General features: G+C 49.9%; 4 protein-coding genes across 13 annotated transcripts; 1 reads left to right on the forward strand and 3 right to left on the reverse strand.

Moving 5' to 3' along the window:
- Window positions 1–5,776: 5,776 nt before the first annotated feature.
- On the reverse strand, window positions 5,777–32,861 carry LOC101951050 (cytochrome P450 2D15-like). 9 transcript variants are annotated; one of them, XM_065562862.1, is made up of 11 exons: window positions 32,723–32,771; window positions 31,422–31,575; window positions 21,572–21,671; window positions 20,106–20,277; window positions 19,291–19,443; window positions 18,842–19,002; window positions 17,096–17,269; window positions 13,191–13,332; window positions 10,249–10,436; window positions 9,635–9,776; window positions 5,777–7,311 (listed from the first exon to the last, which is right to left on the reverse strand). In XM_065562862.1, exons 2-11 carry the CDS (start codon window positions 31,478–31,480, stop codon window positions 7,133–7,135), a joined length of 1,470 nt encoding a protein of 489 aa, XP_065418934.1. In that variant the 5' UTR covers window positions 31,481–31,575; window positions 32,723–32,771; the 3' UTR covers window positions 5,777–7,132. The 9 variants fall into 9 exon arrangements, with proteins under 9 accessions (XP_065418934.1, XP_065418930.1, XP_065418917.1 ...); XM_065562858.1 differs by lacking the exons at window positions 31,422–31,575; window positions 32,723–32,771 and adding exons at window positions 31,602–31,762; window positions 32,667–32,711; XM_065562845.1 differs by lacking the exon at window positions 32,723–32,771 and adding an exon at window positions 32,667–32,706.
- A 57-nt stretch (window positions 32,862–32,918) lies between these two features.
- Window positions 32,919–39,594, forward strand: NDUFA6 (NADH:ubiquinone oxidoreductase subunit A6). The gene is made up of 3 exons (XM_005313748.5): window positions 32,919–33,057; window positions 35,830–35,945; window positions 39,395–39,594. The coding sequence occupies exons 1-3, from the start codon at window positions 32,919–32,921 to the stop codon at window positions 39,524–39,526; spliced, it is 387 nt and encodes a 128-aa protein (XP_005313805.1). The 3' UTR covers window positions 39,527–39,594.
- Window positions 39,595–42,938: 3,344 nt separating this feature from the next.
- On the reverse strand, window positions 42,939–46,996 carry SMDT1 (single-pass membrane protein with aspartate rich tail 1). The gene is made up of 3 exons (XM_005313746.4): window positions 46,735–46,996; window positions 44,573–44,712; window positions 42,939–43,241 (listed from the first exon to the last, which is right to left on the reverse strand). Exons 1-2 carry the CDS (start codon window positions 46,888–46,890, stop codon window positions 44,575–44,577), a joined length of 294 nt encoding a protein of 97 aa, XP_005313803.1. The 5' UTR covers window positions 46,891–46,996; the 3' UTR covers window positions 42,939–43,241; window positions 44,573–44,574.
- A 271-nt stretch (window positions 46,997–47,267) lies between these two features.
- Window positions 47,268–54,150, reverse strand: LOC101932147 (RING finger protein 112-like). 2 transcript variants are annotated; one of them, XM_065562893.1, is made up of 5 exons: window positions 53,819–54,150; window positions 50,882–50,968; window positions 50,639–50,762; window positions 49,925–50,055; window positions 47,268–49,704 (listed from the first exon to the last, which is right to left on the reverse strand). In XM_065562893.1, the coding sequence occupies exons 1-5, from the start codon at window positions 53,855–53,857 to the stop codon at window positions 49,543–49,545; spliced, it is 543 nt and encodes a 180-aa protein (XP_065418965.1). In that variant the 5' UTR covers window positions 53,858–54,150; the 3' UTR covers window positions 47,268–49,542. The 2 variants fall into 2 exon arrangements, with proteins under 2 accessions (XP_065418965.1, XP_065418961.1); XM_065562889.1 differs by lacking the exon at window positions 53,819–54,150 and adding an exon at window positions 51,299–51,403.
- Window positions 54,151–69,114: the final 14,964 nt, after the last annotated feature.

The raw sequence follows: 69,114 nt of genomic DNA on the forward strand, positions 1-69,114 counted from the left end.
TACCCTTCCCTCCATAGCATGTCTTATGCCTTTTCAATATCTAGAAAGACCACTCTAATGAACCATTGTGCCTCATACTTTTTGGTATTTCAGTTTCTAAGGCTATGTCTACACTATGCACCTTTCAGTGACAGCCGTGCCGCTACAGCTGTGCCACTAAAAGGTGTGCAGTGTAGCCACTCTTTGTCGGCAGGAGAGAGCTCTCCCGCTGAGAAAAAAACTTCCACCCCCAACAAGTGACAGTAGCTTTGTCAGCAGGCAAGCTCTCCCAGCGACAAAGCGCTGTTCACACCGGTGCTTTTCATCTGTAAAACTTTTGTCATTCGGGGAGCGGGGTGTATTTTTTCACACCCCTAAATGACAAAAGTTTTACCAACGAAAGTCCAATGTAGACAAAGCCTAAGTTAGCAATATGATCAGTGCTGCATCTTCCTCTCCTAATACCACTCTGCATCTCATCTATAATGCCATTGTTTCCCAAATAGGAAACCAGACTTTAATTCACCTTCTCTCCATAATTTTACCCAGAGAGGAAGTAAGGACAACTGGTCTATATGCATCCACTTTTGTGGCATAGTTTGCCTGGTTTCCATATTGGAATTACTACTGCATGTTTCCGCCCTACTGGTCATGATGGGGTGGGCGGGGGGGCACAATTGAAAGGGGAGGATATGTGATTGCCCCACATGTCTCCTCCCCCGCCCTGTGCCCAGCCCAGGGCCACCACATTCTCCACACCCCATGCTACCTACGGGGGAGAGCACTCTGTCCTTCTTCTGCTGCGCCTTCCCCCTTGGGCACACGCACTCATCCTGCCCTCATCGTTCATGTAAACATGCCTTTCGTCACACCCAGTGTGTTCTTGATCAGCTCTTTCCTGCCGTATAACTATAAATGAAACAATGGAAGGAGGGGTTTTCCAAAGCCAAAACACAACCATTAGTTCATCTGTTTGTGCTCTTGCCAGCATCCTAGCCACTGGTGCAAGCAATTCAGTGTTCTGGGCAGCTGTCTAGGAATGGGTGCCAGAGAAAACTGGGAGGAGGCATATTGCAACCCACACTGGAACAGTCATTGTTTGTTCTCTCAAATATTGGTTAATTCTAGTTCTCATCTTTGCCCAGACAGATGTGGTCAGATGGGTTATGGAGAAATTCATCTACGTGGCACGGCAGTCGAGAGCATGAACTGGTACAGATATACGTCCCCCTCCTTTGGCTAGAACTTGCTGTGGTATCACAGAGAGGGCATGGGAGTCATTCTGCTGGGAAAGTGCCAGAGCATCCTTCGCAGATGACTCATCGCATACGGTGTGTAGGCACTGGTGTGACATTCAGGAGAACTGGGTTGCAATATGCCCTAGGGAGGCAGCCCGTGTGGGGTGCAGTGATCGCTCAGTGCGTAGGGAGCTTGCCGGAGCTCTGCGTTAGTCCGTATTCAGTTCCAACCAGCTGTGCATAACGATAAGTCCTTCTCGGTGCCCTGCCCAGACTCTCTAGAGCCCTCAGGCTTTGTGCATTTCTCAGACTAGAGTCCCCTTCATAAGCTCTTTAAATAGGTGAGAGTCACACTGAGAAGCCCAGTACTCAGCCAGCAGTACCATTAATGACAATGAGAGTAAAGTGTTACTCAGTGAGAGTCACGGTGGCAAACTCTGCCCCCAAATGAACCTTACTTCCCGTACGCGGAGTCAGTGCTGTTCCTGGCACCCCACAGAGCAGTCCAGTGGATGTGCAAATAGCAAAGCATGATTGTGATAGGCCTTAAAAACCTCTAAGGATGGAGACAATCTAGCTTGCTTTCTATTCACCTTATAGTCCATTCATCCAATCCATACTTGTTTAACTTGCTGGCAAGAACTTGCACTTGGTGAATCTATGTTGACTGTTCCTGATCATCTTCCCCTCCTCCAAGTGCTTCAAAATGGATTCCTTGAAGACCTGCTCCATAATTTTTCCAGGGACTGAGGTGAGGCTGACCGGTCTGTAGTTCCCCCAGATTCTCCTTCTTCCCTTTTTAAAAGATGGGCACTATATTTGCCTTTTGCCAATCATCCGGGACCCCCCCCCCCCCGATCGCCATGAGTTTTCAAAGATAATGGCCAATGGCTCTGTAATCACATCAGCCAACTCCTTCAGCACCCTCTGATGCATTAGATCCAGACCCATGGATTTGTGCATGTCCAGCTTTTCTAAATAGTCCTTAACCTGTTCTTTCACCACTGAGGGCTGCTTACCTCCTTCCCATACTGTGCTGTCCAGTGCAGCAGTCTGGGAGCTGACCTTGTCTGTGAAGACAGAGGCAAAAAAAGCATTGAGTACTTCAGCTTTTTCCACATCATCTGTCACTAGGTTGCCTCCCTCATTCAGTAAAGGTCCCACACTTTCCCTGACCTTCTTCTTGTTGCTAACATACCTGTAGAAACCCTTCCTGTTTCCCTTCACATCTCTTGCTAGCTGCAACTCCAATTGTGCTTTGGCCTTCCTGATTATATCCCTGCATGCTCGAGCAATATTCTTATACTCCTCCCTAGTCATCTGTTCAAGTTTCCACTTCTTGTAACCTTCTTTTTTGTGTTTAAGCTCACCAAAGATTTATCTGTTAAGCCAAGCTGGTCGCCTGCCATATTTGCTATTCTTTCTGCACATCAGGATGGTTTGTTCCTGTACCCTCAATAAGGCTTCTTTAAAATACAGCCAGCTCTCCTGGACTCCTTTCCCCCTCATATTAGCCTCCCAGGGGATCCTGCCCATCATTTCCCCTTAGGGAGTCAAAGTCTGCTTTTCTGAAGTCCAGGGTCCATATTCTGCTGCTCTCCTTTCTTTCTTTTGTCAGGATCCTGAACTCAACCATCTCATGGTCACTGCTGCCCAGGTTGCCACCCACTTCTGCTCCTACCAATTCTCCCTGTTTGTGAGCAGCAGATGAAGAGGACCACGGCCCCTAGTTGGTTTCTCCAGCACTTGCACCAGGAAGTTGTTCCCAACACTCTCCAAAAACTTTCTGGATTGTCTGTGCACTGCTGTATTGCTCTCCCAACAGATGTCAGGGTGATTGAAGTCCCCCATGAGAACCAGGGCCTGTGATCTGGAAACTTCTGTTAGTTGTCCAAAGAAAGCCTCATCTACCCCCTCCTCCTGGTCTGGTGGTCTATAGCCAGGGCCGGCTCCAGGCACCAGCTGAGTAAGCTGGTGCTTGGGGCAGCAGATTGTTCGAGGCGGCATTCTAGGGCAGCACAGCCGCTTTTTGTTGTTGTTGTTGTTCTGCTCTGGCCGCCCTGTAGGGGGCGGCAGCACGGAGAAACAGAGCGCCCTGCAGGGCAGTCCTCTTCCTTCCCTCCCTGCTGACCGGAGCGGAGCCCTCGCGGCAGGCGGCAGGAGGCGGCACAGCGAGAAGGGCCGCGTGGCAGCACCCCTGCTGTTAGGGTGACCAGATGTCCCGATTTTATAGGGACAGTCCTGATTTTTGAGTCTTTTTCTTGTATAGGCTCCTATTACCCCCCACCCCCGTCCCGATTTTTCACATTTGCTGTCTGGTCACCCTACCTGCTGTAGCCCTGGCCACCCCCTTCTCTCTCTCTCCCGCCCGCTCCCTCCCCCTCCCCAGCCGGTCCCCCTGCACCCGCACTCCGGCCATGCCGCAGGTTTTTTTCTTTTTGCTTGGATCGGCCAAAAAGCCAGAGCCGGTCCTGTCTATAGCAGACGCCCACCACAACATCACCCTTGTTGCTCTCACCTTTAAACTTAACCCAAAGACTCTCAACAGGCTTTTCTCCAGTTTCATACTGGAGCGCTGAGCAAACATACTGCTCTCTTACATACAGTGCAATTCTTCCACCTTTTCTCCCCCCCTGTCCTTCCTGAACAGTTTATACCAGGGGTGTTGGGGGGGGGACTCGAGGTCATGGCAGAGGGCTGGGGTGTGTGGAGGTGCAGGGCAGAAGGCTGGGTGTGGGGGGTGTTCAGGGCAGAGGGCTGGGGTGTGTGTGGAGATGCAGGGCAGAAGGTTGGATGTTGGGGGGGGTGGACTCGAGGTCAGGGCAGAGGGCTGGGAGTGTGTGGGGGGTGCAGGGCAGAGGGATGGGTGTGTGTTGGGGTGAGGAGGTGCAGGGCAGAAGGCTGGGGTGCTCGGCTGGTGGGGGTGCTCCCAGCCCCCTGCCCTGAGCAGCTCATGGCAGGGGGCTGGGAGGGATATGACCTGTTCCACCACCTTCCCCCAGGCCCATCTCTGCCTCCTCTACGGAGCAGCGAGCACGCTGCGCTCGGCTCTGCTCCTCCAGGAGGAGGAGGGGCCGGAATGCACCACGTTGTGTGAAGAAAGGGGGGAGGAGGGAAGCTTGGCTGCTGCAGGACCAAGCTTCTGCCTCCTGCCCCTGCAGGGGAGAGCAGTGGGTGGGGGGGCTGAGTGGGACGGGGGGCCGGGATCCCCTCCCCACCGCTCTCCCCTGTGGGGACAGGAGGCAGAAGCTTGATCCTGCGGCAGCCAAGCTTCTCCCTCCCCCCTTTCTTCGCACAACGTGGTGGATTCCGGCCCCTCCTCCTCCTCCTCTCAGTGGGCAGCAGCGTGCCACTCGGAATCGGCTCGCGTTCTGTGTTTGGCACACGTACCGTAGGTTGCCGACCCCTGGTTTATACCCATCCATGACAGTGCTCCAGCCATGTGACTTACCCCATCAAGTCTCTGTTATTCCAATCTCATCATAGTGCCTTGACTGTGCCAGGACTTCCAATTCTTCCTGGCTTGTTTCCCAAGCTTCTTGCGTTGGTGTACAGGCATGTAAGGTAACTAGCTGATTGCCCTTTCTCAGTATGAATCAGGAGGCCTGCCTGGTTGCACCCTCCTCCTTGTGTTTCCTCCTGGTATCCCACTTACCTCTGGGCTTAGGTCACCATCCCCCGGCGAACCTAGTTTAAAGCCCTCCTCACTAGGTTAGCAAGCAGGGATGTTCTTTGGCTCATGTTATACAGGAGATAAGATTAGATGAGCACAATGGTCCCATCTAGCTTTGGAATCTATGAACCTCTGAAAAACGGCTCTTACCTGACAGATATTCCATATTTGCACCATTACAGCCGACACTGTCAAAACCGGCTACAACATCACTGTTAAACGGTAGCCACATGGAGGTTTTTACCAGTATAACTATACTGGTTTAACTATAGCAGTAGAGCTGAGTTAAATTTTTTAGATGATGGGGTTTTTTTTTTACAAAAAATCCGTAATTGGGTAAATTGCAACATCTAGCAAATTTGTGTCAAATGTGCCAAATTGTTTCAGCTGAAAAAGAAAAGAAAATTTCAGAAAAAGTCAAAATATTTTTATTTTTTCGATTCAAAATAACATTTCATTTAGAATTTTACTTCCATTTTATTAATAAAAAATGTAAAAAAACAAAAACCACACAAATGAAACAAAACATTTTGTTTCAGGTCAAATAAAATATTTTGTTTGACCTGGAATGATTTGTTTTTTTTTTCTGTTTTTGCTTAGGTCAACCTGAAACAAATATTTTATTTTATTTTTTGTTAGTTTTTGGTTTGGCCACAGAACTGAAAAAGTCAGTTATTTGCACAATTCTACATACCAATATAATTATACCAGTATAACTGGTAAAACTTTCCTAGGCAGACAATGCCGTAGGCTGCTATTAATGTATCCAATGTTAGCTACTCTTCATGAGGGGACAGAAGAGCCCCCCTCTCAAGACTACAGTGAGGAAGGGGATATTCGTTCCGGTTTCTCTGTGTTTTATGAATGATGCAGAGACAATAGGAAGTGCTGTCTGGCTTTTTAATATATTTATAGTTTATATTTTTGAGTCACAGAAAAAAAGAAAGTGCAAGGGAAGTGTTGACCTTTAAGTAAACTACAGTTAGACCGTCACACAAGTAGAAAGAATAATACAATAAACAGGGATTAAATGACTAAGATTTATACAGGAAATATATATAGTACAAAGGATAATAAGTTAGATGATTCACCTGTCTGCGTATCAGATTCAGCAAAGTTTTGGCCGTGTTCCCATGTTTCATATTAGTAAGTTTATGCCTTGTCAGGCTACCACACGCTTTATTTAACAATACGTGGGATTAGTTGCGTTTTGTTCCTGAGCTGCAATAGTGAACCTCACATTGATGGTTTTGGTTGCTGGATGTTCATTGTTTAATCCAAGTAAAGGAACAGACACAAAGGGCCAAAGTTAGGCATGGCATATGCAGGTGCAACGCCATTTAAACCAGTGGCGTTGTATCTGCTTACCTCAGGGCTGAATTTGACCCAATGATTTTTCAAGGACAGCCCAAGACCAAATTGTTTTATTCTCACTAAAGGTTCCCAAAAAATCTAGGCCCAAATTCAACTGTGGTTTAACTTCTGAGGAGTCAGTAACCTTATAAACAGGGATTACATTTGCCCCTGGACTCTACAGCAATCCCAGCCGGTATGTTATAAATAACAGCTGTTGAGTTACATAGGGAGCATGGCTCTGTTTAGTGTTTCCCATTTTATCGACTTTGGGATTTTAAATGGGAGTGCTGTAAGATTTGCTGTTGCATCTTAAAATGATCAGCACATAGTGACATGATAGAGGTTTATCTCCGCACCTTATCCTGAAATCTCATTTGACTGCTAGTATCAGTTCTAAAACTATTATAATTTGTTCTTATTTATGTGGCACCAAAGTGGGCTAGGAGCTTTGCAAATGTGTGAGAAGAGAGCTCCCTGCCCTGAAGCATTCATAACCTAAGAAGACACAAAAAGGTATGAGAAAGGGGGGGAAGCTATACAGCATAAAAGAAAAGGGGCCGAACTGAGGCTTCTGACATATTGTTGGTTCCATGATTTTTCCAATATGGTTTCCAGTGTGTTCCATTTTCCCAGTTATCACTATAGCTTTGGCTGTGTTGGGCTTGTTTCTTAAGTAATACATCAAATATTTTAATTATCGATTGTTCTGGTTGGCATCTTGAATCCAAAGTTCATGTGTCGTTAAGTCTCTGCCATAATTTCTTTACAAACTTCAAAACACTTAGATAAAGTTATTTCAATCTCAAAAAAGTGTTTCCTACATTGCTCTTCTGTGGAAGCTTTAGCTCAGATCAACGCAGATCTGGCAGCTCATGCCTGGAACACATTATCTGGGGCTGGCACACAGCTCGTAGGAGTCTGGGGAATGTATGAGGATGTAACGCCCGTCATCCCGTGGCCTGGGCTGACCCTCAGGGATATGGAAAGTGAAATGCTGCAGGAGGGTTGTGAAGAAGAGAAAGAGCTCCTTCCTGGCCAGCTGCTCCCCCAGACACATGCGACGACCTATAAAAGAGAGAGTGAGGAAGGAGAAAGAGGGAGACCCCAAAAACAAAATGGTAAGTATCTTTGATATCTGGAAAGATACTAGAGCAACTAATTAAACAATTAGTTTAATTAGAGGATAATAGCGTTATAAGGAATAGTCAGCATGGATTTGTCAAAAACAAATCATGGCAAACCAACTTAATTTCCTTCTTTGATAGGATTGCTGGCCTAGTGGATAGGGAGAAAGCAGTAGATGTGATATATCTTGATTTTAGTAAGGCTTTTGACACAGTTCCATGTGACATTCTTATAAGCAAACTAGAGAAATGTGGTCTAGATGAATTTACTATAAAGCGGGTGCACAACTGGTTGAAAGACCATACTTAGTCAGTAATTATCAATGGTTTGCTGTCATATTGGGAGGGCATATCTAGTGGGGTCCTGCAGCAGTCAGTCTTGGGTCCGGTCTATTCAATATTTTCCTTAATGACTTGGATAATAGAGTAGAGAGTATGCTTGTAAAATCTGCAGATGACACCAAGCCGGGAGGGGTTGCAAGCACTTTGAAGGGCAAGTTTAAAATTCAAAATGATCTTGACAATTTGCAGAATTAATCTGAATTCAGCAAGATGAAATTCAATGAAGACAAGTGCAAAGTACTTCAGTTAGGAAGGAAAAATCAAATGCAAAACTACAAAATGGGAATAACTGTCTAGGTGGTAGTATTGCTGAAACGGATCTATGACAAGGGTGGCTATACCATGGCTCGTGAGACACATGTGGCTCTTTTACAGTTAAAGTGCAGCTCGTTGAGCCTCCCACAACTCCCCCCCCCATTCTCCACCTGCCAGACTGCAGGGGGGAGTTCAGGATCTCTTCCTTGGAGTGGGGTTCTGGGGCAGGAGCTTCTGCCCAGTGAGAAGGGGGGTCTTGGGGCTTCTCCCCACAGGGTGTGCCAGCTGGGGCTCGGGGCGTCAGCAGGAGTGGGGCTGAAACTTCTGAAGATTGTCGTATGTGGCTTGGAGAGTCAGTAAGTTTGGCCATCCCTGGTCTATGGGTTACAGTGGATCACAAACTGAGTAGGAGTCGTAAATATGATGTAGCTGCAAAAAAGGCTAATATGATTCTGGGGTGTATTAACAGGAGAGTTGTATGTAAGACACAGGAGGTAATTGTCCCACTCTACTCAGCACTGGTGAGGCCTCAGCTGAGGTACTGTGTCCAGTTCTGGGCACCACAATTTAGGAGAGATGTGGGCAAACTGGAAAGAGTCCAGAGGAGAGCAACAAAAATAATCAAAAGTTTAGAAAACCTGACCTGTGAGGAAAAGTTGAAAAATCTGGGCTTGTATAGTCTTGAGAAAAGAAGACCAAGTGCCAACCTGATAACAGTCTTCAAATCTGTTAAGGACTATTATAAAAAGGACGGTGATCAATTGTTCTCCATGTCCACAGAAGGTAGGACAAGCAGTAATGGGTTTAAGCTACAGCAAGGGAAATTTAGGTTAGATATTAGAAAACCTTTTGCGCTCTAGTGTAATTCCAAGGGAGGTCAAGGAGTCCCTACCAGGAGCGGCAGAAGAGCCTTAAAAGTGTGGGGACCACCAGCGCCCGAACTGTGGCCCTGCCCCTGCACGGCCCTTTCCCCTGAGACCCTGGCCCCCCACGCTGCCCTTTCCCCATGGGAGCCCCACCCCTGTGCCGCCCCTTCTCCCCAAACTCCTGCCCTCGCACCACCCATTCCCCTGAGGCCCTGCCCCCTCTCGCTCCTCTCCACCCCCTCCCCCGTTGCTTGACCTTACATCTGGTAAAAAGTGGAACCATGTCCCCTACCCCCAGTGCCCTGGGTCCCCATCATTGGAAGTGTTTAAAAACAAGTTGAACAAACACCTGTCAGGGTACTTGGTCTTGCCTCAGCGCAGGGGGCTGGACTTGATGGCTTCTTGAGTTCCATTCCAGCCCTGAATGTTTATGATTCTAAGTCACTGGGAGCAGGACTCCCACCCCATGAACAATGAATTGAATCAAAGGATCTGCCCCACTTCCCCACTCTGCCATATATCATTGACAACTGCAAACATCTAATTCCTGAAAGACATGAATGCACGTATTGCCTTACTGGAACAGACCTATGCTCCATCTAGTCCAGCATCCTCTCCCTGATCGTGACCAGTACCAGAGAATTCTGAGGTAGGTCCAAGAAGCCCCATAATGAACAGTTAATATTTGGCTTGTGCCCTGCAGCATGAGAACTGATGCCCTTTATTCATTTTAAAGATAAAGACATCTGTGCCTCCTTTCCACAGGGACGGCCTCACCCACTGCTCTGCCCTTGGATTTACCTGCAGAGAAAGGCAGGAAGGCCTCTCGTTTCACAAACTGCCCATCTGCATCCAGGAAGTGCTCCGGGTAGAACTCGTGGGGTTTCTCCCAAACGGTTTCATCCTTCAGCACCGAAGACAAAACTGCAATGATGGTGGTGCCCTAAACATTCCCATTAATGCCCCCAAAACAAAACCAAACAGGTTATTTCAGGAGAATATAAGCCATTGTCAACTTTACCTTATGCTTCCTTTTACTATCATCTGTAGAAGCCAGGCAGTTCTCTGTTGCCCTATTAATCAGATAATGGCACAACTTTCCATTGGAAAAGGCCTATCAATATAACAAGGTTTGTATATGTAAATGAGATTTCCAATGATTTTATCAGGACAAAATTTTCTCCCACTCCAGATCTCCCTAAACTTTCAAGCAAATGAATTCTGTATAATGAGATTCAGTTGAATCTATACAGTTGGATCTACTGGTAGAAATACAGCTCTCGGTGAGGTTCAAGTCCTTTAGAATAGCACGCTACATAACCAGCCTAGGACTAAGTAACTATGTATCCTAGCAATATCCCTTAGCAATCTGCATCTGGGCTGCATTAATTTTCCAGGGGTCACAATTGCTGTACCTTAGGGATGAAAAAGCCTTGAACTTCGGTGTCCCGGTACGTCGTGCGAGGCACTCCAGCAAAAACAACATCACAATAACGCTGAGTTTCATAGATCACAGCATTGGTGTAAGGCAAGTTCACTTGGTCCTCTATATCAGGTGACCTATCCCTGCCAATCACCTTATCAATTTCCTCATGGACTCTTCCTGGAAATATAGAAACACTTTATATAGCAGGGAGTATAACAGAGTAGATGTAATAGACTATTAAGGGTCTGATCCAGTTACCACTGAAATCAGCGGAAACATTCCCATTAACTTCTCTTCTAAAGAGACCCTCTATCAACCCTTTATATTTGGCACTAATAAGTATTCCCAGCCAAGAAACAGGTAACACATATTCAATGTAAATAAGTTTCCATGAGTTATGTCTATATTAGACACTTACACTGGCTACTGTTTTGTTGACACGTGAAGAATTCTAGTAGACTGCAGAGGCACAATTTCCATAACAGACACAGGGACAACCGCTGTGGGGAGTGCGGGGGGATACCTCCCTCCAGGATGTTGTCCTCCCCACCATGGTGCCCTCTGTCATGGAGTTAAAAATGCAAAAGCTTGTCATCTTTCCCTTAAGATGTGCCCTTCTGCTGCTGCCCACCTCCTCTTAACGCCCCCCTGCACATAACCATTTTTAGCCTCTTCCTCCACACTGTGCTCAGGGCTGTACCAGTGTAAATATTACAAACTGCTGTGCTGCAGCCAGCCAAGCCTACAGGCGAAGGCAGAAGCACAGAGATTGCAGCACTACTTAGGCCTGTACACTAGGAAATCAAGTCAGCATAACTACCTCGCTCACAGGTGTGAAAAATCCGCACTGGGAAGCCTCAGAATTTCAGAAGCCCCAGGAGGAGGTGGGGGGGGAGGGGAGGGAGGGACATGATTGGGGAAGGAAGCAGGGGAAAGAGCCAGGGTGGTGGGAGTGGGGAGAAGGAGAACAAGGAGAGTAGGGAGTAGGGAATAGGTGGGTGTGAGTTAGCTTGAGGAGGGAGGCTCACCTTTCTGGGGGGGGGCAGTGAAGGAGGGAGAGGACCATGAGAGGAGAGAGGAGGCTGCACAAAGGGGGCCAGAGAGAGCTCTCCCCAGCAGAGGTGTGGCTGAGGAGTGTGTGTGGAGGGACGGGGTCTTGTTTTGGCAGGAGGCTGTGTAACACCAAGGCCAGGTCTAGACTACAGACCTATATCGGTATAACAACATCGCTCAGGGGTGTGAAAAATCCACCTGGATTTCTCCCACCTGGTCCCCATCCATTTTGTTTTCCTGTTGTTGTATCTATGAGAAGTTGTACAGATGTGTCAGTGAATCAAGGTGTTTCATGGTTACCTCTGTTTATTGTTTCAATCAATTTGTCTGTACTGAAGGACGGTTCACTGGTCTGCATTTCCCGAGACCAGCCCCAGAGGCTTTTTAAACAACCGTTACAATATTTGCTTCCCCGGTATGGTATTTGGTTTTTGAGACACCTCAATTTTCTTAGCAGCTCAGCCACTTCATTCTTAAAGTCCTTGGAATCTCTTGGAGGTAAGCCAGCTGGTCTTGGTGGCACTTAAACGTATCCATTTATTCCAGGACCTTTTTTTTTGTTAATTCTATCTCTGACTATGCCTTGTGATCACTACCTGAAAATGTATAGCAGAGGTAGACATCTCCCCAAAGGTTCTCTGTTGTAGTGAGGACTGATATAAAGAAACCATTTCACTTCTTTTAATGTCCTTATCCCCCTTGATTGTTCCCTTTCTTCCCTGGTAGTTCTGTGGGCCAACCAATTCTCCCAGACATCCTGCTTCTGATATACTGAAATAATGTGTTTGTTTTCATGTCTTTGGATATAAGTTCTTTACATTTCCTCTCGCCTCTCCTAATTTCCATGTTATAGTTTACCTCTTTACCTTCTTTCTACTAGCATCACTTGGGCTGGATTTTCATTTTATTTTTTACAGATACCTGTACAACCAGGATGCTACTTAAGCAATCCTACCCTATCCTCACTTCTGACTATAGTGCCTTTTTGACTGCCTTGTTCATTTTAAAAATCCCCCTTGGAAAGTGCTAGTTTTTGGTTTGATTCCTTCCCTTCAGCAGTTGAACTTATTTATATGGTGGTGACACTTAGTGTCTGAACTATACTTACTTTTTGAATGAAGTCCTACGTGGTATTAGGACTAAGCTGAGTGCAGACTCTCTTTTTATGTGTTGGAGAAATAGTTTCTTCAAGAAGAAATTGTGTAAAGAGTTGAGAAAAGGCTTCTTACTATATATCCCTGAAGTTACGTCCAGGCTTGTTGTAAGTCATCTGATAAGAGAGCTCTGGGCACTGGGACTCGGGAGCAAAGTCTGGCTATGCAGTAGAGGCAAATGTTGATCGAGGATGGAAGTGAAAGGGGCCAAGATTTTCCAAAGTGACTAGTGCTTGTGAGCGACATAATGTGTAGGTGTCCATTTTGACAAGAGGCCTGATTTTCAGAAAGTGCTAAGTAGCCACCCTCTGAAAATCAGGTCCTTTTAAGGTATCTCAAGTTGAACACCCAAAAGCTGAGCTGCCCAAAATCACTAGTCATTTACCGAAATCTTGACTAGAGCATTTGTGGCCAGAAAGAGAAAACTTAGCAAGGAGCTGTTGGAGACACAAGGTGCACTTAACAGTAGCAGTGGGTTTCTATACACATACTGAGATTTTTAACAGGGGCTTTCCCCCTCAGCACATAATGCTCCATGATGATTGTGTGGAATTATCCCCTCCTCATTACTGTAGTTCAGTCCAATAGTAAATGCTACTGACTGTACTCCAGGAGGTCGCATCCAAAAGACAAAAGCATCTATAAGTAGAAAAATACTGGAAACTTGTCAATGGGAGGTGCAGGGTGAGAGGAAGCCCTGGCCCTCCCAAACTGCATCACTTACTTTGGACATCAGGATAGCGAAGCATGTACAGCAGTGCCCAGCACAGGGTTACAGTGGTTGTTTCAGTGGCAGCACCAAACAGGTCAAAAACTGTAAAGATCAGATTGTCCTCATTGAAAGTGCTCTCTGGATCCATTTTAGCCTGAAGGAAATAAAAATAGGCTTGTCATATAACTTGGGTTTGTTGTTTTTTATTTAATTCACCCTATTACCTAGGAGCATACATTTGGGTGTATAACACATTTTCCAGACATAAGGGTCTGAGTCCCTATTGCCCCACACCTGGTGTGATCATTGACACCCGTGCAGAGTGGAGGATGATGCCTGATCAGAATGGTAGCATTTTACACTTCCTTTGAACTGGTGCATATGTTTATACAAGGTATAGGGCAGTGGGGAGACGGGCCCACAATACTTAAAATCTTCTTAGTAGGGATTAGAATTCAAAATATGAACGAGTTACAAAATTCTTCCTTGACTGAGAAGAGCTAAACAAACTGGAAATGCATACATTGATCAAAGGTAGAAGCATTAAGGCTTCATGAAGTATGGGAATGAAATTTGAAATATTTTTGCATTACTTTCAAGGCTCATAATTTTAGATTTCATAGAAGCACAAAATAAGGTTTAAAAAGACTGTATTATGGGGCTATTTCAGTGAAGTAAGTATCCCAGACACATGGTAATAATAATAATAATAATAATAATTAATGGAGATATCCCATCTCCTAGAACTGGAAGGGACCTTGAAAGGTCATCAAGTCCAGCCCCCTGCCTTCACTAGCAGGACCAAGTACTGATTTTGCCCCTAGATCCCCAAGTGGCCCCCTCAAGGATTGAGCTCACAATCCTGGGTTTAGCAGGCCAATGCTCAAACCACTGAGCTATCCCTCCCCCCCAGACAGAGCCAGTCCTTTTAAGGTTTTACAATCTAAGCAAGAGCTACAGAATAGACAGGATGCAATGGGAAGTCCAAAGGAAATTATAAGGATATTTTTAATAGCTTAAAATCATTGACTTACTTCTTGTGGACAAGAAGAAAACAGTGGCTCTTTAGAAGGGATTTGGATGAAGAGAAGGCAATGGCTTAGTGGACCAGAATTTGGAGGGTGTTTCAGTGGTCTGAGGTGGCATGAAAGAAGACACAGAGAAAACTGTGGGGGAATTATATGAGCATGGCATTGAGACAGCCATCATTGGAAGACCACAGGTTATGGGGGTGATGCATTAAGATACACAACCCACATTATATCTTGGACATAGTAAGACTTTCAAGGCAAGGACAAGAGATTTAAATGTGATGTGGTAAACAAGGAGGAACCTGTAGAGTGGAGGAAGAAGCAGCAAGATTTGAAATTGGATGTGTGCATGAGGAGAAGGAGAGGAAGGGTTCATAGATAACCCTCACTTTATGATCCTGGATGAGCAGGAAGATGGGAGAGGGGTTTGGGGAAAAAAGTAAGAATCTCATTTTTAGCTATGTTAAACTTACGTTGCAGACAAGTCACCTAGGAAGAAATGTCAGAAGGACTGAAGTATAGGACTCCTTAGCGAGAGATGGGTCAGGAGAGCTGAGATAGGTTTGCTGATTGTCAGCCTTGAGATGAAAGTTCCAACTGTGAAAGCAGATAAAGTTCCTCAGAGTTACACTGTAGAGGGAGTGAGCAAAGGCAGAGGCTTTATGACTTCCACAGACAATGGAAGAGCAGAAGAGAATCCACCACAGGGAATGCTGAAGGAATAGTTGGGGAGAAACCGATAGGAGGAAAACCAAGAAAAAACAGTACCATAGAAACCAAAGGAGGACAGTGTGACGTTATCTGATTAAAATATGACCATATAGATCATTGTTGCAACCACTGTTATATATTTGCAGCAAATCTTGTAAAAAGGTTGTCAAGTGAGGTGTCTATGAAAAGGTTATGGTTTGCTGGTTATGATATTGCTATCTGCATGCATGTATGTATCATTTTTGTATTTGAAGTTATAAGTTTGGCGCTATACCTGGATTTCAAATCTGTGCTCTTGCGGTACCGCCCACAAGGTAGCTAGCCAGCACATCTTGGAGGGACTATTCAAATGGAGTGGCCCATCAAAAGAACATTTAACTGACAATGGTAGAGGTCCATCTACACTTAATGGAATTTCCTGCTGTGACTAGGCGAAGTACATGGACATGTGACTTGCCTATGTGACTCCAAACTCCATCTTGTTGCTGTAATTCTCCACAGTAAGAGCAATGGAATTCCCTCCACATGGTAGAAGAGATAAAACGCCTGGAAACTCCTACATTTTGCCTCTATCCGGCTCCAGACTCTATCCTGCTCCAGCCTCTTTCCTGCCCAAACTTCTGGAATATGGACTATACTAATGGGAGCATTCTAACCAATGGACTGAGGACCTTCCGATAATTTGTAGGCAGCCAAAGACTTGACGTAAGTCAGCAGTTTATTCCATCATTGCTACAAGCCTGAACCAATAACTTTGCAATTATTGTATGTATTTGATTCCTTTAACCAATTTTAATTCTCCCTTTCTTTCTTTTTATAAATAAACCTTTAGATTTTAGATACTAAAGGACTGGCATCAGTGTGATTTTTGGGTAAAATCTGAGTTATATATTTACCTGGGTGTGTGGCTGGTCCTTTGGGATCAGAAGAACCTTTTAATTAATGAGACTGGTTGTAAAGAACCACTCACCTTTAAATCCAGTGTTTTGGTGGTCACATAAGAACTGGAATGCCCAAGGAAGCCGCTTTTATGACTTCCTGTTAGCCAGGGTGGTAAAACAGAAGTTTACTTTTGTTGCTGGTTTGGTATATCTCATGGGAGAATAACCACCAGTTTTGGGTTATGTTTGCCCTGGTTCTCAGCAGTTTGTCCTGAGTTTGGCATTCTCAGTTGTGGCCCACTGAGGCACGGTTACAGACAGAAATGTCATTCAGTGAAAGCAGCAGAGAAGTCAAAGAAAATAAGAATGAGTTTATAAGCCATGAGACCCAGCCAAGGGAAGGCTACTGGCAACTCTTCAATATCAGTACATGTCCTATAATTAGTGATGTGGGATTTTTGTCCCTTTTCATAGTGTCATTGGTGTTTACTTAGCAACAGTGCCACTGTTGGACTTGGTCATATCACTGGGCATCACAACTTCACTCTCACCTTCCTGCCACGTCTCTCTCTGCAGTTGGGTAAGGAATGCATGCTGACAGGAAAACCCCCCAAGGACCGATGAGAGTTTAAAACTTCACTAGTATTGGTAGGGCTGCTTTGCCACACATAGGCAAGTAAATAATGGGAAAGGGATTGCACAGAATAAAGCAAATTATACTCTAAAGTCTGCGGGGCCAGGACGGTGTCTACTTGCATATTTGTACAGCACTCAGCAGAGTGGGGCCTTGATCCTGACTTGGATCTTAGGAGGCTACCTCAGTGTGAATAATTACCTGGAACTGCATTTTGATTGGCATTTTCTCATACATGCCATATACCACTCCGCTGAGAGTGAAGTGTTATTGGAACAGAGATAAATAAGAGGCAGGGAAGACAAGGTGAATTGTTAAATAACCAAGCACCGCATCTGTGAGCTGAGGTTACACTTAAATCAAGGCCTCCTTAGACACCCTGAGCTTTTCTTTTCCATGTGTCCTTGAGTGTAAGGGGGCAGGTGTACGAGGATCTCAATATCTAATTCCACTCACCTAGTGCTGCTGCATGTGTGTGCCCGCATGCTGTCCCTACTTGCACTGGAGAGCAACAGCCTTGTGCTCTCTGCTGCATGCACTCGGGTGAAAGGACCTGCAGGATCCAGGTCTCAGCGTAACTGATGGGTTGTTTCATCACAAGCACACATATCCAAACAGCAAAATATGACCCCACAAGTATCCATGTCTGTCTCCTCCTACCTTTTCTATCTCCTCCAGAAAAGCATCAATGAAGTCTCTGGTAAAGCCTGGATCCCGAGTCTCCTTGTGCTCCTTCACAATCTCCCTTAGGATGTCAAAGCTATCAGTATAGGGTTGGAAGATGTTATGATGAGGCCCAGGAATATACAATAACCAAGGCATCATGTCCAGAATCTAGGATGGAAGAGACAGGAGAGGAAAAGCATTAGATCAGGAAGCCAGTTCTCAGATATTCGGTGGGGGAAGAGATGGAACTGGGATGGAATGTTCCCAACAGGCCAGATCCCCCACTTCACATTGGATAAACATTTTGAGGCTCCCTACCTTGTTCCCTCCACCGTGCAACACAATGTGTTGTGACCAACACTGTCTGCATGTAAGTTAACCATCTGACTAACCACCCCTGGAAGTAAACACCCTCCTCAATTCTGTTATGGAGCTATTACCTAGCCTCCTATCGGCGTGACAGTAGCAACAGGAGAACAGTGAAAGGGTGGGGGGCTGGGAAAAGATTACTGTTGAGACTTTTCTTATTGTTTCAGGGCTCTGGGGAGATTTTAAATGTTACAAATACTGGCCCTGATGCTGCAGTCCTTACTCAGGATAAATGTCACTGACCCTTATGGGTTGGGCTCATATACTTTTTTTTCCTGATCTATCTATTGAGTGTGATGGCCAAGGGCCTGTAAGGGCGGAGTTTCCTTGAAGAGCTGGTTTTCTGGAGGAGAGGAAAGTCTCTCACTCGCCATTCCCTGATCTTGGTTGTACTAATGGGATAGTTAATTCTTTTGTAAGAATGTGTGTGTCATATAGAAGATAGTAGTAAGATGCAGTCTGACAGCTTCTTGCAAAAATCACATAGAGCAAAGGGACTTGTGCTCCCAGCTGGGAGAAGGTGGGAGGTTCTGGATGCCTTCCTTTCCTAAAGATATTCACAGAGTTCTCTTACTGTATTGAAAACCATTAAAGTCTGGGGTTGGCTTTGTTGTTATTGTTGGTTTTTTAAGTCTTAGATGTTCTGTTCAGAAAAACACTTACAAATTAGGAAACATCTCTAAACTATCCCAGTCCATCAGTTCATCAAAACTGGGCTGGAAATCTCCCAGTAACAAGCCTTCCTTAGAAAAATTTCCTGTACATGTTTCTTGTTTACCAAGAAATACTAAGGCTATGTCTACACTATGCAGCTTTGAGTGACACGGCTGTGCCGCTACAGCTGAGCTGCTAAAAGGCACTCAGTGTAGCCACTGTTTGTCGGCGGAAGAGAGATCTCCTGACGACAAAAAGCTTCCATCCCCAAAGAACGGCATTAGTGTTGTCGGCAGGAGAGTGCTGCTGCCGACAAAGCGCTGTTCACACTAGTGCTTGTCGTTGACAAAACTTTTGTCTTTTGCGGGGGTGTTTTGTTAACACCTCTGAATGACAAAAGTTTTGTCTTTCACTTGCCAGTGCAGACAAAGCCTAAGAGACCAGGCTATCTCCAGGCATTTCGGCAGTCCCACTTCCTGCCTCAGCTGCCTCTAGAAAATGCAGAGGAACACAAGAGAAATAGCCATGCGCAAACCCTAGCCAGGTTTCAGGAGATTTCTGTATTATCCAAACTGGTTCATAATCCCTGCATCAAAAGCACCATGGCACCTTTGTCTAAAACACTGTACGGAGCGTGAGCTCTTCATCCCCCTCGGACCCACCCAGGCAACCAAGAGGTTTCAGTTTTACTGACAAAATCAGATTCTTGTGGGCTACCTGGGACATGATTCCAGCTCCTATATTGAAAGCCTCCTCTATCAGGTGTAGCATCCTCTGGAATTTCTCGTTGTTGTACTCAAAGCGGTTGCCAAAAGTGAGGGAGCACATCACATTGCCGACGGCACTGTTTATGAGGAAGCGTGGATTGAAAGGATGGCCTGAAAAAGATACAGGAACCAACCCAAGAGATTAGGAGGCACCCCAGGATCTCAGCCTGCTGCTACATGGGGAGACCCTCTAACACCACCGGAAGTGGGAAATACACTGCACCTATTTAGCTGAATCCCCTCCACAATGGCTGGATCATCTCCACATGCAAACCTCTCCTCCTCCTCCTCCTCCTCTAGAATTGCTCTTCCTTCTAGCTCCATGTACCCTACTCTTGAGAGCCCCCCCTCCCTGCTTTATGACTAGAGATATGAGAGTTTCCAATCTCCCAAACATACCATCTTTAGAACTGAACGCAGAGCATAGACATCCAGCTTCCTCAGTCACACGCTGGTCCAGGGATTTCTTCCCAAGCCCAAAATTCCTCAAGGTGGAGAGTGTGAATCTCCTCAGCTCCTTCCAGCCATGGCCATACCTTGCCATCATTATCCCTGCAGGGTTTTGAAGAAATACTAGTCAAATAGCCACCTGTTCTCCTCCCCCATCCCCCCAGCTGTAATACATGGAAAAGGGTTGGTTTTGTTGCATTGATTTATTCTTTTTAGTTAATTTATTTCCCCGTTAACTGTGCCACTGTACACATGGTTCATGAAGGTGATACTTGTGGGGAGAAATGGGCTTGGGTCCCTTGGGAAGCTGTGTGAGCTAGAGCAACAGTTCCCAACACTACTCCACGGGCCAGACCTGGTACTTCCGTTTTTTGTGACTCTAGGGGCTCTCTGTGAAACAGGTTTTCAAATAAAGTTTATAATGCCAGCTGGCCTTTGAGTCTCTTGCTGGTGGCATCCATTTTGCTGAAAGGCAATGTTGTGACACCAGCAGCCTGGGGCAGCTGGAGAGTAGCCCGGTCTCAGGCTGTAAACCAGTTTCTACTCACCTGTAACAACCAGATTAGCAATCAGTCCATCCTGCAGAGGGCAATGGTGTCTGTATGTGCATACTGTGTGTGCGCATGTATATACACCCACAGTCCATCATAATGTACAGGACCCATAATGTACCCTGAAGGCAGAGCCATGTTGTTTGTGCTCCCCAAGAACTCGTGTGCATGGGGGAGATGAGAAATTTGCCCTGGACTATGAGGGACACTTGCCTTCACAGTTTTTTCTATAGCCCATATGGTCAAATAAAGAAAAGGATGGTCGATCAGCAAAGTCTTCTGATCTCTGGACCAATGCTTCCTTTACAGCTTCTAACCCATTCAGCAGGACCACATTTTTCCATCCAACCTGAAGAGAGAAGATCTTTCCAAACTTCTCACTGAGCTGTCAAGTAAAAGGGAAATGAGAAAAAAAGAAAAACAGGTTTAAAGAGAAAAAACAGCTACAAAGGCTGTAGCTTAAAATGAGAGACACTATAGCATAGTCTGTGGAAGGCAGAGAGCACAGGGGCTTTGACTGCAGAGTGCTTAATCCCTGCAAGGCTGTAGACTCAAGAGGGACTATGCCCAAACCCGGTAGGAGGGATCTAGCTCAATACCACGTTTTCATATTGTGACGTGCGGATTTGGGTGGGAAGGCAATCAGCGTCCCTCTCCCCTGCCACCTTAATTTCCCAACTGCTATTTGTCCGTAAAGAACATTGTTGGGTTTCAAAGTACTGTCTCACTGCACCAATACTCAGCTGTCCATTCGTGCTGGTCAAAACTCAATTTCCAGTCAGCGGGAAATTTTGACATTTTGATATTTGTTTCCAGTTAGAATCAGAATGAAAACAAATTTCCCAGACATTGAAATTTCCAAAAAAGTTCTGTTTTGGAAAGTTTTTGTTTTAAATGTCATTTTGAAATCTGGAAGTTTGGATTCTAATGCTGTTTTGTTACGTGGGGCTTTTTTATTTGTATAGTATTACATTTTATCCATAACATGTCAGTGGTAATAGTGCTCTGAATAGTACTGCTACTTATGTGTTATGAAATAATATAAAAATAATTAAAAATGAAGAACTCCGAAACAAACATTTTCCAAAGTGAACAAATTTTCCTTTCAAAAGGCCACCCCCGGGGATTAGCCATCAAAACCAGCATTTGTCTAAAAACTGGTTCAGTGAAAACATTCCCACCAGCTCTACTGTACAGCTGTGTATGGGAACCATTGCTAAAGTGATGTAATTCTCCAATTTACACACACCTCTTGGGAGGGTGTGTCCAAGTCCTAGTTTAAGGGTCCAAATGAAGAACAAAGCACTTACATAGCTGCTTTCTCAACCATGAGAGTAGTGTAAACTAGTGTCAATGCTTTCTTTATATTAACAAACTGATTTATAATCTCGATGTACACACAGTTCCTTAGTGTATGACTGATCAACAATTAACGAACCACCTACACTGATTACAGTGAGAGGGGGATGTCACAAGCTCACATGATGTAAATGTAAAATGCTTTTTTGCTTTGCTTTTATTCTGTTTAACTTTTTCTCCTTTTATAGACTGAAATCTTCCTGCAATCCAGTAAATAAGAAATGCACTCCAGCTGCCAACCGGAAACTGCTCTGGCATGGGTGTTATTCACCAACCCTCTCTGCCAGTCAGTGAAAGGCATCTGTCCCTCTGGCACTTACCTCAGTTAAACCAAGGCGAGGACATTGGAAATTGACCTGCAGCAAGTTCCCAACGAAAGGGAAGGAGACAGGACCCGGGGGATAGTTGTTCCATCTCTTTCTGCGCTTCATATGATCGAAAAGCAGGATAAAGACAGCAAAAGAGAGGCCAAGTGTTGTGAAGCTGTTCCAGAAGGATGGGAGCTGGGACCCGAGCCAGGAGAGCAGTTCCATTGTGTCTCTCCCACCTCACTCTGTCCCCCAATAAGCTTTCCCTTTCCCCTCAACACTTTCCCTCTGCCTGTTTCACCTTCTCCCAGTCTGTCTTTCTGTTTTTTTCTCCTACTTTCCCTCTCTCACTCCCCCATCCCTCTCTTCCTTTCCCTCTGTTTTTGTATCTATTTCTCTAGCTATGCTATTCTATTCACACCCTCTCTTCTAATAACGAAGTTCCATAAGTCTACACAGGACTTTACAAATAGCAAAGTGCCGGGCTGTGTAGTTATTGTTTCTCTTCAGCTCCTCCCCAGACCTCATAGGAGTGGTGATGAAGGTGTGCCTGTCCCCATTTTACACAAGCCATAATTCTACACAAAATTGTAGGAGGAGTCACCACTGGGGGCCAATCTCTTGATAGTTGGAGCCAAAAAATGTACTGGTGAGGACTCTTGATACCGTCCCACTCTCCCCACTGCTCCACTTCAGCAATAGAATTATAGCAGGCAAATTAGCTAAAAAGGAAGAGGTTTGATTGGTTTTGTTACCTCTGACATCACTGTCTAGTTGTTTTTTTTTTTTAATATATATGGCTGCTCATCCCTGTGGTATCTAACCATCACAGTGGCACTACTTAAGAAGGATCTGAGTTATCCATGACTGGAATTATAACAATTAGACATCAATCATTAATAAATTAACTTAATTACAATCTAATTTCTTCAAAATCGTTTATGCACATGTTTTTCTAGGAGGTTTAACCACCTAGAAATGTCTGTCTTACTCTGTTATTGTGATCGTTCAGTCAAAGAAAAGATGAGCCAAGTGCTGCCTTTCTTAAAAACTCACTTTTAATTGATTTTAACGCTAACTAATTAACAATTTGACTTGTAAAAACTCAGAGAAGTCAGTCAGTACGGTAAGCCCTGTGGCCTGAAGCCTAGGGAAGAAGGAAGGTAACAGAGTCAGCTCTCTGCTGTCATCTGCTGGAGACCAAGAGGCGTGGACTGAGCAAGGCAGCACCACATTTACATATTAACTTCAGATAATTTGGGGACATAGGGGTATAATTTGGCTGAGATTTGTACTGGCGGCCCATATTTTTGAGATTACCCTGGTGGGAGCCATCTAGGCAAAGCCTGAACAATGACTGAGTACAGGGTCACCCTGAAGAAGACTGATGTTTGCCAAGGTCGGGTAAGAGTCCTTGGACAGTAGGAGCCCAAGTTCCAGAAAAAAGAGAAATTATCTGTTCTTGTTTAATTGCTGGGAATGCTTTCGTAGGGGGTAAGAACTCTTATGGGACTGTTAGATCACTGATTCCCTGGTACCTTAACAAAACAAAACAAAAAACAAAATCTGAGCTGAAAGAGACAGTTGCCTGATATGGGCAGAGCTCAGCGGTGGTTCTTGGAATGCTAACTGAGCCTTTAAACAACAAAAAATAAAATACACAAATAAACCTTTCCACCTTGAAGTGCCTTATGCACCTAAAGTCTGACTGCAATGCTTTTGCTGTGTGTCCATTCTCCTCAGCCTGTATTCAGTGATATTGCAAGAGAATTCGAACAAGCAAGGTCCCAAAAGGTAAACCCTTCTCCATAACCTTGAGTAGTTTTGTGTTTTGGCTTCTGAGCTAGCTCTGGTTATGGTGTCATGCTTCCCGCAGCTCCCATTGGCTGGGAATGGCAAACTGCAGCACTGAGAGCTGCGGGGGGCCATGTCTGCAGACAGTCAACATCAGCAAAATGTCTCGCAGCCCACAATCACCTTACCCTGATGGGTCACAGGTTGCCCACCACTGCTTTAGAGCCTACAAGTCAAAGCATGAAGGGACATATGAATGTTTAGCATAGCTGCCATATCTGCCATTTTTGTCAGAAGCTGGGAATAGGTGACAGGGGATGGATCACTTGATGATTACACTGGTCTACAATTTTTGAGAAGTTGTCTGCTTCAGAGATAAAATGTGCTATTTATTATGTATTTTGATGTGCTAAATTCAAATATGACAATTAAAACAACTGATTGGCTACTGTTTCTAAGATATTTAAGTTTTTACATTTTATGTCTATGTATATTGTGTAGATAGTAGAGTTTTAATCATAAATTGTAAACCTAGGTCTTTTCATGTGTTTATGGTTGCTTTACATGATAATATTTCACCTGTCCTGTTTATGTAACACTTTAAAAATCAGCAAAAGGATTATATAAATAAAATTTATTATGAAACAAAAGGCAAAAAACTATTATGTACATAGTTTAGTCCTATTCAGTGTCTACTCGGCGCTTCTTGGCTTATCTCTTGTATTCATTAAATGGAGCATCTCTTATCACTGTCCAGCAACAGTCTGCAAGCATTCATGGGCTCCATTTGCCCTGATAGCGTTTCTCCATTGGTGCAATGTCCTGGTGAAATCGCTCGCCGTGCTCGTCGCTCACTGCTCCGCAGTTCGGTGGAAAAAAATCTAGATGAGAGTGCAAAAAATGTATCTTTAGTGATATGTTGCAACCAAGGCTTTTGTATGTCTTGAGGAGGTTTTCCACCAACAACCTGTAGTTGTCTGCCTTGTTATTTCCGAGAAAATTTATTGCCATTAACTGGAAGGCTTTCCATGCCGTCTTTTCCTTGCCACGCAGTGCATGGTCAAATGCATCATCTCGAAGAAGTTCACGAATCTGAGGACCAACAAAGACACCTTCCTTTATCTTAGCTTCACTTAACCTTGGAAATTTTCCACGGAAGTACTTGAAAGCTGCTTGTGTTTTGTCAATGGCCTTGACAAAGTTCTTCATCAGACCCAGCTTGATGTGTAAGGGTGGTAAAAAAATCTTCCTTGATTCAACAAGTGGTGGATGCTGAACACTTTTCCTCCCAGGCTCCAATGACTGTCGGAGTGGCCAATCTTTCTTGATGTAATGGGAATCTCTTGCACGACTATCCCATTCGCAGAGAAAACAGCAGTACTTTGTGTATCCAGTCTGCAGACCAAGCAAGAGAGCAACAACCTTCAAATCGCCACAAAGCTGCCACTGATGTTGGTCATAGTTTATGCACCTCAAAAGTTGTTTCATGTTGTCATAGGTTTCCTTCATATGGACTGCATGACCAACTGGAATTGATGGCAAAACATTGCCATTATGCAATAAAACAGCTTTAAGACTCGTCTTCGATGAATCAATGAACAGTCTCCACTCATCTGGATCGTGAACGATATTGAGGGCTGCCATCACACCATCGATGTTGTTGCAGGCTACAAGATCACCTTCCATGAAGAAGAATGGGACAAGATCCTTTTGACGGTCACAGAACATGGAAACCCTAACATCACCTGCCAGGAGATTCCACTGCTGTAGTCTGGAGCCCAACAGCTCTGCCTTACTCTTGGGTAGTTCCAAATCCCTGACAAGGTCATTCAGTTCACCTTGTGTTATGAGGTGTGGTTCAGAGGAGGAGGATGGGAGAAAATGTGGGTCCTGTGACATTGATGGTTCAGGACCAGAAGTTTCATCCTCTTCCTCTTCCTCGTCTGACTCAAGTGAGAATGATTCTGGTGCATCAGGAACCGGCAGTCCTTCTCCGTGGGGTACTGGGCGTATAGCTGATGGAATGTTTGGATAATGCACAGTCCACTTTTTCTTCTTTGACACACCTTTCCCAACTGGAGGCACCATGCAGAAGTAACAATTGCTAGTATGATCTGTTGGCTCTCTCCAAATCATTGGCACTGCAAAAGGCATAGATTTCCTTTTCCTGTTCAACCACTGGCGAAGATTCGTTGCACAAGTGTTGCAGTATATGTGTGGGGCCCACCTCTTGTCCTGATCTCCAATTTTGCAGCCAAAATAAAGGCGATAGGCTTTCTTAACCACAGTGGTTATACTGCGCTTTTGTGATGCAAAAGTCACTTCACCACAAACATAGCAGAAGTTATCTGCACTGTTCACATAAGTACGAGGCATCTCTGCTCACTTTGGCTAAACAGAAATGTGTCCCTTTGCAAAATCAAACACTGACAAATAAGAGAGCATGACACTGTATGATTTCTAGAGCTGATATAGGGCAATTTGTTCAGCAGAGTGATGTAAGCTTCGTTATGATTGCATCATCCATGACTTCTAGGAATAACATGATGCAATTCATATCATGTATGATGCAATACCAGCTTCAGATTGCATCATTCATTGTTTTGCCTAAAAAGCAAGTACTGTCCAAACCCAGTCATAGATTTATTCATAGATCCAGTCAAAGATGTATTTTAGTCATTTCTGGTTTAAATTGAGATCCCTTCCCTTTATAACTCACTTATCCTCCGCCATTCCCAAGTCAAGGGTCGTATATACTGACCCAATAGCATATCTTGAAAACTAGAGCCAATCAACAATTTTAAGCATCATTTTCGTTCTCAGTGACCCAGAATTAGTAAAGTTTGACTACATTTATTTCAGAAGCATTTTGGCTGTAGAGCAATGTTTCCTGTTCTGTTCATTCCCTCTGGGGCATCTGGCACTGGCCACTGTCAGACGACAGGATACTGGGCTAGATGGACCTTTGGTCTGACCCAGTATGGCCGTTCTTGTGTTCTTATGTAAATACCTTAAAATACCCGCTAAAACAGTGCTACGCGAATGTCTGTTCTCACTTACAGGTGGCATTGTAAATAAGAAGCGGGCAGCATTATTTCCCATAAATGTAAACAAACTTGATTGTCTGAGCAATTGGCTGAACAAGAAGTAGAACTGAGTGGACTTGTATGAGGTGAATTGAAAAACTTTAAAGTTACAAAAAACAGGAATAAACCTCCCTCTTAGCTTAGGAAAAATTCACAAGCTAAAACAAAAGATAATCTAGCACATTTCCTTGCTTTACTTACAATTTTTGTAATCTTAGATGCTTATTTCAGGCAGGGTTTTAGGAGAGGTTTTTTTTCCTGCCTGGTCCCTCTCTCTATCCCGGAGAGAACAACAAAGAGAGCACAAACAAAACCTCCCCCCACAGTTTTGAAAGGATCTTCTTCCCTTATTAGTCCTTTTGGTCAGGTGCCAACCAGGTTATTTGAGCGGAGTGCATCATAATTTCACGCACAAAGTCCTCCCTAGTTCTTCTTGGACACTTCCTAATTCTTTGCAACTGTTCTGCCACCGATAACAGAGAGGGAGGCTGTGCTCCCAAGGTCATCTCTGAAGTTTAAATGCAACATTTTACAGAAGCAGTATTGTTTGCAACACAGACAATACTGTTTCAGTGCTTTAAAACACTGCCAGTACTCACACACCTGTCACTAACTGGCTGACCCCAGGCAAGCACACACAAGCCACAAGACCCCCAAAATGGTGAGTTGCTACAGGGGCAGGGTAAATCACTGTTCCTGGACCCTGCTGTAAACTGGGCACATGGCTTTTGGGCAGTTGGGGAGAGCCAGCATTGTAGCCTGATAATCATTCCTGTCCCCACACTTTCCATAGGAGGTGATCATTATGGAAGATACCTCGTTGCTAAGGGGGAGCAGGGAATCAAGGGAGGGTCCTCTCCAAGCCTGCGGCTTCTGCCCTGGCCCCTATGCAGCTAGCCCGCGTCCAGCTCTTTATAGAATTGGCAGCTCGTGGGTGCAGCACCGGAGTGGCGGTTTGCCTCACGCGCCTTGTGGTAAGTATTCCACAGCTCCTTCACTTTGACCCTGCACTGCAGTGTGTCCTGGTCATGGCCCTTTTCTGTCATGCATCTAGAAATCTGTCTGTAGATATCATAATTTAGGGTTACCATATTTGGAGTGTCCAAAAAGAGGACACTCCACGGGGGCCCGCCCCCGCCCCCAGCCCCGCCCCAGCCCCGCCCCAACTCCGCCCCCTCCCCTGCTTCCCACGAACATTTGATTCGCGGGAAGCCTGAAGCAGGTAAGGGGGGGGTGGGGGAAGGAGGCGCGGCCCAGTCTAGCCTCCCCAGCGTCTCCAGCCTGGGTCGGCTCGGGCCCCGGGGTGCCGGCCCCGGCCCGGCCCCGCCGGCCCCGTCTCGGCACCGCCGGCTCGGCACCGCTGGCCCCCCCCGGCCCCGGCCCTGGCCCCCGGCTCGGCACCGCCGGCCCCCGGCGACCCCGGCCCCCGGCCCCCGGCTCGGCACCGCCGGCCCCCGCCAACCCGGGCCCCGCATGTCCCGATTTTCCCGGACATGTCCGGCTTTTTGGGATTTCCCCCTGGACGGGGATTTGAAGCCCAAAAAGCCGGACATGTCCGGGAAAATCCGGACGTATGGTAACCCTATCATAATTCCTACGTTTGGAGCGCAGCGGGGACTGCACTGCCTCCTCTCCCCAAATACAAATGAGGTCCAGCAGCTCGGCATTGCTCCAAGTGGGGGATCGCCTGGTGCATGGAGCAGGCATAGCCACCTGGAAAGATGCGCTGAGACCACTGCACACATCACTGAGCAAACAGGAAGGGGACTTTCAAATCTGCAAAGGAATGTATGGGGTGGGGCTGACGGTTGGTCACCTGAGGGCAGGGCAGTAGAGTTCAAACCGATGACCAGAGAGGTGAGAACAGGTATTGTGGGACACCTCCCAGAGGCCAATCGCAGCGCTGTAATCACCACGGTGTCTACACTGGCACCGCAGCGCTGTAGCCCTGCCGCAGAAAGCTCTACAACTCTTGTCGGGGTGGTTTTTTTAGAGCACTGCATCTGCACAGTTTCTGCACACTAAGTGGCTTGGCAGTGTGTACACCTTGGTAGTTACAGCGCTCAAAGCTGCTTTACTGCACACAAACTTGACAGTGTAGACGGGGCCTAAGTATTAAGTGTGAGGTCTATATCAGAAAGGAAGGGCAGGGGCACCATTTGGGGGGGCAGGGGGACTCCTCCCCTCCCCCCTGAGTTTCGTACAGGAGGTGTGCTCCCAGGCGGAGCTCTTAACTACAGCACAGCGTTAGTGCAGAGGAGAGGTGCCCCTGGGGCAGAGAGCGAGTATTTTATTTAAAGACAGGGTGATCAAGATAAAAAAGGGCTGGTGATTAAATTAAGGATCTGGCAGTCAAGCTTGTAAAACAGGAATCCCTCTGTTGGGGGAGGGGGAGAGTTGTTTTGGAGAGAACACAAGGGACTCAGAAGAAATACAGGTCTGTCGCATCTTACACACATTTAACATGCACGATTTCAGCTTTACGCGGTCGGCAAAAACAAAAAAAAGAGAAAAATAACAATTTTAATACTGTACCTCTAGTGCGGGCGATTCTGCCCGCCATTCAACTCAATGTAATTTTGACTATACACGTTTTTCGCTTTACGGCTAACCGCGGAACGGAACCCCCGCGTAAGATGAGACTCGCCAGTACAGCCAAGTCCTCAGAGCCAAGGTTACATTCAGAAAAGGGGGAGATTGGGGGGCATAGGTGAAAAGAAGGGGGCAAAACCCAGGGAAGGGATAGCAGTGTATAGAGAGGTTCCCACTCTGCCTGAGGTATTTATGTGGCCCCTCACAACATATAACCTAGTTTTTCTCACAGCCCCTCGGTGAGGTAGAGCAGTGCTGTTATCCCCATTGTACAGACGGGGCACTGAGGCACACACAGACTAAAGACCAGATTTTCAAAGCTATTTAGGCACCTAGTGGGAAGGTTAGGTGCTTTGTAAGCCCCACTAGATGCCTAGCTGCATCTTTGGGTGCCTAAAAGGATTTGAAACTGCCCTTAATGCACTGGCCTGAGGGCATACAGGAAGTCCATGGAGGGAGCAGAGCCCAGGTCTTTCAGGGCTAGCTCCCTATCCAGCAGACCAGCCTCTTTCGCTCTGCTGCATGCTGCAAAAACAAAGACTCTGATAGATGGGAGCAAAACCAAGGCAGCCAGTGCTCTGAGACTCCAGCAATCAGTCCCAGGTGCTTGGGAAGGATGTCATAGTTGACAGCACGAAAAGCAGCACAGAGGTCAGGAAGGATAAAGAAAGAGAGGATGAGAAGGGATCACTTAACTCCCAAAAGGTGGCAGGTTCTGCCCCAGACTGGGTTATAGAGCAATGGCTGCTGTGCAATTTTATATTTTAACTGAAAACCATTTTGTTTTGTCATTTTTTGTTCTGAGTTTGAGAAAAGGGAAGGAAGGAGAAAGTGTCGTATGAGTATCAGATGTGTTTATGCCTCAAATTCTTAGGGTTTCATGTATCCAGGCCAATTCCAGAACAAAGAAAAGAAAATGCATCAGCAGAGTCCATAAAGTCAGGATTTGTATTATTCACTGGGCACCATCTCTGTGCTCAGCACTGTGAACATAGGTGCCAACTCTATGGATGCTCCGAGGCTCAAGCACCCACGGAAAAATATAGTGGGTGCTGAGCACCCAGGAGCCAGAGCTTGAGTGTGGAATGGGATGAGTTCTGTGCTGCAACAGAGGAAGGGTAATTCTGATAAAAAAGGCTTGTCATTAAATTGAATTAAGGATGGTTAGATGATCCTGAAAGCATTCCCAGGCACCCCAGTTAAATGATAGGAAAGAAAGGGTAGGAATAAATGGTTCATTTTCAGAATGGAGAGAAGTAAATGGTATTGTCCCTCAGGGGTCTGTACTGGGACAAGTGCTGCTCAACATACACTTCTACCCTGATATAACGCGGTCCTCGAGAGCCAAAAAATCTCACCGTGTTATAGGTGAGACTGCGTTATATCGCGGTAGGGAGAGGAACTGCTCCCTGTCCCAGCTCACCTCTGCTCTGCCTCCGCCTCCTCCCTGAGCGCGCTGCCGCCACTCCGCTTCTCCCTCCCTTCCAGGCTTGCCGCACCAATCAACTGTTTGGCTCGGCAAGCCTGGAAGGGGGGAAGGGAGCAAAGCGGCGGCAGCCTGCTCAGGAGAGGAGGCGGAGATGAGCTGGAGCAGGGAGCGGTTCCTCTGCACCTCCTGTTACTTGCTGCGGCCCTCCCCGGGGTCCCCTGCCCCAGCTCACCCCCGTTCCGCCTCCTCCCATGAGCGCGTCGCAGCTCCGCTTCTCCCCCCTCCCTCCCAGGCTTGCCGCGCCAATCAGCTGTTTGGCGCGGCAAGCCTGGGAGAGAGAAGCGGAGCTGAGCGGCGTGCTCATGGAAGGAGAAGGAGGCGGAGGTGAGCTAGGGCAGGGAACAGTTCCTCTGCGCCCCCGCCCCTTAATTGCTGCGGCCCCCCCGGCCCCAGCTCACCTCTGCTCCGCCTCCTCCCATGAGTGCACCGCAGCTCCGCTTCTCCCCCCCTCCCTCCCTCCCTCCCAGGCTTGCCGTGCCAAACAGCTGATTGGCGCAGCAAGCCTAGAAGGGAGGAGGGAGAAGCGGAGCTGCGGCACGCTCGTGGGAGGAGGCGGAGCGGAGGTGAGCTGGGGTGGGGGGGCCCCAGGGAGGGCCACAGCAAGTATAAAATGAGACCTTGTGAGTGGTGACAGAGGATGGCCGAGACCATTAAAAAGGAACATGCTCATATTCAGTGTCAGAGGTGCAGTATTTAGGCCAGGGAGGCCACCCAGGCCATGGCCCAACCACTTTTAAGAAGGTACATGTAAAATAGGATTGCCACCTAGTTGATTTTGACAGGCTTGGGCAATTTTCCAACTCTCTTGTTGGTTGCTAGTCAAGAGATAAACTTTTCTGGGGGGGTTTGTTATGTGCATGTCCTGCTGCGTGCAGTGATCTTATAACTAGCAGTTGCGCACCTCATGACTGGGAATGCACCGTAGACAGCACCCAGGTCCGGCTCTGTATACCATGCCATGGGCTGGGCCCTCACCTGCTGAAACCACAGCAGCTCTTCTCTGCGCCAGGGACTGGCCAGGAAACAGGATGGACCTGTCACACTGTGCTTGACTTCTAAAAAAAGAAGTGCTGGAACTCACTTTTCTGTTGGATTCCTGCCGGCACCGGTCCAGGTTGACTTACTCATGGACAGTAAAAGGGTGGGGGTCACTATTCTCCTGCCAGAGCCCTTTGGCCTGTTCCACAGTAAAGGGCTATTACCTCATCCCTTGGCAAAAAAAGGGGGTGCCTGAGGCCCTGACTATAGGGGGAGACAGAGATAAGGGCACAATGAAGGGTTAGAAGCTCAGATCCCCCCAGGCCTGAGACAGCTGGATAGGGTGGCCTGGCCCCATAGCTGGGGACCCACTGTTCACAAAGGAGGAAACAGGCTGGGACTCTCACATCCCCACCCAACAGGGAAATCCCAGCCAGCATACCAGCACTGCAGGTTAGGAGGGGACTGAAGGTCCCGGCCCTTCCCCAGACAAGGCAGCAGTGGTGGTGGAGGGGCTGCTGTCTTGGTCTTGGCTGGGAGGGGAGGTGGCAGCTACTGGATCTCTCTACTCAAAGTCACCCCATGAGGGGGCCCGGGCTTCCCACTTTGTTGCACCTATCAGAAGGGAAGGTGCACCATACTGGAGCGTTCCTGCACAAACTCGAGCGCTACCTTCCCGGGTGAAGGTTGCCAGCTGGGAGGGGTATGGCAGGGAGCTGGATGGGGCAAGCAGGGGCTCCTGGAAGGGGAAAACATGAGGATTCCCTCCAGGCTGAGGCTCCTGAGGGCATGGAGATAGGGGCCCATGGGCCAGGCTGCTGGTCTGTGTGCATGGGGGAGGGGAGGGGAGGGGAGGAGAGTCAGGCAGAGGGCAGCACTGTGGCTTCCCACTTTAAATGGAGCTCTGCAGCCCTGCGGCATCTGTTTGAGCCACAGCGCCTCCAGCTGCCCTTTGGCCACCAGGGCTGGGAGCCTGGTAGCAGCTCAGCCCAGCGCAGCCGCTCCATGGGGCTGCTGGTTACCCACGGCGCTGAGAGCCCAACTCCAGCTGGAGCCTGCTGCTAGGGCAGGGGGCATGGTCGGGACGGCGGGGGGAGAGGGCGGGCAGAGCTGGAGCTTGGGGGACCCCACAACCCTTCACCCCCAGCCACGGAAGCGGGAAACAAACCCGTCCTAGCCCCTCTTCACCGCCTGCCTACAGCTAGGGTAACCCGGGCAACCTACAGCATGAAGACGATTATCAGCCATTTACGTCCAATCAAGGATCAGGACCTCCGACTTCACCCAATCGTTAGCCGGCGTGGGTGGGCGCTGCCGGGAGGCGGAGAACGATAGCTTTACAAACCAATCAGACGCCGAGGCTCTATAAGCCCCGCCCAATGCCATAAGCAAGGGGCGTGGTCGCCGCTCCTACGGCAAGATGGCGGCGGCCGGGGCGGGGAAGGTGGCCAAGGCGGCGGGCGCGGCGGTGAAGCCGATCTTCAGCCGGGATCTGGGCGAGGCGAAGCGGCGGGTGCGGGAGCTGTACCGCGCCTGGTACCGGGAGGTGCCCAATGCCGGTGAGGACGGCGCCCTGCGCAAGGTCGGAGCCGGCGGCGGTTTCGTTACGGGACCGTGCGGGCTCCTGGGCTTCCGCCGGGCTGCGGGGCTGCAGGGCGGGGCTGCGGGGGAGGCCCCGGCTCCCTTCCTGGTGATAGCGGCTCGGGGCCGCCTCGGGCTTCTCCGCTCTCCTGCCAAGCGGCGGGGCGGGGCTGACCTTGGGGCTCCGGTGCGGGGAGTGGGGGCTCTGCCCATCTCTCCCCTCCCGCCCTTGGAAACCCCGCGCTGGGCAGGACTCCCCGCGGTTCTGCGCTGTTATCTTTTTACTACTGAGCCTTGCAGCGTCTTGGGTGCTGGGTTGGGGCCCACTCAGGCCACCTGGGCTCTGTTGCTGGCTCTGCCAGTGGCCTGCTGTGTGACCTTGGCCATGTCACTCTGCCTCCCTTTCCCCATTTGTAAAACTGGGACAGTGATGGCCCCTCTTCTTTGTGAAGTACTTTAACATTCAAATGGGGGTGGTGGTGGTGCTAAAGAGGTTATTTATTCTTACACACTTCCTCTTCCACTGAATCCTGATGGCTCTGGACACTAAATACCTCTGTTGTGTGGGCTGCCTTCCCCATTCAGCAGCAGGGAGAGTATCCAACAAGGTGCATGTACCATTGGCACAGGTTACAAAGTATACCTTCCCCCCCCCCCCCTTTAATTAGCTACTCCTATCCTGTCCAGAGGACCTTGGACTTCTTTGACTTAATGTGAATGGCTGGTAGACTTTAAAGTCAGGAGGGACCCTCATGATCAGACTCTAGTCTGATCTTCTGCATGTTGCAGGCCACAGAACCTCACTCATCCACTCCTGTAATAGACCCCTAACCTGTGGCTGAGTTACTGAAGTCCTCAAATCATGATTTAAAGACTTCAAGTTACAGAGAATTCATCATTTTCACTAGTTTAAACCTCCAAGTGATCTGTGTCCCAGGCTGCAGAGAGAGGCAGAAAACCCCAGGGTCTCTGACATCTGACCTGGGGGAGAATTTCTTCCCAAACCCAAACGTGACAATCAGGTTGACCCTGACCATGTGGGCAAGACCCACCAGCTAGACAGCTAGGGAAGAATTTTCTATACTAACTCTGAGCCCTCCCCATCTAGTGTCCCATCACTGGCTGTTGGAGATATTTGCTGCTAGCTATGTGCTATTGTAAGCAGTCTCATCATACCATCCCCTCCATAAACTTATTAAGCTCAGTCTTGAAACTAGTTAGGTGTGTTTGCCCCCACTCCCCTTGGAAGCCTGTTCCAAAACTTCACTGCTCTGATGGCTAGAAACCTTTGCCTAATTTCAAGCCTAAACTTGTTAATGGCCAGTATCTATCAATTTGTTCTTGTGTCCACATTGGCGCTTAACTTAAATACCAAGGCGGGAGAAGAGTTATTTATCCCTCTGATCTATTTATAGAAAGCAGTCATATCGCCCCTCAGCCTTCTTTTAGTTAGGCTAAACAAGACAAGCTCTTTGAATCTCCTCTCATAAGGTAGGTTTTCCATTCCTCTGATCATCCAATTAGCACTTCTCTGCACCTGTTCCAGTTTAAATTCATCTTTCTTAAACATGGGAGATTAGAATTGCACACAGTATTCCAGATGAGGTCTCACCCTGTGCTTTATATAATGGGTACTAACACTTCCCTGTCTCTACTAGAAATACCTCGCCTGATGCATCCTAGGACTGCATGGGCTCTTTTCATGACCGCATGACATTGGTGGCTCATAGTCACCCTGTGAGCGAACAGTACACCCAGGTCGTTCTCCTCCTCTGTCATTTCCAGCTGTTAAATCCCCAAAACTTGTTGTTAGTCCCTAAACGCATGACTTTGCACTATTAAATTTCATCCCATTTCTATATTACTCCACTTTTAAAGGTCATCCAGATCTTCTATGATATTCCAGTCCTACTCCATATTGGCAATACCTCACAACTTTGTATCATCTGCAAACTTTATTAGCGTACTCCCCCTTTTTGTGACAAGGTCATTAATAAAAATGTTAAATAAGATTGGTCCGAAGACCAGTCCTTGAGGAACTCCACTAGTAACCTCCCTCTAGTCTGACAGGTCACCTTTCAGTATGACCTGCTATAGTCTTCCCTTTAACCAGTTCCTTATCCACCTTTCAGTTCTCATATTAATCCCCATCTTCTCCAATTTAATAATTTCTCTACTGTATAGACCGGTAGGGACATCTTGTCTGGTATCCTGTCTCCTTCAGTGAACAATATTGGATATTCAGTGGAAAATCATAAGCCTTACTGTCTGTTACCCCTACCCTCTCTGGTATGATATAATATATCCCATCAGCTGGGGACCAGAATGATTGAGACTATATGTAACTGTATCTTCTGCCACTCATTTGATGCTGTAAGTCATCTTGATTTTATTTATTTCTTCATTCATTCATTCCCAATGGCTGGAAGGGGCCTAGAAAGGAGAAAAAAAAATACTGCATATGTCTTCTCTTCTAACTTTGATCTCTTAGCCAAATAGCGGGTGAAGCGCGTTCAATAAACTCTGCAAAGTAAGGATGTGTATTATAATTGCCTAAGTCTACAAAACTAGGCTGATCAATTTCTGATTACAATTTTGAATAACTTCTAGCTGAGGAATAATTTCTAGCTTAGAAATAAAACAAATTTTAATTTGCAGTGTTCCATACATACAAAATTGAGACATTCTGTGGTGGAAAACTTTAGCGCATTGGTGATGACTCCTGTGAATATTCTCTGCTCTTTGTCTAGTACATCTATACCAGTTGGACATCTCAGTGAAACAGGGGCGTGATAAGGTGCGGGAGATGTTCATGAGGAATGCCCATGTCTCAGACCCCAGAGTGATTGACATGCTAGTTATAAAGGTAAAACAAACATACTTACTTTCTCAAATCCACAAAGTGGTGTGATTAGCATGTATAAATAGTAATGGGAGAGGGTGACTCTTTGCTTATCAAAGTTCTATAGAACAAGCAGAGATATTGGAGCCCATTAAGATCAGGGTAATATAGTTAGGATATCAAGTATCAAAGGGGTAGCCATGTTAATCTGGATCTGTAAAAGCAGCAAAGAGTCCTGTGGCACCTTATAGACTAACAGATGTATAGGAGCATGAGTTTTCGTGGGTGAATACCCACTTCTTCACATGCATCCGAAGAAGTGGGTATTCACTCACGAAAGCTCATGCTCCTATAGATCTGTTAGTCTATAAGGTGCCACAGGACTCTTTGCTGCTTTTATAGTTAGGATATCTATTTCAGTCATAGATACTAGAGGAGAAAAGACCTCCTTGTTCTTATAAAGCAGGTTGGTCTTTATAAAAGATGCATAACTAGGGCTGTCGATTAATCATAGTTAATTCACACGATTAACTCAAAAAAATTAATCACGGTTTTAAAAAAAAATTCATTGCAATTAATCACACTGTTAAATAATAGACTACCCGTTGAAATTTATTAAATATTTGTGGATGTTTTTCTTCATTTTCAGATATATCTATGTCAATTACAACACAGAATACAAAGTGTACAGTGCTCACTTTATATTTTTATTACAAATATTTGCACTGTAAAAATGATAAAATAGTATTTTTCAATTCACCTCATACAAGTACTGTGGTGCAATTGCTTTATCATGAAAGTGCAACTTACGAACGAAGGGTTTTTTGTTACATAACTGTACTCAAAACACTAAAACTTTAGAGTCTACACGTCCACTCAGTCCTACTTCTTGTTCAACCAATCACCAAGAGAAACAAGTTTCTTTTTACATTTGCAGGAGATAATGCTACCCACTTCTTAATTACAATGTCACCTGAAAGTGAGAACAGGCATTCGCGTGGCATTGTTGTAGCTGGCGTCACAAGATATTTACATGCCAGATGTGCTAAAGATTTATATGCCTCTTCATGCTCTGGCCATTGTTCCAGAGGACATGCTTCCATGCTGATGATGCTCGTTTTAAAAATAAAAAAAAAAATAAAAAAATAAAAGTATGTTAATTAAATTAGTGACTGAACTCCTTGGGGGAGAATTGTATGTCTCCTGCTCTGTTTCACCTGCATTCTGCCATATATTTCATGTTTATAGCAATCTTGGATGATGACCCAGCACATGTTGTTCGTTTTAAGAACACTTTCACTGCAAATTTGACAAAATGCAAAGATATCAATGTGAAATTTCTAAAGATAGCTACAGCACTCGACCCAAAATTTAAGAATCTGAAGTGACTTCCAAAATCTGAGAGGGATGAGGCCATGGAGCATGCTTTCAGAAGTCTTAAAAGAGCAACACTCTGATGTGGAAACTACAAAACCCGAACCACCAAAAAATAAAATCAACCCTCTGCTGGTGGCATCTGATTCAGATGATGAAAATGAACATGCGTCGGTCTGCACGGATTTGGATCGTTATTGAGCAGAACCTGTCATCAGCATGTCCTCTGGAACAGTGGTTGAAGCATGAAGAGACATATGAATCTTTAGTGCATCTGGCATGTAAATATCTTGCGGCGCTGGCTACAACAGTGCCATGCAAACGCCTGTTCTCACTTTCAGGTGACACTGTAAACAAGAAGTGGGCAGCATTATCTTCTACAAATGTAAACAAACTTGTTTGTCTGAGCAATTGGCTGAACAAGGACTTGCAGGCTCTAAAGTTTTAATCGTTTTATTTTTGAATGCAGGTTTTTATTGTACATAATTCTACACTTGTAAGTTGCACTTTCATGATGAAGAGATCGCACTACAGTACTTGTAGTAGGTGAATTGAAAAATACTATTTCTTTTTTAAAGTTCAAATATTTGTAATCAAAAATAAATCTAAAGTGAACACTGCACACTTCGTATTCTGTGTTGTAATTGAAATCAATATTTGAAAATGTAGAAAACATCCACAAATATTTAAATACAGGGTATTCTAGTATTGTTTAACAGTGTGATTAATTTTTGACAGTTCTACTCATAACACCAGAGAGGAGGAGTTTAGTTAATCAGACTTCTCTTGTTCTGCATTTGCAAACAGGAATTGTCCATCAGATGAAACAGTTGTGTTTAAGGATTCCTGTATATGTGCTTATAAAAGGTGATGGGGTCACAAATGGCTAATTCTCCATCAACCGTAATCTTTCCATTTCCCATACTTCCATCTTATTGTGGGTTTTTTCAATCAGTCAGAGGCATTGGACATTACAGAAATACTTCTGCTGTAAAGGATGGTTTTTGATTTTTAAGTGGGTGGCATAGCTGCGTCAAGATTTCCTAGATAAGCTTGCCAGATATGTATTTTGGGCTCTAGACCTGTCTGTCCAAGGAAGAATAAAATTACCAAAACACACAAACATCACCCTTAGCATTTCAGAACAAGTGGCCAAAGCAAGACTAACTGAACTCTGCAGTAGCATTGCTTTACCAAGAGATTCCTTCAAACTGTGAGCTGCATGCTCACTTCTAGTGCTATATAAGTACCAAGACAGACAATGTTTGTCAAGAGTGCGTATCAGTAACTTTAAGGGCAAAAAAATTAGATGGATTTTTCAGTTATCCCCAAACCAAGCCTTATAAACCCAGAAATCCAGAATTAAAGTTTTACTTAAAAGAGACCAATTGTGTTACAGTAGGGAAATGCACAGTTTGGGCACCCAAACAACCTTACCTCTGCCCTGTAGTAACACCATGTAATAACCCATTTAAAGGAGGGCGGATTAATGATCACAACGGTCCTTCTGGTTTGGGGATTTATGATTGACATTTTAGACCCAGATTTAAGTTTCATACGTTTAAACAAATGTTTTATTTTCCTGGTGTCAATAGAGTATTTACACACAAAGCTAAGCAATCTCACTGGTGAATCTGGGTATTGAACAGGGATTCTAAAATAAAGGTGCTTGGAGCCTTGTTACATGTCTGGAAGGGGGTGCTAGGCCAGGGATGGGTTTCTGGCAGAGGAAATGGGGCAAGCCATGATACCTCTATGGAGAAGAGGCTTGGCCTTTCTCTCCTGTGCAGCTTGACACCTGCTGCCAGGCTGTAGAGGAGTGGATGTTTGAAAAGCAGGTGGGTAGCTAGGAGTGCAGGTCATGAGGAGAGAACCAGAGATCTGGGTCACTTGCTCTGTGTGTTTAGGGGTAGTGGTGCAGGGGAAATCAGTGATGTGAAGCTGGGGAGGGTAATGCTGAGTATACTTGTTAGTGGGACAGACTTAAAAGACTGTAAGGGTGACAACTATGCATTCTGTTCTCATCTGCTTAAGCTACCTAAGGTCTCCTAACTGGGAATTGATCTATGAACCCTGGCTCTTGTTTTGTATAAATGCAGGGGAAAATGGAACTACAGGAAACTACTCGTGTATGGAAGCAGCGGACACACATCATGAGGTTTTTCCACGAGACAGAAATCCCACGACCCAAGGACTTTCTGTCCAAGTTCTATGTGGGCCATGACCCTTGAGACAAACTGACTGAAAAACTAATTCTGTATTTCACTGTCTTACTGCAAATAAAGCTCTGTTTAGTGGAGAGCAGTCTTGAAATTCTTCATGAGGGAAGTATCCATCTCAACACTGTGTATGCCATTGTACTGATACAATGGGTTGTGCGCAGCAAGGATCCTATCTTCTGTTCCTGTCCCCTTTTTAAAATATTGTGCTTGCTCTGGAATATCTTGTAGCATGAGAAAGTAACCGTCAAGTATACACTGAGCTAAAGTAGGTTGGGGAAACTTCAATCGATTAAACATCTAGTGAAGTAAGACTGTCCTTGTTATGGGCATAGGATATTAAGTACAAGCCACCTCAGAAGGAGTTGGAGAACTGTATGGAACTGGCCAGTACTGAAATTCTATAGTGGGGCCCAGGGCTACTGTATTGGAGGCAGCTGTTGATCAGTTAGTATGTCCAAGCATAACTAAAAATGTGCTAACTTTACCTAGCTGGTAATTCTGGATATGCTACTTGAGTCAAGTCTATCTTAAAAAAACAAACCCAAACTCTCCGCCTTGGTCTGCTTGCTTTTTTCCCGGCAACACTTATTGTACACTTGCCTATGCAATTGACTACAACCTATTAAAGCTGGTATCAAACTTGTTGAGAGCTCGAACGTCAGCAGCTAACATAACTATCTGTTACTCTTGTGGGGAATTTCTCAAACACTTCAGTGCCTGAGCTAGTCTATTTGCAGCTATGAGTGAATGCTGTGGTGGCATAGAATTAAATTAATATTTAGTCAGCACTCTGAAGCCAAATCCTAATATCTTCATGTGTTAATACTTGCCCAAGCATTATGTGGGCTAACCCTTGTCACATGCTTTGTCTGTAGTCAGGGCTTTGGAGCTGTGCTCCAGCTCCAGGCAAAAACCTGCAGCTCCGCTGCCCCCTGCTTCAGCGCCGTGCTCCGCTCCAAGTCCCTGTCTGTAGTCCTGTCTACATTCCAACTAAGATCAGGGCAAGAGGAACCCTTTTTGAATACTGGTCTGAGACTTTAAGGACCATTGAAGATTCTAGCATGGGACAGATACCTTATGACTGAGTGCTGTCTGTGGCAAAGTGTAACTAGCTCTCTCTATGGTACAGCCAGAGTCTGTTTTTGTTGGGGGAAAAGTGAAATAAGCCTCATCATTGGCCATGCATCAAGGAAAGATTTTTCAGTAGCATGTAAATTATTTTAAAAACATCCTAAACTTACTGTCAGCTAAAACTTGAAATGGGTTAGTGCTCTTTGTAATACTAGAATTAAAATAGCTTTACAATTAATATTTTCAGTGGATATATTCTTGAGATATTAAAGATAGTGGCACCTTCTTATGTATGTGATAGAAGGGGTCTTCTGCCACCAGTGATTACTTTTCCTCTGCCCTTGTAGAGTTGTGGCTCCCCATTTCATGCAGAAGTCTGTCTGCTTGGGGTGGAGGTTGTCTTATCAGTGGTTCTACAAGGCAAGCAGAAGGCAGTGGGAGGGTGTAGAGAAACTTGGGTGTGCAAGCTTCTGCATAGCTTACAGCCCTGGATATGTGAATTGGGGTCACTACCCAAAAGCAGGATAGCCTTCAGGAAAGCACCTGCACCTTACCTGGTTACACAAGCACTCTTGCACTGTGGAGTAGCAGAATCTGGGTTATGCAACTTTCTCTACCCCCACTTTCTTCACATCACTTATCCTGTCTCTGAACTAACAGCTGTCTTCTCCCTTTGACATTCTCTGCTCAGCCTCACAGGCAGAGGGACTGGTGCTTCTGGGGAAATTAAATATTAAAATTATAAACATTTAACATACAAATCTGCTCCCCTTTAAAAAGAGAATCTTATAAACAACCAATGCTACTGCTACTTTCCCACCCCAATAGGCAAGTCCCTGAAGAGAGATGGGTGGTCAGCATTGTTACTAAAAGGTCAAACTCGGGCTGTGGAGGAGCACCTAGGAAAGTGCATAGCAGAGGCCAAGTCTCTCACTCTAAACACAATCTACTACCAGCACCTTTATGTTTAAATCAAGAATTACTAGCTGAACTGTCTTAGCTAACTTTGGTAGATCACAAGAAGAGAAAGCGGTCTCTTGAGTAGTAAAAACCCTTTATAGGTCCTATTGCAAAGGCATCAAGTCCACCAATAGAAAATAGTAAGCCATTGCAGCTGTTGGACTGGTATGTTTGTGTCTGCTAGGACCTAAGTAGATGCACTTTGTATCACCTATAGACTTCCAGGACTCTGAGTACAGCACAAAATCAAGCATGCTGAAATACTCTGACCTAGAAGTCAGAAAGCAATAGATTATTAAATCCAGCTCTGCAGAACAAGGTAACAAACAATTAACATGATGGGGCCTGCAGGCTTCTTAAAATGTTCCTGTTCAGGGTATCAGACTGTTGACAGATCTGAAAGAATGAATATGGGTACTTGTCCACAGCCAGAAGGCAAATGAGATTAATGTTGTCTTTGTGCCTATATCAGGATTAAAAGGAAACAAGGAATTTTAAGATTTCCAGATAAGTGAGGCCTCAGCAGAGCCTTTTCATGAATTAAAAGAGAAACAGAGGATGTGATACAAGGGGAGATTTCTAGCATCGAGGGATGGCTTCTTGAGAAAAAGAATAAAACTCATTAAACAGAAGAGATGCTTTCCTGCAACCACCTTACCACATAACTGTGACACCCAATACATTCTGGGATATTTGAAATATAAATAAGCTATTGTTTTGTTAGCCAAACCTGGCAGGAAATACTCCAACCACACACAAGCAGCAAAGGTAAAACCTTCAGTGTCTACATGGGTCAATTTAACTGCAACAGTACATACCTTTTAAAAACAAAAAGTCCAGGAAACTAAATGTATAGCATTAAGGTTAGCACAAAGTCAGAATATAAGACACACTAGGTTTCTGATAGTATGTTCACTCAACCCCAGTGCAGATATGGAGTAATTTCTGATAAAGTGTCTAGCTGACTACTTCCTTGTTTATGAAATGCCACAAAACATACATTGTGTAGCTGACATTTGGTATTTAGTTTTATACTCTGCATTAGCTGACTTCTTAATTTTAACTCTGCAATCTTAAAGTTGCAGTTTATCCTTAGTGTGAGGTGACGTTAATAGTACTTAATGCTATAGCAGGTTGCATGGGAGCTTTATAGTAACCCTAGATCCAGTGTCATTTTGCAGTGATTGCCTTTCAAAGCAGGTGAGTCCACCTGCATGGCTTTGCATAGTCCAAAATGAATTATTTTTCTATTTTTCTTTTATATACTTCCAGTAGAGCAAAAGAAGTGACAGAACCTTAGCCAAAAAGAAGTAAGAACATATAAAGCCTGAAGCATCAATGCTAATTAACAGGAACTTAGCTGATAAGTATTAAAACAAACAACAAACCCTTACATGGTTCAGTCTGCCATTCTTTATTCATAATCTAATCATTTATATGGTGCAGGCTCATTATTACAGAACCCCAAGTGGCCTCAGGAGGTGAAAGGTACAGCAGGCAAGGGTTGCTGGACCTACTGTATATACACCCCTTCCCAACTGCCATATAGACATGAAGAGAACATTCACTGGTACAGAGGGAGGTCCAACTGCGCCTCCTTTCCTCTTTAAAATGAGGGAGGGGGCATGAGGAGACAGTGATGTCAGAACCAGTTCTTTGTCTATGGCTTTCTCCTTTCTGTTCCATTACAATCCTGAAAAGAGGTAAAAAGAAATGTTAAGCCAGCACTATGGAACAGCCCCACGCTATTCTTCAGCTAGACAATACTGATTCCAGTCCATAATTAACAAGGGCAAAGCCCATAAGCAGAGTCATGTGAAACAAGCTTCCTGTGCCGATAACTACACACATTTAAGCTATTCCCTATTTTCAGCCACAATTGTATGGCTGAAAATAGGGAATGCACCAATTTGACAGTAACTGCGAACTTTTCAGAGGAAAATATGGCCAGGGGACCATGGAAAAGAGGATTAACAAAGGACATGTATTCACTAAACTGATATGGAAAAATTATAGAATGTTTATGCTGCTGAACCTCTAAAGGAAACACATGCACTCCACATAAAATATATTACCCCATTTCATCTTATGCCACTTGCCTTGTCCTCATTAAGTAATATTTGATGTAGAGTAGATAAAGAGAGAGTTGAAATAATACAAGACTGGGAGCAATCAAAGTTTAATCTTCATTATTATAAACCATCATAATTTATATAAGTCTTCAGCCTGAAGGATCTGACTGCTCTTAAGACTACATAGGTAAGGACCAGTCACCACGTGAGAATGCAAGCTTTGGTATGGAATACAAGTCATCCTCTGAATTAATAGGGGATTTTTTAAGTAGGTAATAAAATTGAAATTAGCTTAGGACACCCTAAGCTACCCCTAGGGGTAGCTTGCAATGTGCTATGGCAATGGTCCCCAAACTGTGGGGCATGCCCCCTAGGGGGGCATGGATGAACATCTGGGGGGGTGCAGCGGGGCCTGGGCCAACCTGGGGAGGAAACACCACCCAGCCCCGTCCCCAGCCATGGCTCTGGCCCCCAGCCCTGCTCCCAACCAGAAGGGCACGGACACATTCCATTACAGGTAAGAGGGAGCACAAGAGGAAACGTTTGGGCACTACTGTGCTATGGTAATACGAATAACAATACGAACCATCAAATTCTGTAGTCATTACAAATAGCCAGTTTGTTTTATATCTGACCCAAATGACAAGACTTTGAACACATTACCAGTTTAGTACTAGCTCAAAAGCAAGAGTCACCTACAGCATTTATGTATTCTTTAGACTAGGTCTCATTCAAATACTGATACGATCTGATCCGGATCCAGCATATATATAAGATCACAGACAGAGGTAGTACATCTGCAGGTTTTTATGAGATCAAGCACCAGTACTGAATGTGCAGCAATTTTCCAAAGCAGTAGCAGTCTGCATCACCCAATTACATAATCCCCTCCCTCTCCCATGCCAAACAGGTAATACAAGTAATTGAACTGTTAGTGGCACTCATGTCATACCTTTAATCATCATCATCATCATCTTCTGGGACAAAGATATCATGTTCCTCGAGCAAGGCTGCAAAATTCTTACTGATCTGAGTCCCGATGTAGAGGAAAGGGATCACAACGGTAAATACTCGTAGGAGGCCAAAGGGCATCTGTACATGTTCAGTCAAAACAAATTAATCTCTATCAGCAAGTTCTATTTTGGATCAACTGATGTGCATTAATCTAATAGAGCAAAGAGGGAACTTTAAACTTCTGAGACCACATCTAGAATACTGTGTTCTGTTTTGAGCATTCATAAAGATATTAATAACCTAGAGGGAATTTAGAGAAAAGATACAAACCTGATTAAAGATTAGAATGAACAAAAAATTAAGTGCGTAAGGAACCAGAAGAATTCTTCTGGGTGATAAAGGGATATAATTAGGAGTAATAGGACTAAAACATCTATGTTTCCTCTACAATGTAAATATCTTCTATATTAAGATATCCAGCTACAGCAATTCTGTTCCCAAACACTTACAGCACAGTCTTGTAGCACATGTGACATCATTCTGTATTTTACCTATATTCCCAAATTGTGCTATTGGACTTTGTAAAGCTGTAGTACCCTTTGGAAACATGTATATAACATGCCTCCAAACCTATTTCCACAGCAAGACTAAACCACATTGTAACAAGGTCCTCCAACAAGACATATTTTATTGAACAGAAGGGACTTTACTAGGTAGAACAGTCTCCCTAAGGAAATGGTGGTATTAAACGCAATCAATAGTAATTTAAAAGTTAGGCAGAACATTGAATACTATTAAACAGAATGGTGAAATCCTGTCTATTCATCCACTGAACTCTTTGTTATGAAGCAACTTTATTCTTCTATAGCACCCTTCATCCTGCAGCATCCTCAGGTGTTTTTATGGATTAAATACACTGGGAACCCTCAGCTACCACTGTAATGCACCTGGAAAAAGGCAGTTCTGTTTGTGTCAAGGAAGGAAAGTGAAAAAGAACTTCTGCACTATAAACTCTAAGGGAGGTTTTAGGAAGGCTGATTAACTACTTGACCCAGAATTTGACTAGTGGGTTTAAGAATCTTACTCTTGCAAAAAGTGTCACTGGATTTCTTAATAACCATGAGTGACCAGCGTTTTTATTTTGTAGCATACCTGAAAAACTGCACCTCAAATAATACAGTGTCCCAATACCATGCTGGACAGTTGGTTCTCTAATAACTCAGGGGAATGATGGCCACCTCTGTGATCGCCAATACCATTTCCAGCATTACCATATTATGACTTGTCCCAGGCAAGTACTGATCCCAGGCCCCACCCATCCTGTTCAGTTTATGATTGCTGACAAGACCACAGCCTGAGCTGATAGGACTTAATTCTAATCTATTATAACGTGAATGTCACTGGGCAGTTGGACACACTGGTTTCCCCCGTCCCATGCAGCCCTCTTGAAATGTCACTGTTTCGAACACACTGGTTTTAACAACCCAGCATGTTAACTAACCATCAGCCCCTCCCGTCACACAACTCCCATATAGCCTTCATCGCGCTGCATCTTCCAGGCCCGTCTATGCCTCAGCAAAGTCTTTCGCACAGGAGGCCTGAAGCCGAGAGCACTGTGACCCCAAATGAGGCACCTGTCACAGGCCAGGGCAATGATTTCAACCCCCAGTGTCCTGCCACCGTGCCACCCCCCTCACTCGGACCCAGCGCCCCTCTCTTCCAGTAGGGTGACCAGATGTCCCGATTTTATAGGGACAGTCCTGATTTTTAGGGACAGTCCTTATATAGGCTCCTATTACCCCCAACCTCCTGTCCCGATTTTTCACACTTGCTGTCTAGCCACCCTAGCTTCCCGGCTGAGTGCTGTGGCTGTTCCACTCCCTCCTCCCCATCCCACCCATCCTGCGAGCGGGCAGCGCTGGGCCTGTCCCCCCTCGCCCCCTTGCAGCGGTGCCGCCACCAGGGGACGCGTCCGCATTCCAAGCGCCCCCACAGAGCCATTCCCATTGGGCCGGACCCTCAACTTTAATCCCGCCCATCAAGGAAATGGCTAGTGCCCTGATTGGCCAACGCTCCTGTCATTAACACCAGCCGGCAACTGACCGCGATCTGCGATTGGTTGTTTCCCCAGCCGGACCGCGCCCTTCGCCCCTCACTCACTTTGGGCGGTTTGGGTAAAATGGCGCCGCTGCGAGTGACGGTCTCGCTCCGCGAAGGCACAATGGTCACCGCGGGGCCGCCCCGGAGCCCGCCGGGTCCCATCCGGTCCCGGGAACCGGCCGCTGCCGCTAACAAGCGTCCCGCCAGACCTGCCATCTTCCTGCCTTCGGCCGCCCTGCCCCGGCCCACGCTGCTATAGCGACGCGCCCGAGCTGTCCCCGGGGCGCCGCCGCTTCCTCAAATCTCGCGATGATTGGGAAGGGGTGGGGGTGTCGGGGTAAAGCGGCTGGCTCCAGTGCGCATGCGGAGGAGAGTGAGGGCAGGGCAGGGCTTGCCGTGCTACATGAACCCAGCTCTGGGCGTGACGGGGCAGAGGGTGCTCGGGCCTGTGAGTCACCTTCCCAGCGGGTGTCCACTCCCTGACCTCCCCCGCCTGTTAGTCACCCAAGCGCTGTCCCCGGGGCTACGCCAGGCGTGACTGTGCCCTGCAGTGTCCTGCTCCTTACCCCCTGAACCTCAAATACCAACTCTGCTCTCCCCAGGGGAACCGTGTACACATCAGCCTGCATGATTTAACTCCAGGGCAGCGCCTTGCTTAATATCACAGCGCTCAGCTGTAAGTATAGTAACAACAGGAATGAGATTATCAAATATCCAAAAGTCACGTGGTAGTTACATATAAAATATATAGCATAATAGATGTAACATGCTTTCTAGAGACTAAACTTAACTGACAGGTTAACCTGACCCATCGTCTGCCAGCAATGCCCCTCTGCCATGTATATTGGCCAAACCAGACAGTCTCTATGCAAAAGAATAAATGGACACAAATCAGACTAAAAAAAAAAGTAGCTGTTTTCTTTAGCTCTTGGCAAGGTCACATGAGACATACAGGAACCATGCTGCAAGAGCAGATCCAATCCACTATTGTTCTAACCAAGTTTTACCTTGAGTTTGTAAAGAGGTTCAATCATGTTGTTGAACACAATTTTGATAAACCATTTCTGTTATACTCTGATATGACTTCTAACCCCAATACTAGCCGTAGTGAGATAAACCCAAGGATGGGGAGCTCTTGGGATGCAGTCAGAGATGTTTGTGACATCCCTTCCTGCATCAATTTTGCGTTGGGGGTGTGACGTTATTGATATAATCTGGGACCATACAGATCAGTGTTGCAACCAAGGTCCTGTAGTGGCACCCAGATCTTGTATAAAGGGGGTCAAATGGGGTGTCTAAGACAAGGTTATGGTTTATGGGTTATGATTATGCTGTCTATATGTGTGTATCAATTCTGTAGTTGAAGTTGTGAGTATTGGCTCTACACTGTCTGTGTTTCAAACTTATGCTATGCTGCTGGGTGACATCCCAGACAAACTGGTGCTAGCTCTGCCTAGCCTGCTTGATGGCCCATTAAGGACCATCAGCTATACAATTGACCCATTGAGAGAAGGTAGATACACCTTGTAACTCAGCAAAGTATGCAGGGACTGGCTGTTAATAGCCAGTGATCAGGGGGCAAGAGCACAGCCCTTACCTGAGGCTACAGAAGATGCAGAAAAGATTAGGATGCAAAGGGTGACAAGTAAAATGCAATTTGAGCATGAACAGAAGCTAGCAAATCTTCGATTGCTGGAGAAGCAAAAAATAGCAGAATTAGAGAAGGAGGCTGATGAGAGAGAAGAGAGCTCGTAAGGGGCGTCTAGAGCTGCTCGCTGCTGAGCAGGAGACGGCCAGACTTCAGCTCCAAGTAATGGAAGAGCGGAGAAAGTCATCCCCACCTGGTACTCCACTTCCCCCCCGCCATGAGAAAAACTGGGAAAGGATGTGTCCCATTTACAGCGATACTGAGGATATAGAGAAGTTTTTGTCTACCTTTGAACGCCTCTGCAATCTGTACCAGATCCCCGAGGGTCAGCGAATGCCTGTCCTGCTGACCAGACTGACTGGAAAAACCAGGGCGGTATTCAATGATTTGGGGGAACAAGAAGCCTTAGATTATGAGCGGTTTAAGGATTCTGTGTTAAGGCGGTTCAAGGTTACTCCTGAATCTTACAGAGTTAAGTTTAGAGAGTTTAAAATGTCTAATGATTGTACTTTTGTGGAATGTGCTCATAAGCTGATGGGTTTTGTTAAAAGGTGGGTTATGGGAGCCAAGGCGCATGGGAGTTTTGAAAAACTGCTGGATTTAATAACTTTGGAACAGTTCTTAGACATTGTGCCTGACAATGTGAGAGCAGCGGTGTGAGACAGGGACCCTGAGTCAGTCCTACGGGCAGCAGAGATTGCGGATGCCCATACCCAAAACAGGGCTCGAGAAGGGTGTAAAACCCTAGGGAAAACTAATCACCATTCTCCCCCGTTCAAGAGGAGGGAAGGATTTAAAAATAAACCTGACCGTTCTAAAGGAGTGGTATTGGTGGTGATACTGGGAAACTGGAGTGTCTAAGGAGATTGCTTGTGAGACTTGCATTTAGCCAGTGGGGTGAGACCGAAGTCCTCTTAGTCTGGCTGGTTTGCCTTAGAGGTGGAAAAACCCCAGCCTTGGGCTATAACTGCCCTATTTGAGCAATTTGTCCTGAGTTGGCACTCGCAGTTGGGTTCCGCCAGAACAGCATTGTTACACCCACCACATTTCAATAGAGCCAGAGGGCAGCACCTCAACCCCACCGCCATGACCACGTTGCTGCCACCCCAGTGGAGGGGCTGGTTCTCTGGCAGGGCTTCGTGCAGGTCCCCTTATCTCTTGGGTGCTAGGAGTCCTCGATCAGGACATTTGGTGGAGCTGTTGTGGTGCCCCCTTCTCGGCTAGTGTGATTGGCCAACGTCAGGAGGACTGGGGTTGGGGTCAATAGAACCAGCCCCCACCCCAAATCCAGGCTGGAAAGAGAGGCGGAGGGAGGGGTGACCTGGTGCCTTCATGGGTGAGGAGAAGTCGTAGCGTTGGGTCTTCCAATATCGGGAGACGCCCTGCAGGGAATAACGCCCGGGGGAACTGGGATCAGGTACAGCTCAGCCCCTTTCCCCCCGCTGAGCCCCTTCCCGCTCCCTGCAGCCCAGCGCCCCCTACTGAGCACCCTGCCCTGCTCCCTGCAGAATGGCACCCCGTATTGAATCCCTGTCCCCGCCTTGCGGCCCATTTTGCTGTCTCCCATCCAGCCCCCCTCATTAACAGCCCCCACTCTCCCACCTTGATCCTGGCAGCCAGCTGAGCCCCCGTCAGCACCTGCCCGGCTCGGTCCGTCCGGACGTGTGTCCCTGCTGAGTGCACCACACTGGTGATATACTCACACAGGCACTGCCGGAAATCCTCGTCTATGTCTGCAGAGGGGAAAAGGACCCGGGCATCCGGGAGGGATCCAGGTGTCCAGGGTAGGACACACATTAAATGCGATTGGGTGGGCTAGTTTGTGCCACAGGAAATGAGATTCCATCTCTGGACAACAGCTGCTTAACGCCCCCCACCCCACTGCCTGGGGGAAAATGGGGGAGAGGCATAACATGAGGGGGCAAGTAGAGGCTGCAGTGGGGAGACAGCAGTCTCCACTGGGTGGTGCCAGGGGACCCATGAAGACCCAAAAGGGGGACACCAGCAGCATTCCACTAGCAGACCAGGACCCCAGCAGTGACCCCCCCCTCCCCCATATCCCTCTCCCCTCCCACACAGATGCTGTGACCCAGCAACTGCCCCTGTGCAGTGGGCAGTAGAGTCAATTCTAAGTCAAGGGGGGTGAGCTGGGCACTGGGATTTTGGGGTGGGGGAAGCGCAAGAGGGGAAGAAAGGGGCAGCAGAGGAGAGAGGGTGGGGATGGGGGCAGGGAAGAGGGTAGGGGCAGTGCAGGAGGGGGTGGGGACTGGGGGAGCAGAGCAGAGGGTGAGAGGGGAGAAGAGGAGGGTCTCTTACCATCTGGCGTCCCTGCCCTGCTCCGGGTGAACTGAGTGCCAGGGTGGGGCAATAGGTAGCACCGGGTGCCGCTCGCCCTCAGGGCTTCCAACACCAGGGGCTGCTCAGCAGAGACCTCCAGGTCCTGCGGGAGTCAAAGCAACATTTGTGGTCGTCAGCAGGGAATCAGACCCGCTGTGGAAACGTTCAGCTCCGCCCCAAAGTTTGCTGTTTCCATGAACACACGTGGTATCTGATCATTACCTGTGTGATTTCTCCAAGATACTCCTGCCCCGCGTCTGCGCCGTAGGCTCCAGAGAGCTGCCAATCTCGCAGCAACAGGTCCAGGCGCTGCAACAGAGAGCACAGGAGAAGGGTCACACTGGGGCTGGGGGCACAGAGAGGAGACCAGAGCTGGAGGCTGTTGTCCAACCCAGCAACGGACACTGAGACCCTGGGCATGACGTGGGCGTGCAGGGAGAACAATGGACTGGCTGTTTCTTTGGGGTTTGTCCAGCATCTGGCACAATGGGGCCTGGGTCTAGGACGGGGGCTCTGAGGTGCTCTGGCAATAGAGACAGTAAATAGGAATAGTAAGAATCAGGTGGGATAACAGGACTGGCGGGGGGTGGAACAAGCATTATATCCACATATGGGGGGTGATGGGAAACAAGGACCCACCTGGATTGGGGCCAGATTGCAGGTCCCTCCAACCTCCTTCGCAACCTGAATGAACATCTGAGATGCAGAAAGAGAGAGAGAGGGAGAGAGAGGGCAACATTTTTCCATCTTGAACAAACCATCCCTGCACATGTGACCAATCAAGATTGGCAATTCAAAATAAATGCCACTGAAACTAAAGGGATCCCAGACAACATTCAGTGGAAACTGATCATTGAAGAGAGAAAACAAAACAATAACTCAACACCAGTAATCAAAGATATAAAAGCAATAACTGAATTCAGAAAACCCAATAGTTGGTTCTCGAAAAGCAGTCACAGAAGACACAGAAAGCCAAAAATCAAACTCATCAAGCCAACAATTGGAGACCAAAAAGAAATAATGAACAGAAGAAAACTAGTCATTGTAATCAGAAAACCAATGATTGAAACCAGAAAAGCAGTGAAATAAATCACACAATCACTTAACAAAATCAACACACTAATAATTAATGCCAGAAAACCAATGGTCAAAAATAGAAAACCAGCATTTATCAAAGTCAGAAAAACAGTAATCAAAGCAAGTTATCGGGAATTAACGTCTGAAAGCCAACAATAAAAAAAGTATTTGAAATAAGAAAACCAGTAGTCAAAGAGTCAAAACCAGCAATGCAAGTCAGAAAACCAGATAACAAAGTCAAAATACTGTACCCCAAAGTGAAAGACAGAAAACCAGTAATCAATATCAGAAAAGCAATAACTGAATGCAGAAGTCCAATCATCAAAGCCAGAAAAGTAGTAATGAAAAATCAGAAAACATGGGAATGGCTCTTTCTGGGAAAAAAAAGATTTAGCAGATTTTATCTGCTGTCTAGGCATGCAGCCAGCATGAAGCCACTCAAAAAGCACTGAGTTGCAGCTGATGCTGGCGTGGGACAGGTGGGTAACAGCTGCAGAGTCGCACTGAAGTTCTCAGTGGGGACCTTGCTGTCACCAAAGGTTGTTCCAGGAGAGCATCTCCTTTGGGCTTTTACTGCCATTGGCCATGATACACTGACACTCTGGAACCCTGTATCTCTCAGTAGCACACAGTATTCACCACTGTGATAGGATTAGGAGATGTTTTGTATTATGCATGCCTTGTGAGGTGGTATGTAAAATGTCTGGATCTGTTGAACATTAATAACCTGTTGGATTGGATGTGCTGTCATTGTATGGGAAGTTATGCTCTCTGTGCATTTCTGAAATATGTTGTGAGGTTGGGAGACACCCACAGCCAGCTTTACAGTAGAAACAAAGGAGGGCCAGAAAGGTGTTGATGGCCCATCAGGAAGAATCCACTCTCTGAGAGCCTCCTTGGAGAGGGCACTTAGTCAGTGGGGTACTGCCTGACCCATGGGCTTGCCTGACCCCCATGACACAGCAACGATCTTTCTAGCAACTGAAAGAGAGTATAAAAGAGGGACAGAGACATCATAGAATATCAGGGTTGGAAGAGACCTCAGGAGGTCATTTAGTCCAACCCCCTGCTCAAAGCAGGACCAATCCCCAACTAAATCATCCCAGCCAGGGCTTTGTCAGGCCTAACCTTAAAAACCTCTAAGGATGGTGTAGTAGGTCCTAGCCGGGGCTCGACCCTTCCGGGCAGGAGGGGAGCCACACCGACTCACTACTGTGGGAACAAGCAGTCAGTTAGTCCCGAAACTCCGGCTCTTTGATGCAGAGTCGGAGCAACCACAGTTAAAGCTCAGGCCCTTGACTGCAGGGGGCTGAGCGAGCAAGCAGTTCAAAGCCCAGGCCCTGGATCAGGGCGGGGCAAACACAGTTAGGCTCAGACCCTTGTTAGCGGGGGCTGAGCGAGCAAATCGTTCAGAGCCCAGGCCCTGGATCAGGGCGGGGCAAACACAGTTAGGCTCAGACCCTTGTGGCAGGGGCTGAGCGGGCAGATAGTTCAAAGCCCAGGCCCTGGATCAGGGCGGGGCAAACACAGTTAGGCTCAGACCCTTGTTAGCGGGGGCTGAGCGAGCAAATAGTTCAGAGCCCAGGCCCTGGATCAGGGCGGGGCAAACACAGTTAGGCTCAGACCCTTGTGGCAGGGGCTGAGCGGGCAGATAGTTCAAAGCCCAGGCCCTGGATCAGGGCGGGGCAAACACAGTTAGGCTCAGGCCCTTGTTTGCAGGGGCTGAGCGGATAAACAGTTCAAAGCCCAGGCCCTGGATCAGGGCGGGGCAAACACAGTTAGGCTCAGGCCCTTGTTTGCAGGGGCTGAGCGGATAAACAGTTCAGGTAAGGCACGCCCAGGCTTTCTGTAGCCGAGCGTTGGGTGAGGGGGAAGCCTGCCACCCGTGTGGAGGGTGGCAGGGGGGAACGCAGGCCCACCCACTCCACTGCGTTCCAGCCCGGGGCCCTAACAGCAGTTGCTGCCGCTGCTGGTCAGTGGGGTATCCAGACCGCAACACACTGACATAGGCTCACACTCGGTTACAGCCGGACCGGGGTCGGCTACCCCCGGGCTGCTTCCATGATCCCCCTCAAAGCCTACCTCGTTCGTCGCGCCGGGATCGGGCCAGTCCATCTGCATGGGCTCCTCTCTGCCCGGGCTCGGCGGCAAGTCCGGTAGCTCTGCCGGGAAGTCCGGCCAATGGTCCTCAGGCGGCTCCTCTGGATAGCAGCAGGGGCGAAGGGGTTCGGGTCCAGTCTCACCCTCAGGGTTAGGGGGGTGCGGTTCCCAGGGATTCTCCCAGTGGCGGGCGTGAACGGGCTCCGGCGGCTCCTCCTCGTAGCGGGCCCAGGGTAGCTCAGGCCAGCTAGGGTCCAGGCCTCGGTCTTCGACGGTCTCCTGGCCGGGAGCTCCCGGCCACACGTCTGCTCCCTACAGTGGCTGGCCGCCAACTGAGCTCTGGCGGCCGGCCTTTATACTTCCTGTCCCGCCCCTTGACTTCCGGGGGGCGGGGACAGGCGGTGGTGGTCCCACCCACTCTGGTGCCTGCACGTGGGCTCCCTCTTCTGGGCAGGAGGGGCGCCACACCGACTCACTACAGATGGAAGATTCCACCACCTCCCTAGGGAACCCATTCCAGTGCTTCACCACCCTCCTAGTAAAATAGTGTTTCCTAATATCCGAGCCTGGACTCTGTGACTGCATTAGTCGCCAACAGAGGAGTGTGGCGGGAGAGGACACAGAACATGTCTACAAATAACTTTTTCTGGACTGCTGAGGTGGGGGGAGAGGCCAGATTCCATCTGGCGCTGTAGGACTCTGAGGACGCTCTGGGATCGGGAGCGAAGTCTCTGGAGCCTCGGGAGGTGCAGGTTTGGAGACATGTGGCTCCTACCTAGTCCAAAGTAACCTGCCGTGCTCCCCCACAAGAGCCATGTTAACAGGCAACACTGCCTCTCTCTTTCCTTGGCCACATGTATCGTGTCCTTTATCTGGTGGCTAGTCCAGAAAAGGAGGACAAGCGCTCACTACTGCTACCACCTGAGGGAGTTGCAATAGTCCCAGAATCTGGGACTTCAAGCCCCTAGAGTGACCTCTTACCTTTATAGACCCCCCCCCCACCCGCCCCCATACACAGCTATTTTAAAGTTTAGCCTGATAGTAAAGAGACCCCTTTTCAACCCTTCACCACACAAGAGAAAGCCGGCAGCATTTGTCATTAACTATTTATTTCTCCTCTCCTGGCTCCCAAACTGCTTCTCCTCCCTACTGCTGCCAGCCACCTTCGAGTTCTCCCTCTTCTCTCCCCGGCTCTGCTCACTTGAGTGCAGCAGCTCAGCGGATGGTCCAGCTTTACTCTTTCACTTCCATTCTTCTTCACTTCTTTGGGTGGCTGTATTTGCCATTGAGCAGGCTGATGGAAATACCTGAGTGCTCTGTCTAGGCCAGGGGTCTCCAACACGCGGCCTGCGGGGCTATTTCTCTAGGTAAGCGGCTCCAGGCCACAGGCCAATGCCATCCTGCACCCCAACCCCCTGACATGAGCCCCCTGCCTGCACCCCAACCCTCTGCCACACCTTGCACTCCCTCCTGCCCCCTGCACCCCAACCCCCTGCCTAGAGCCCCCTACTGCACCCCAACCCCCTACCTCACCCCTCCAACTCCCTGCCCTGAGCCCCCTGCCTGCACCTCAACCCCCTGCTGCACCCCAACTCCCTGCCCTAACCTCCTGCCACATCCTACATCCTTCCTGCACCCCAACTTCCTCTCCTGAGCCCCCTTCTGCATCCCCCACCCCCTGCCCTGAGCCCCCTGTCTGAACCCCAACCCTCTGCCACATACCACACTCCCTCCTGCACCCTGTACCCCAACCCCCTGCCCAGAGCCCCCTACTGCACCCCGACCCCCTACCTCACCTCTCCCTCTCCCCGCCCTGAGCCCCTGCCACACTCCTCTGGGGGCAGGACTGTGGGCAGCGAGGGGGGGGGGTGTCAGTGATGCGGCCCTCGGGCCAATGAACTAGTCCTCAGCCGGGTTTGAGACCCCTGGTCTAGGCTCACAGGCCCAGCAGCTGAAGCCAAGCGCTGCTGAAAGCAGGGGAGATTAGCCTGGATTGGCAGGAGTTGAGGCTTGGCCTATAGGGACCCCAGGCACTGCCGCTGCTGCCACCTTCATGGTGAATCTTCCAATGCCTCGCCAAAGGGCTCTTCCACATTCTGCAAACTGGCCTCACTGGCTGACTGTCTAGGAGAACAGAAACCCTTTGTTAGAGCCGGAGAGTCTCTTGCCACAGCTCCCTGAGGGTCACAGTCAAACACCTGCGAGTCTCTAGGAGGCTCTCAAGCAGTTCCCTGCTCAGGCACTTGGCACCCACTAGCAATGGTCTCTGACAGCAGCATTGCCAAGGGGAGCTCAGCAGATGGTCCCTTCTATGGCTTCCTGAGTGGGAGGGAGGTTGGTCTTGTCATTTAAGGCCTAGTGTCAGAGTCAGGGCTCCTGGGTTCTCGGACTTTGGAAGTGGGTGGAGTCTAGCGGTTGGAGCTGGACTGGTATCAGTCCCATGCTTCCTTCCTGCCTCTGTCAGGGACATCGTGTGTGACCTCGCAGCCAGTTGCTTTCTATCCCTAGGCCCCAGCGAACAGGGATAATACTGACCCACCTCAGAGGGGCTGGCAGGGGTCACCAGCGTCATGACTCAAGTTGGAACCAGTTGTGCTCTTGGTAGTGAAGGGCCCAGATTCAGTCCCCATGGATGCCCAGGGTGTCTGTATTGTGGCCCTGGTTTGACTCACCTAGCATTACAGGCTGTTTAGCCCGGTCCTGGCCAGGCGTGGTGCATCTGCTCCTGGCCCTCTCATCACACACAAGAACATGGCCCACCAAGGACGATCTATCAGCTCCCATCTGGTGTTCAGCTCCAGGATGGATGGGGAGCCCTAGCCGGACCATAGAAAGACAGGGGGGTGTTCTTTGGTGGAAACTGTTGGAGCTTCAGCCTCTGCTCCCACCTCCACCTCCACGCTAAGGGCTTCAAAAGTGGTGCCTGACCCCAGGTAAACAAAGTAGCCGAGCTGAGGCCAGGGTGGGACTGATCCTAAGAAAAGAGCAGATTTCTCCTCTGCTCTAGGGAAGATTCCCCTAGGAAAAGCAGCTGGGGTGGGGCGATACAAGCACTCCCCCTCAGCCCTTGAATAGCGGGCAACTGGGACTTTCGGAGCCAAGGGACTGTTGTATCTTGCTGGAGATCAGAAAGGGGCAATGGAGAAATTGTACCAAAGTCAATGTCATGGCTGGGTCAAGTGCAGCCAGACCTACTGGTCAGAGCCAGAGTCCACACTCACATGACAGGAGTGGAGAGTCAGCCAGGTCAGGATACTGGAAGATGAGCAGCAAAAGACAAACTTGCTATCACCACCACAACTCAGTTGCCAGGAAATCAAGCCAGGGGAGCGGCAGCAGAACCAGGCAGCGCACGGTCCAGAACCGGGAGCAGGCCTGGTGTTCAGTCAGCTTCGTGTTCCTGCTGCTGTCTTACGCAGGGCCAGGGGGCCAGTGAGCTTTCCTGGGACTCCTCCAATAGGACCTCATGAGTGGAGCCTCAAACTGGGGCTGAACTTCATGGGTCCGAGGTAAGCAATTTTCAGCAGGCTTCCAGGTGGAGGGTTGGAGTGTGGCTGCTCCCATGAACCCTGCAGACCCGGGTTGGAGACCCCTGGGTCGTGACAGTGAGTGATCTCTCCCCGCTCAAACCTCCTGCAGCAGGAAACAGTCTCCAGGATCCTGGACACCGCCTCTGAGAATAAAATGAGGATATCATGATGAGAAATAGGGCTCTGTACCAGGGATGGGATCCAGGGACAGGGAAAGCTCCCAGACAGGCTATGCATCGGGGGATGCCATTTCTCCCCCAAGAGACCCACACGCCCCAAGAAGTAAATGGCTCTTACCTCAATGAGGGACTGGGGTCTTCCATCTAAGCCTCTTTGAGAGCCGGCATTGCAGGGACGAGGTGACCTGTCCCCACTGCTCCCTGACGTGTCTCAGCTACAGGAAGCGCCCGTCTGGGAGGCTGTGCCAGATCCCAGGGCCTGAAAGACAGCTGGAAGGAGGCTCCTATTCCTGTCACACCCAGAGACCCCATAGAAGGGCCAAGGGGAGAATAAATGGCAGAAGGTGAAGCTAGCCCTGAGCCTCTGTCCCACCCCCACCTCCTCAAAAGTGGAGCTTTCCGAGCTCCAGTGGGGCTGTGGCCCTGACACAAGGGCTTTTCTGCACCATATGGGGCAGGGAGAGCTCTGCCTGGGCGCAGCGGGAATGAGGGGGGGTAGACCAAGGAAAGGGGGGAGGGGAGTGGGTGCAAGGGAAAGAAGTCCTGCCCCATATGAAGGAATTTGGGGGGCAGAGGGAAGAACCCTGCTCCACAGAGAGGGGAGAGAGTTTCTGTGAGTGCCAGGGGGCTCCATTTCCCCTTCTCGCTCTCCCAATCAGAGGGAGGCCACTCCAGCTGTCCCAGTCTGGTCCTGACCAGAGTCTGCAGGGTAGCAGTTGGCCCACAATAGGGCTGGGCTGTTTCGACAGGGTTGGGACTCACCAGCATGGCGCCTCCTGCTGGTCACTCTGGGAATTAGCTCAGTCCATGGGGAACGCCCTCTGCTGGCAGCGTCCCATCCATCTCTTGTCCTCCGTTGGCATCTGGAGCCGCGTTGCTCTCTGCTTGACACTGCCCTGCAGGCCACTGCCCCTCCAGCAGTGCCCACTAGTCCATCCTCACCCCATTCCAGGGGCGGGGGTTAGCAACAGTCCTTGCACCTGCCTCGGTGGCCAACTGCAACCCCCAAAGTCTAGCCCCTTGTCTCAAGGGCCGGTTACAATTTGTCTCGGCCATCGAATGGCCACATGCAGTACTGCCCAGCCCGAGATGCTGGTCTCCTGCTCTGGAGACAGACCTTCTCCCATCAAGGTCGGGGGATACTGCCTGCTGCTCGCCTGGGCAGCCTTTATATAGGGCCTAGCTTAGTCCTGATTGGCTGGCTCTAATCTCAGCCCTGATTGGCTCTCAGTTGGCCCTTCTCTGATTGGCTACCAGCCTCTGCAGCCGCTCTGGCCTTCTCTAGCGCCCTCTTGCATGGGGGTGGAGCAGCCGCCCCACCTCAGCGATCAGCTGTCACAACCAGGCTGCGGCCTGGGCTCCGGGGCTGGCTCCAGGCACCAGCGAAGGAAGCACATGCCTGGGGCGGCATTCCGTCCATTCTTGGGGCAGCACAGGCCGAGCGACTTTTTTGGTTTTTGCACTTCAGCAGTTCGGGCGACGGCAGTCCGAGCGTTGTTGTTGTTGTTTTTTCTGCTTCAGCAGTTCGGGTGGCAGCAGTCCAAGTGGTTGGGGGGTTTTTGGTTCATTTTGCTCACTTTGGCAGTCCGAGTGCTGTTGTATTTTTTTTTTTGCTTGGGGCAGCAAAAATGGTAGAGCCGGCACTGCTGGGCTGAGGTCGCTCAAGTGGTCAGCCCCTCAACACACTGTATCGGGGGTGGCTCAGGCCTGGGCGGGGCCCAAGCACCCCACAAACAACCAGACTTCAAGGGCGGGCCTTGGCCGGGGTGGAACCCTGGAAGCCAGCAAACTGACAGACTTGACAGGGCTGGCTCTAGCCTGGGCGGGGCCCCGGTGGCCAGCCAACAAACAGTTCCTGTCCTGGGCTAGAGACTCCTTGCACCGTGTAGGGGGTCAGCCACCCGGGGTGGGGTGGCAGGGGGACGCGGTCCCACCCTCCTCCCCCGCGTCCCAGCCCAAGGCGCTGGCAGGGGCAGGATTGGTTGCCCCTGCGTCGGCGGGGATCCAGCCGCAACACGCCGACTGAGCCGCGCCTGGCTCTGCAGCCAGCAGCTCCCGGGCTGCCCCTGGGCTACTTCCTGCCTCCCCGGGGTTTGGTACCTGCGGCCTCCAGGCCTCTTCCGGCTCCTTGGGGTAAACCGCAGCGGGTACTCCGGGCCAGTCCTCGTCCATGTCTGGGGTTAGGGGTAGGGGACTCTGGAGAACAGGCCAAGTGTCCTCCTCTGTTGCAGGCTGTCCCCCAACTGTGGTGAAGGGCCGGCCTTTTATATTTCTGACCCCACGCCCCGGTCCTTATGGCGAGGGGGGCGGGGCGATATAGACTCCGCCCTCCAAGGGGCCTGTAGGGGGGCCCTCGCTCTCCCGCTCGGAGGGAGGCCGCTCAGTTGCAACAGAGTCTACCAGAGGCCCCGGTGGCCAGCCAACAGGCGAGGGGGGTGGGGCGATATAGGCTCTGCCATCCAAGGGGCGTGTAGAGGGGCCCTCGCTCTGCTGCTCGGAGGGAGGCCGCTCAGTTGCAACAGAGTCTACCAGAGGCCCCGGTGGCCAGCCAACAGGCAAGTGGGGTGGGGCAATATAGGCTCTGCCCTCCAAGGGGCGTGTAGAGGGGCCCTCGCTCTCCTGCTCGGAGGGAGGCCACTCAGTCTCACTACACTCCCCGTTTAGAGGGAGCAGGAGTTGCTGGTGGCCTTGGAGGCAGAATTCCTGCAGCGCCTCCGGCACTTGGCGCAAGTGCCGGATGATGTGAAGTTGCTTCATTATGTTGGCCGTGACGACCTCCTGCTGCAAGGGAACGAGGACCTGTCAGAGACTCAGATTGCTCCGTGGAATCAGGGGGAATTAAGGGCACCTGGGACCAGCAGCAATTCCACCCAGCACCCGCGCACCTCTGAGGGATGAAGTCCCCCTCCTGACCCCCAGAATGGAGTCTTGTTTTCCTTTCAAGGGACCTCCAGTGCCAACAACCTCCTGGTGGGGGGAGCTCCTGCCACCTCCCACCCAGTGCCCCTGACAGCTGTTCCACCTCCAATCCACCGCTCAATTTCTCTGACCCCTCTCCTCCACCCCCACCCAGGTTGGGCAGGGAGGGGGCTCTAGCGGGGCGGGGGGGGGGGCGGAGGGATTCTGGCAGCAGTGAAGTAGGATGTGGGGAGCTTGAGACCTTTCCCCAAGTCATCCCAGCCACTGAGGCTGAAGCCGCAGGATGGCAGCCCTGGTGAATGGGGCAGATTAGCAGTCCCTGCTGACTGAATCCTCCCGTTCTCTCTAGAGCAAGTCCAGTCCTGCCGGCAGCAGGACGAGCTTCCCCCGCCCATGTGCCTCAGAACTGCCCGGTCAGTCACCATCACCCCTCAGTCCTTGGCCTCCCCGACTGCCAGTGACGGGAACAACTCTGGGTGGTGGCACGGGTGACAGGAGAGGCTCGCAGAGGGCACGTAGCGGACTCTGCTGCCCTTCCCAAGAACAGAAGTCCTTGCTGAGGCAATGCTTGTCATTCATTAGCCTTGCTAAAGAGCTGGGCTGGAGCTGCTCCGGGGACAAGCTGGCTCCCTCCTGCTCGTGGAGGTGAATTCATCTCCCTTCCCAGGAGCACCTGCTCTCACTCTCATTCCCCACCAGTCGCCTTGCTGCCAGGCCGGCGAATGGCCAGAGGATGGGAATGAGGCCTGGGCCCCGCCCCAATCTCCTGAGTCTAATGCAGCTGCTCACCGTGCTCCCCATCAGCTGCTCGGCTTGCCCCAGGAGGGAGTAAGTGAGGAGCAGCCCAGCCTGGCTGACACGCAGCAGGGGGTCGTGCATGGCCAGCACTGCCGTCTGCAGGAAGAATCTTCTCTGCCCCTCCGAGAAAAATTTGGCAAAAACCTGAAACCAACCAGATGTGAGGCTTCAGCAGATTGCCCCGAACCAGGCTCCAAATCCTGGCCTAGAACGGCAACTCCGTCGCATGGCTCCAGGAGGCAGCCACCTGCCCTGCAGAGCTGTGCCATGCCCTGGCAGAGTGTCCTTACCTCCCCCACCCTGGCGGTGTTCTTATAGCCGAGGAGCCTGCTGTCCTGGTGCCAGTCCCAGCACCAAAGGTCTTCGACCTCATGGATGTTCAGGTCTGGGAAAGAGAGAGACACATACACATTGGTCATTCTGGTTGCAGGGCTTGTGTCCTTCCAATCCCATTGGTGGCTGCACAGTGGGCAGAGCCCAACAGAACTGCGGGGGTGGTGGAGAACACAGAAAGAGATAGAGAGAGACTGATCCGCCAGCCGGGGTCACTCGGAGAGAAATTGGCTGGGGTCCCAGTCTCACTCGTCTAGCCGGGTTCCTTACCCCTCTGGCGTAGCAGGAGCTGGTAGAGCCGGTAAACCCCCTCCCTGGCCTGCCGGCTGATGTCCTCATCTGGGTCACCGACGAACAGAGCCAGCTGCGCCACGTGGTGGCCCATCCTGGGGAATTCGGCTGAGTTCTAATGGAAGGGAGAGGGAGAGGGGACTCCATCAGCATTTTCCTGTCAGCTCCCAGTCCCCGCCTGGGCCAGGACTCTCCTTCCCCTCAGCCCCTCTGCAGGAGATGCTAGAGGATAGGAGATAGAGCTGGATCCTTAGTTATCTCTGCCTGCAAGGGAGCCCGGAGAACAGGGATGTGGGCAGGGCCCTCCAGGAGGATTTGCTTCCCCAGCTGCTCCAGGATGACAGGAAGGCAAGAACCTGGAGCATGGTCTCCTTACAAGCGAGAGTCGCCACTTAACCAGGACAAGAAGAACTTGACTCAAGCCAGGCTCATTCTCTGCACTGATTCTGCCTCCCCAAGAGGAACACTCCTAGCCCACAGCCCCTGCAGCAGCAGATCCTCCAGCCCGTTGGAGCCGGCCCCCCTACGCCTGGAGTCAGGAAGCTGGGCTCAGAGGCCACTTACGTCAAAGTCAGGGAGGGTGATGACGGACGTGAGCAGGGCCGCGCTGCTCCTGATGGCCCTGGCTCTCTCTCGTGGCACCCTGGACACGGTCCAGTAGTTAATGTGCTGTGGGGAAAGGAGGCAGCTCAGGATTGATGAGGGGGTGCATGTGTAGTGCTAATGGCCCCCCCATCCCAAGGGGGCTGAGACATTGCATGCGGTGGGGGTGGAATATCAGATTCATTGACTGCAGAGCTTTAGAAGGGGACTCTTGCCCCCAGGACGATGCTTGTATCCTGCAGGTCACAACTTGTCATTGTCTCTCTAGATTGGGACAATGCTCGGTGTCGGGGCTGGTCCCATCCTCCCTGAACTGCTGATTCCTGAACAGCTCCCCAGGAAGGAGACAGACCCCTCCCCGCTCCCTGGTTCTCAAGTCTTTGGCTGGGTGAAGGGACTGAGTGTGAGCGCAATCCTCCCAGGAATCTCGGGGCCCGTCAGAGACAAGGGCTGATTCTCTGGGACCCTCCTGTTTCTCTAGGAATGAGTCTGTGGCTCGTCACTGAGGACCATGTTCTGGATCTCCCAGGAGGGGTTCAGACTCTCACTCCCCAAGCCAGCCAGGGGCCCTGTGGTTAGTGCTCAACACAAGCAGGCAGAGCTCTGGCTTGAAGTCCCAGCTCCTTCCTCTGTCCTTCAAGGAGGAAAGGCCTGACCCTGCATTGCACTGACTGCCCTGACCAAGGATGGCCACTGGGGGCCCAGCTAGGAGGACAGACTGGAAAATGGATCTAAGAGTTAAGGTAAAATTGCCCCCACCCCCTCATCGGGCTCACCTCCAAGATGTAGTGGAGCTTGTCCGTGTCTGGGGTCTTTGCTAGCAGGTTCCCCAGCATGGCGTCCAGAAGGTCTGGTATTACCCTATGCAGATCCTGCAAAGCAAGGGAGAGCCATGGGTCAGAGTTTAGGGAAACTGGGGCTATACCTGCCACAGGATGGGAAGAGGGGTCTCTGGGAAGCACTGGTTAGGGTTACCATACGTCCGGATTTTCCCGGACATGTCCGGCTTTTGGGGGCTCAAATCCCTGTCCGGGGGGAAATCCCCAAAAGCCGGGCATGTCCGGGAAAATTGGGAGGTCAGCCGGGCCGGCGGGGAGCCGGGTCAGCCGGGCCGGCGGGGAGCCGGGTCAGCTGGGCCGGCGGGGAGCCGGGCCGGCGGGGAGCCGGGTCAGCCGAGCCCGCGGGGAGCCGGGCCGGCGATGAGCCGGGTCAGCCGGGCCCGCGGGGAGCCGGGCCGTTTGGGAGCTGGGTCAGCCGGGCCCGCGGGGAGCCGGGTCAGCCGGGCCCGTGGGGAGCCGGGCCGGCGGGGAGCCGGGTCAGCAGGGCCCGCGGGGAGCCGGGCCGGCGGGGAGCCGGGTCAGCCGGGCCGGCGGGGAGCCAGGCCGGCGGGGAGCCGGGTCAGCCGGGCCGGCGAGGAGCCGGGCCGGCGGGGAGCCGGGTCAGCCGGGCCCGCGGGGAGCCGGGCCGGCGGGGAGCCGGGTCAGCCGGGCCCGCGGGGAGCCGGGCCGGCGGGGAGCCGGGTCAGCCGGGCCCGCGGGGAGCCGGGCCGGCGGGGAGCCGGGTCAGCCGGGCCCGCGGGGAGCCGGGCCGGCGGGGAGCCGGGTGAGCCGGGCCCGCGGGGAGCCGGGCCGGCGGGGAGCCGGGTGAGCCGGGCCCGCGGGGAGCCGGGCCCGCGGGGAGCCGGGTGAGCCGGGCCCGCGGGGAGCCGGGCCGGCGGGGAGCCGGGTCGGCCGGGCCCGCGGGGAGCCGGGTCCGCGGGGAGCCGGGTCGGCCGGGCCCGCGGGGAGCCGGGTCGGCTGGGCCAGCGGGGAGCCGGGGCCGGGAGCCGGGGGGTGCGCCGGGCCGCCGGGGGCCGGCAGTGCTGGGCGGGCCGGGGGTGGTCGGCCGGGGCCGGCACCCCAGGGCCCGAGCCGACCCAGGCTGGAAACGCCGGGGGGCCAGCCTGGGCCGCGCCTCCTCCCCCCACGCCCCCCTTACCTGCTTCAGGCTTCCCGCGAATCAAATATTCGCGGGAAGCAGGGGAGGGGGCAGAGACTTTGGGGAGGGGGCGGGGTTGGGCGGGGCTGGGGGCGGGGCCGTGGGCCGTGGAGTGTCCTCCATTTGGAGGCACAAAATATGGTAACCCTAGCACTGGTGAGACCCCCAAACACATATCCTGGCCTCTCTCATTCACATCCCACTGCAGGCAATTAGCAAGGATTCGGGCAGGATAACAGCTGGCTGATCTACCTGGACTTGGTTGGTGTCCGTCTGCGTGCCCAGGGTGAAGACTGAGTGCAGGGTGGCTCGGAGGAGGTGGGTCTCCAGCTCCGGCTCCAGGGCAGGTGTCATGGTGCTGGCAAGAGAGAGGAGCCGGTATTAGCCTGTGCAGTGCGGGGGTGGGACTGGCACCAACACGGACGTGAAACTGCAGGGAAATAGGCAGAGGCTGGCGAGAATGGAAACTGAGGCACTGAGCCAGGGAATGATAAGGCCAAGGTTTCCCAGACCGACAGTGGCAGGGCAGGAATGGCGCCTGTTCCCTGGACCCTGCTGCCCCTCCTGTATCTGATCCTGGGAGTCAGCCTCTCCCCAAAGCCATTGCAATGTGACTGGAGTGAAAAGAACAGAGCAGCCAGGGGAGGGAGTGACCCTTCCTGCCACCTCTGCCAGAGGAGCCACCCTTGGGAGGTGAGCTGGGAGTGGGAGGGGCAGTGACTCCCAGCCATGGGCCTGAGCAGCACCGGGGTTAGGGGAACCGGGCGGGAGGGTCTCAGTACCTGAGGTTGGCCACAGCAATGAGGGAGTTGGCCAGGACGGCGCCGGGTGGAGAGTTAGGAGGAAGCTCCTCAATGAGCTCCTGTGAGACGCAAAGGAGACAAAGGAGCGTGTGAGATTCGGGCCTCACTGACACTCCCCAAGGAGGAGATTACACAGCCAGCAGGATCCCCCCAGCTGCCTCCCGCTCCTCCGATTCCTGCCCACTAGTTCTCCCGTCTCCTCTCCCCAATCTTCAGCCCCAGCAATCCCTGCCCTCAGCTGCCTTCCAGCACCAGCCATCCCCCAACCCTTGGCCCGGGGTGACCCCTGCCCCTCCCATATCTCTGTCCACCCTCCAGCTCCCGGGCGCCGTGTCTCACTCACCACAATCCTCTCCGCCACAGCCGCCTTCGAGCAGTGTGGCTCCAATGTGTAGTCCCCTCTCTGCTGGGCAGCGAGGCACGCGGGGTAGATGGCGTGCAGGAACACGAGCTGCTGCGCCTCATCCTGCGCCCACCAGGAGTGGGGTTAGGGGAGAGAGAGCCAGTTAGCCAGGGACCTCCCTGCCCCAGCCACACCAGCTACAGGACTTAGGCCTGAATGGGGGATAGTGGGGACCTGCCTATTGTTCAAATCACCCACAACTCCTCCACAATCAGGGTCAGGAACTGGGACAGTGCCCGTGGAGGGAGGAAACCCCGGCTGGTGTGTGACAAACACCCCCATCTTGGGGGTCCCAGATCATGAAGGAGAAAGGTCCCCATTAGAGCCAAGACCTTCTGCAGGGGGTCGGGATGCTGGGAAGGAGCAGGACAATCTCAGTTCCAGCACAGCTGGGGAACGTTTGTACCTTTTCTCGGGCATGGAGCTGCTCTCGGATGTTCATGAGAGCAGCCTCCTCTGTTATCAAGTCTACCCGTTCTTCTTTCTCCTCGTCGTCCTCGGAGTCCCTGGCGGACGCTGCACCAGGGAGAGAAGGGGACAAGGTGACTCCTGCTGCCACTCGGGGGAAGGACAGGGGCATGGTGGGACAATGTGTCCCCTTCCCACCTCCGGGACATAGGGCAGATTGGGCCCCACACTCCCCCCTCTCAGTGATGGCATCAGCCCCCAACTCCTTCAGGAGCCCATAGCAAAGAGACCCTCCCCACTGTCCTGGACTCCCTTGGAGGTGCCTCCCCCACCCCCGCCCAATGGAGCACCAAGGACCAAAGTGGCAGCATCTAGTGTCCGTGGGGTTCACATGGCTCAGGCCAGACACCTGGGCTGGAGACCCGCCCCCATAGCACTGCTCGAGGGCCTGGGCCCAGAGTGTTCACAGCCCCCTCCTCACCCCTCCCCGAGCCCAGCCTGGCTCCTCACCTAGAGCAAAGCAGAAGCGTCCGTCGACCAGGCTGCTGTCCGAGTCGCAGGCGCTGCTGCTGTCAGATGGGGAGCGGCCCGAGCTGCTGGGGCTGGCAGAGGGATCCTCCACCTCCTGCCCTGGGGAGGCTGGAAGGTCCTCCCTGACCGAGCAGGGCGATGCCCCCTGTTGGAAGTTGGGGCTGGGCTCCTGGGGCCGCTGCTGCCCACACAACAACAAGCCCCAGAGCCACCCTGCCCGGTTCCGCCCCTGGGCTGGGTCCTGCCTGCCCAGCCGCAGCCTGGCCCAGCTCCATTTTGGCCTGGGAGGTGATGCTCCCACCTTGGCGCCTGTGCCGGGAGTGGGTTTCCTCCGCCAGAAGGCTGGGCACTTCCACCTCCTGGCGCGGCCGGGAGCTTCTTCCCCTCCAGCGGGGACGGAGGGGCCGCTTCGCTCCTGGGGAAGATGGTGGCTGCTTCCCTCAGGCTCTGGGGCCACCTGCAGAGCCTTCTTCCTGAACATCCTCAGGAGCCTGGCCATCCTGGAACCCAGCAGGGAGCAGGCGTGAGTCTGGGGTCAAGGCAGCCTCTCACTAACCAGCCTGTTTGGTCCCTCCTGATCCCTGCTCCAGCCAGAGCAGCTCCTGCTCCCCCCACAGGGGTGCAGGGAGGGCAAGCTACCCCCACTGGCAGGAGTTCATTGCATGATCTGCTCCCCCTCAACGCTCCCCCTCGTCATCGCTGGGGCTGCAAGAACCAGGGAGTCTCTCTCGTCCTTTTCGAGCACTGGGGTCAGTCACAAAGACACTGGTCACTTTGGACAAGCAGCTCCCTCCTGCCACCCCAGACCACACTCACACCCCTCCACCCTCCGCCCAGGCTAGAGAAGGAACAGAACCCAGGCAGGGCAGGCTTTAGGCCAATTCGCCCGATTCCCCAGAATCGGGCTCCGCGCCTAAGAGGGCCCCGCACACTCACCCCAGCGGCATTCGTCTTCGGGGACCCCGCTCCCCTGGCCAGAGCACTGGCCGGAGCGCGGCAAGCCCCGTGGCCCTGCATTCCTTGCCAGAGCGCCGTCCAGAGTACGGCAGCCCCGCGGGGCCACCTCCCCCAGCCGGCAATCCGAAGTGCCGCCCCAGGAATTGGGCCCCGCACTTGCTAAACCCGGCCCTGAACCGAGGAGTCCAGACTTCTCCTGGGAAACCATTCCCCACTTCAAAGTCCCTAGGCATAGCAAGGCCAGGGCCCCCTCGGTTCCCATTGATTTCCATGCTCAGCAGCTCACTGGGTCTGGCCCAGCTCACAGACTCTCAACCTGGGGAACAGTCTCCCACAAGGGAAGGGCTGGGAGCCCCATTGCTGGGACCTTGCCAAACACACTGGAGACGGCTCTGGAGAAGCCCCTTCCCGGTCTGAGAGCGAGGGGGTTCTGGGGGCTGTTTGCAAATCCAATCTCCTTTGGGAGAGATTCTCTCCCCCTTTTTTTGCCTCTCCCCAGACAGACAGGGGATGCCCCCGAGGAACCCTAATGCCACTCACTTGCTCTGGTGACGGAGAGATGGATGGAGGATGTTCAGGGTCGTCCCTCGCCCTTCTCCTCACTCTCCAAGCCCAAGGCAGGCTGGAGAGGGTGGTGGTGAGCTGAGGAGTTACCCTGCCCAGGAAGCAGGCAGGGTGATGGCACGGGGCGATCGGCTGGCTGTGAAAACAAGAGTCTGTCTTATTGCCAAGGGACAGAGAAACTCGGCCAGTAGCAGGGGGTGCAGAACACCGCCCTAGTGCAGGGGTGACAGTGCGTCCGGGATCCCGACATCCCAGCACTTTACACACCTTCCTGGAGCCTCCCGAACCCCCTGGGCTTTTGGGACTGCGACCCCAACCCTACTGATGAGAACCAGGCCTGGGAGGGGAAGCTACTGGCACAGGGTCACACCAAGTGTCAGAAGAATGGATGGGACCCAGCAGGCCTTCTTTCCAGGCCCCTTCGCTAACCACTGCTGCACACTCCCTCCCACAGCTGGCAATTTCAACCAGGCCCCCATGTCCACTCCCTCTGCCTTTGAGAGGGAGTGTGCTCCGCTGGAGTGACTGGACCAGGGGACTGGGAGCCAGGACTCCTGAGTTCCATTGCTGGGTTTCCTGTTGGTTCCACTGCTGGGTGTTTTCCCTTTCCTGTGGGACTTTGAGCAAATTTCCCCCCCCCCTCTCTGGCTCTGTCCCCAGCAGTCAAACGGGGATTTCATACTTTCCCACTATTGGAAAGTGCTGGGAGAAGCCCCCAGCAAAAGCTGCTCTGAAAGCGCTAAGCAGCATCTGCCCATTGAAGGTGGGAGCGCACTGCCCAGGAGGAGGAGGGTTTGGCTCTGGGGTTTCACTTCAGCCCAGTCTAGAGAGAGGGGCCCAGCCATGGAGTCTGGCTCAAGAAGACCAAGTCTCCAATTTGTTAAGGGCGTTTTGAATTCCAATCCTGTGCTCCAAAGTGCTTGGTGTCATTTGCAAATTGTAGAAGCATGCTCTCCACTCCATTTTCCAAATCCTGAAGGAA

This window comes from Chrysemys picta, chromosome 1 (genome assembly GCF_011386835.1).
Source record: "Chrysemys picta bellii isolate R12L10 chromosome 1, ASM1138683v2, whole genome shotgun sequence".
Taxonomy (NCBI): domain Eukaryota; kingdom Metazoa; phylum Chordata; order Testudines; family Emydidae; genus Chrysemys; species Chrysemys picta.

What these genes read in the sequence shown, in the direction of transcription:
- LOC101951050 (XM_008177338.4), bottom strand. Translation starts at nt 21,784, where the DNA reads ATGGAACTGCTCTCCTGGCTCGGGTCCCAGCTCCCATCCTTCTGGAAC. An exon ending in CTCGCCTTGGTTTAACTGAG is followed by an intron (nt 20,278 to 21,571) that starts GTAAGTGCCAGA and finishes TTTACTTGACAG; the next exon opens with CTCAGTGAGAAGTTTGGAAA. An exon ending in GAGCTGGAATCATGTCCCAG is followed by an intron (nt 17,270 to 18,841) that starts GTAGCCCACAAG and finishes CTTCCATCCTAG; the next exon opens with ATTCTGGACATGATGCCTTG.
- NDUFA6 (XM_005313748.5), top strand. Translation starts at nt 32,919, where the DNA reads ATGGCGGCGGCCGGGGCGGGGAAGGTGGCCAAGGCGGCGGGCGCGGCG. An exon ending in CCGGGAGGTGCCCAATGCCG is followed by an intron (nt 33,058 to 35,829) that starts GTGAGGACGGCG and finishes CTCTTTGTCTAG; the next exon opens with TACATCTATACCAGTTGGAC. An exon ending in TTGACATGCTAGTTATAAAG is followed by an intron (nt 35,946 to 39,394) that starts GTAAAACAAACA and finishes GTATAAATGCAG; the next exon opens with GGGAAAATGGAACTACAGGA.
- SMDT1 (XM_005313746.4), bottom strand. Translation starts at nt 46,890, where the DNA reads ATGGCAGGTCTGGCGGGACGCTTGTTAGCGGCAGCGGCCGGTTCCCGG. An exon ending in TTTTACCCAAACCGCCCAAA is followed by an intron (nt 44,713 to 46,734) that starts GTGAGTGAGGGG and finishes GAACATGTACAG; the next exon opens with ATGCCCTTTGGCCTCCTACG.
- LOC101932147 (XM_065562889.1), bottom strand. Translation starts at nt 51,355, where the DNA reads ATGTTCATTCAGGTTGCGAAGGAGGTTGGAGGGACCTGCAATCTGGCC. An exon ending in ATCTTGGAGAAATCACACAG is followed by an intron (nt 50,763 to 50,881) that starts GTAATGATCAGA and finishes TGACTCCCGCAG; the next exon opens with GACCTGGAGGTCTCTGCTGA. An exon ending in CAGGGCAGGGACGCCAGATG is followed by an intron (nt 50,056 to 50,638) that starts GTAAGAGACCCT and finishes TCCCCTCTGCAG; the next exon opens with ACATAGACGAGGATTTCCGG.